Source organism: Amphiprion ocellaris, chromosome 1 (genome assembly GCF_022539595.1).
Source record: "Amphiprion ocellaris isolate individual 3 ecotype Okinawa chromosome 1, ASM2253959v1, whole genome shotgun sequence".
Taxonomy (NCBI): domain Eukaryota; kingdom Metazoa; phylum Chordata; class Actinopteri; family Pomacentridae; genus Amphiprion; species Amphiprion ocellaris.
This window is the reverse complement of record NC_072766.1, coordinates 27,139,717-27,210,620: the sequence shown is the minus strand read 5'-3', so window position 1 is coordinate 27,210,620 and position 70,904 is coordinate 27,139,717. Positions and strand designations below refer to the sequence as shown.

Sequence of the window (70,904 nt, the reverse complement as noted above, 5' to 3'; positions counted from 1 at the left end):
CTATATTAATGTTTTTGTACTGCATATATATTTAATTTGCAAACAGTTAATTTTGCAAAGAACTGTTTAGGAAATACATTTATTTTCTTTCTAGTGAGGGATCCATGTACATAGTATAATTCATCATGGTATAGATCATCTGAAATGCTTGTATTAATGTTTCTTTTGCATTCTCTATCTAATCACTCATATTTAGATCCAAACAAACTAAACAATTCCATAATGTTTTACCCTATATTAACACTTCCATTAGATCCATTTAAATGTAGACATTGAAAAGTTATGTTTGAACTTCCCATTGTTACCAACAGTCTTCTCCTGGCTGAAGACAATGGACTTGTCTTTATACTTGTTCTGCCAGATCTGATCACGTTTTATTACACAGACAGAGACTTACAGAGCTGGTTGAAGGCATATTTATCAAAATGTTTCCAGTTTGTTGATGCTGATATTTCTTTTACACACACAAATGTTAATTTTCCACAGGGTTCTGTGAAATTCAATCCACATGAATGTAAATTCATCAAGATACCAGATAGTTAATTGCATAGTCAAGACTTAAGTTGAGAGGTTTTACTGATGCCCAAATTGTGCCAGTCAGAGCTCAGCTCAGTCACCTTAAATTTATTGGCATTATACAAATCTTGAAATCTGCTTTCAGCCATCTCATCATGAATGCAGAAATTCATCGTCTTCTTTTTTGCTTTATTCAGCAGCTCTATCATCACAAAGCAGCATGATCTAGGGGCAGACATTTACTCAGGTGGCCCAGTAGCAGTAACTTTATTCATTGTTTGCAGCTTCTGACGTGTTATTGTGTCTAATGTAGTCTGATTAATCTGCATGGTTAGAGTTTTCAAGTTTTTGGACTAAATGCAGTCATATTTGCAGTAGTGATAGCTATTACTGCAGCCATAAACTTATCAAGTAAATATATATATATTTTTAAAAGGATACAGACAGCCTAATAGCAAAATATAATTTATTGTACTGTGCCTATAAGTTACTGTACATAGAGTAAATTTGTGTGTTGTGAGGTATTGGTATATATCTGAGGAGTTGTATATTAGGAGTACATATTAGTACTTCACAGAGGTAAAAGGTTGTCCAAAATATTGTTTGTCAATATCTCCAAAAAGTACAGAAAGTAAATAAAATAATTATAATGAAGATGAGAATCTTCGTACAACATGTGGCTTTGGCATTTTCCAGTACTAGTGGACTGAATTTAGTTTTTTACTTTGACAAATGGCATTTTGAAAATTCAGCTGCAACATCTCTGTCCAGGAACAGAGCCACTTTTATTCAGAACAATCGACATTCACTGAACACAGTGTGTATTTTTTTTCTCCTTATTTCTACTGTTTGTAGTCTGTGAGCCCTGACCTAACTGGACGAATGGTCCCTCTCACCACAAGTCAGAGTTTAACCCCCCTGGTACACTGGAATGTCTTGGATGACTCATTTTCTTGGAGATTAATCTGCAGGCTTGTTCAAGATGAGCTGCAGAAGCAGGGGGCAAAGACAAGAAAATGCAGTTTGCAGCAATCTTCAGCACCTGTACAGGGAGTCACAGAAGCATCCTGTTAGAGCCAATTGCTCAGTGGCCTGTTGGAACAATTTCTTGTACTATAACTGGAGCAGATAACGGACAGGGGACAATACAAGCGTATGCAGGAGACTGCAGCTGTGGATATCCAGAGGCTTATCATCTGTCTTCTGGTCCTGCTGTAGACTGAGGCATTTCCTGTACTGTACAGATTTCCATATGAAAGTTGAGGGCAGTGTAGAAAAAAACCTTCTCTTTTGTATCTAATTCTTTCTGACCCTCAGCTTGTACACAGCAAATGAAAGGACTGGTCAAACAGCATGCAGAATCACTTTAATCACTTTCAGAAGGTGATATGTGTTCAGAAGGACGATGGTTGTGTGATTGTCTGTCTCTAACAGTGAATGCAAAGTTCAATGTACACACTTCATAGAGGAGAAACACTGATGCACATAGTTCAACTGACACAGGGAAAGTTCTCTAGTCAAGTAGCTTGCATTTAGTATGACAGGTAATTCTGTTTTCTGCACATCTGAGGTTACAGTGGAATCAAGAACTATCAACTTTTACTTTGGCTAAAGCAGCTGCAGCATGATAGGAACTCCAGTGGACAAAATATCAAAAAAGTAATGATACTATATGAAAATAAGAGGAAAAAATCCCAGAATATTTTGCTTCTTTCATCCCAAAAAACTAACATATTCTCTCTACTACCCATGAAATCAGAGTGTAATTCCCATTTCCTCCTCCCTCCCTTTCACCACTCTGTCAAGCACAGGACTCTTTGGAATAGTGTTGTGCATATTGGTCTGAGAAACTTTATTGGTTTCTCAATTACAGGCTGTGTCCAAAAAACACAGAATTTTTTTTTAATTCCACAGAGAACAGATAGAAACCATGAGGGAGTTTTGATACTGGATTACTGATCGATACAAAATTTCACAAAAAGTGTGTAGACAGACTCTGCCTTTAACTTTGTTTTTTAGCCAGTTACAACACAGAAAACACAAAGATGTCAAGAAATTGCTTTGTGAGAGTTTATTTTCTTGGACTCAAGGTGATGCTCTGATTTTAAGAGATTATTCAATATTGTAAGATTATACAATTTCAAATCATTGAACATTATAGTGATATTGCGCATGGATTTTCTCTCCTCTAGGTCTTTTTGTCCTCTCTTTAGGGTCCTCAAACTTTGGCTGCCTGTAGGTGAAGCACATGTTGCTAGGCAACATTGTCAAAGGCAAACAATGATGTCACATGATGACATCACATTCCGGAATTCAAAGGTTTCTATTTTTATATTTCTATTTTTAACACAGTTTGTGGGATTGCACCAGTGAGGGATGAAAGAGGAGACAGATCCAACAATGATGATCATCTCGAAGGTGAAGACTTACAGCCAGAAATCATGGCAGCAAGAGAACAACCACCAGCCAATCCATTTCCTGCTGCAGTCCAAGCCTGGCTGGAGTTCATCGCTGATTTGAGAGTATTGGATGGTGGCTTTGCTGTAGTACTGCATGAATGGCAGCTAATGGTTGGTGCACATGTACCTGACAATGTCAACAATGACAACCACAATGATGGCATTGAAAACAACAATGGTTTAGACAATAATGAAAACATTGACAACAACGACAACAACAATGCTGAACCAGACAACAATATTGACTTCGAAAATGAAAATATTGACAACAACAACCCCGACATAGATAACAATGAAAACAGAGAAAATAATGCCATTTGCTCCTGGTCTCAGAAATGATAATGCTAATAATGCATTTGAAGATGTTGAGGAACTTCACCACAACATCCAAGAAGAGGACCCCCTGCCTGGTGGATCTAAAAAAAGATCAAGAGAAGAGGATCAGACAGATGATGAAGACCGTGGCTACAAAAGAATTTGATGGTGGGACGAGTTTGCTGACAGTGACAGTGACAGTAGAGCTTACAGTGACAGTGACAGTGATGGTGACAGTGACGGCTCTTACTATGTCGCTGCAGATGCTGGTCCTGACATGGATCCATGACCCAGTGGATCCAGGAAAAGGTCCAGGGAGGATGATGAGGTAGAAGATGAGTGGATTTATATATGGTGAATGTGCTAGCTAAGCAAATATGCTAGTTGATACACAACTGTTTATTTCCTGTACAAAAGCTGATTGTATTATTTGTACATTTTGGATATTTAATGGCAGTACTTTAAAATGTTGAAAATGTGAATCTGTAATTCTTCCCAAAATACCCTCAAACTCAAATGAACATGTTGGTTAAATAAGACTGCAGCAGGCTAGAACATCTCTTGAACAGCATCCCTCTGAAATTCTGGAAATTTGGGTCAGTTTCAGGTAAATTCTTTGGTGGGTTATTAGGAAATTTACCAGCCCGTCTTTGTAAGGTCTGATAGAACACCACAGTGCCAAATGGGATGTACTGAAAAGTGTGTACATCAAAAAAGGAATCTATACAACTGTCCATCATGAGCTGAGCCCATTGGTACAGTTGACAGAAATACACAGATTGCATCTCCCAAGTATCTGTAAAGACCTGTCCTATTCCTGCCTATCTTTTGTATGAATGTTTTATGCTTAGCAGTTATTCCAATCAAACAGCTTTAGGACTCTTCAGCACGATTTTTCCTTTTACCACTGAAAAAAGAAATGGAAATTTCCTCAAATGTCAGATTTTCCCATTTCATGGCTATGCTCGCTGGGCATCATTAGTCAATCCAGTCTTAGTCAGCCTGTAGATTCTCAACAGAAACATAAAGATGAGAGTAACAAATAAGTACTGCCAAGTCATGTCGCAAATTAGATTGTATTTCTGTAAAGGTCAGGTTTTTGCAGATTTCACAAAGGGGGGCACCTTGTTAGGATTTTTTTTTTTCTAAAACTACTTGGATTTGTTCATGTATGGTTTAAGGTCGTAATATGAATTCACATGCAGCATTAGTGAGAAACTCAGCTGCTGGGTTTTAAGCGGATGACCACTAGAGGGCAGAAAAGTCAAAAGAAGCGTTCATAACCAGCAGAAACTGATAGGTGAAGAGTGTATTTGTATGATCTTCCATGAGCCAACCTCACGATTAAGTGGCAGAATTGAATGTCCAGCATTACAAATGTTGAATGACAGATGATGAAGACAGTGGCTACAAAAGAATTTGATGGAGGGACGAGTTTGCTGACAGTGACACTGACAGTAGAGCTTACAGTGACAGTGAACATTTGCTGTTGCACCACTTTCTCAATATCACTGCTTTCAGGATTCATTCACAATTAATAACAAAATGAAACAAAACAAAATATAACTTAGATGTGCTGTGTTTTGGAATATTGCTTAACTTCAGTGATATTAGTTTTAATGGCAGGTTTGCAAGCATTGTAAAAAAAAGTGTATAGGCTAGACTGTTTTCAAAACAATTCCTCCACCAGGTGCCTTTTTAGCAAGCAGGTATCCTGAGTCATGCAGATTACTCTGTAAAACCCAGGAAAGATCTTTAAATACAGCATCATCTTTTAAAAAGCTATCATTCAGTTCATGTAAATACAGATGAAGCAGCCCTACAGTGTTGACAAACTGTTCAAGATTTGGGATGTAAGAAAGTGATTACGTTGTGCAATTACCTGTAGGGATTGTATGGGCAAAATATTTCTGAAAAATCACACATTACACAACTCTTTTCTGTTATTGCATGTCCATCTAGTAAGGAATTACTCAAATGACAGGAAAATTAGAAATTAATTTTACATATACAGTGCTGTGAAAAAACATAATTTTAAGGATGTGTAGATATCATATCAGGTTGCAAAAATATCACATTTCATGTTAATTCTTATTTATCTTTGGAGAAACTGGAGACAATATTTTTGTATATTTGTCACACTTGAATGTTTCAGATCATGAAACTAATTTGAATAAAAGACAAAGATAACCCAAGAAAACACAAAATGTTGTTTTTAAAGGAGGGTTTAATTTATTGAAGGAAAAATACTGTTCAGACCATCTTGCCCTGTGTGAAAAAGTAATTGAACCCCTAGCTACCAATCTACCAATTGACCAAATTCATTTCATTGTCCGGATTCAGTTTCACCAGCCACACTCACATATGATTATTGCCAGGCTTTTTGTATCTAAACATCACTAAATAAAACCTCTTTGACATTGTGAAGTAGCTAAAGGGTCTCAAAAACTTATTATCATAGTTATAGTGACTCTGTGCTCTTACTAATAATACAGAAATCATGTATACAGACTATAAGCTGCATCACTGCCAAAATCTAATCAATTAGTCCTTGTGTCATTTCTGACCTTCCCTGACCATTTCATTCAAGTTCATTGCTCCGTTTTTGAGTAATGTTGCTAACAGATAAACAAATCAATGCCGATCATCACACTCCGCGTTCCTTGGCAGAGTAAATATCCATTAAAAATAAAATTTTATGATGATGGCATAAATTGTAACACATTAGTGAGGCAGATCAATAATTTAGTTATGTTCATTTCCATAAGACACAACAACACTAACTTTATTGACTATTTCTAATTATAAATGATGGAGACAGGACTGGTCATAGTCGAATAAGTCACACTGTGTACTTTTCTTCAACTCAGACAGATGAGCTGTCACACAGTCACAGTTTATTAGCTGTACTTGGATAATTTGTTACATAGTGGTGTGGGTGTGTCTGAAGAGAGTCCAACTGAACTATGTCTGAAAGCAAAATGTCATCAATGTAACAGATTGGTGTAGCTTGAATATACACGCATCTGTCTTCTATCCCAGGACTGACTGTTCACACTGTATTCACTTTGCTGTTCATCTGGTTCTTTCGGCTCACTCTTTATGGTAAACCCAGACAATAAAGTAAACTCAGAATAAGCAGTTGTTAAAGAAAGTTTGTGTTTTTTCCACAGGATGTCCGTTAATTATTATCTGACGATGGCTGTTAGTAGACAAACAAAAATAGTTCAGTTTTACAATCACAGGTCACGAATGCCATCATTAACTCTTGTGTCAATTTGTCACATTTACTGTTTGATTAACAAGGTGTGAAATACACGGAAAACAGATATGACAGAAATGTTATACATTTTATCTGCCATTGTCTATAGTGTTCAACTATATGTTTTTGTCATGAATAGTATAAACTATTCCAGAGATTTTTCTCTTTGTCTAAGGAAGCCAGGAGAAAACACCAACAATGGGCATTTAGTGAAAACTATGGGGGGTTCATGTTATCCATCACCTGTAACCAGTTTTTGTTTTATCAATTTTCTCATCTAACTCTTGGTGGTTGATACAGTATTACTTTACCATGAGCTTCCTCTTATTTAGTCTGATACAGATCCATGTCTCTGTTTAACCGCAGTCAGTTCAATTTCTGGGACACTGATGATTTAGAGGTCCTAATGTTGGCAACGTAATCAAAATGTGCCTTTTTGAGACAAGACTGAAATATAGTATTTAGCCCTTTTTTTAATTCCAGGCAATGTGCAAATCCACCTCGATACTGAGTTAAAATATGTGCAATGTAATATAGAGTTTACATGCACAGACAATGCTGCTGGGGCCAAATGTGAGGTGGAAGTCAGGGCAGAGTGCAGAGGTGGGAGAGAAAAAAGTCACTCGAGAGAGTGAGTCAGTCATTGTGGAATGATGGAAAAGAGGCCTGCATGTTGTGCGAGTAGAAAGTCTGTAATCATGTTAAATGACACAAACACATAGTTCTGCTTGTGCCAACCAGACAGTCAGACCTGCCTCAGCATGCTCCTCACATTCTATATTAGCGTGGAGAAACAGATGGCACGTTGTCTGGAGTGTCAGGATTACTCCCACCACAATAAGGAAGCTAAAAAGAATGGGAGAATAAATACTCATTTGCAAGTAGCAATCAATACACGGATCAATATTCCCAGTGAGCTGTGCTGTCTCTCCAGCTCTGTGTCCACGCCGTTAAGGTGCAAAACAGGCAGCTTAATGAAAAGCCTAATTCTCAGCGCTGCTGCGTTGTGCATTCTCTCTTTGTTGTGTCTTTCACACGTCATTCACATCACTGCACCACAGCTAGAGTCCACCAGCTGGTCTCAAGCAGGACACACAGTTGTCACCATGGTGACAAAGCCCAGCAGATGAGGACCCATGTGCATGGTTTATCGCTAGTGTGTGTTGTTGGTTTAACAGTGGTTTAATAATGCATAAGGGCAGATGTGTGTGTGTGTGTGTGTGTGTGTGTGTGTGTGTGTGTGTGTGTGTGTGTGTGTGTGTGTGTGTGTGTGTGTGTGTGTGTGTGTGTGTGTGTGTGTGTGTGTGCGTGCGTGTCTAGCCCACATAGCCTGCAGATTTTCTGTCTGTCTTCCAGACAAAGAGACAGAATAAACAAAGATGAAAGATAATCATGTTGAAAGATTGTCTGATACACACACACTATCAGATCTCAAAGTGAATGTTTTGTGTATGCTGTGCAATATTCTGTCACGTACAAATCCTGCTTCAACAATTTTTTTTCCTTTTTTGGTGTTTTATAGCAGCTGTCTGTACAACACTTTCTGTAGCTCCTCCAGGGGAGAAATGTGAAGAACAATGAGGGATGGGGATGAAGATATAGGGAAGCCGTGAATTTCAGCATCTTTTGATAATTTCACTATACAATGTGAAACACTGGAGTAATAATAAATGTAAAAAGAGATGTCATAGATAACAAAAAAATAAGGTGCTATACTTCCTAGGAGGAACTACTAGAGGTGACAATGTACGATTACAATTCACAGTTTGTCTCTCTGTATAGGTGCCGAACCTTGGACAAACACAGAGAGCTAAGAAAGACCGTGATCATTTGAATTTCATTGACACTGACATGACTGCTTGTTAAATTTAACCACTAATGTATATACAACAAACATGACATTTAAATAATGTATGATACTGCATATTTAATTTTTGAACAATTACACATTTTCCATCTATACGAGCGCATGAGGTTGAAGGGATCCTGTTTGAAATAGGAAATGGGAGATTTCAGGTTTGTTGATTAAAAAAAAAACTTGTTCTTACTTGGATAAACTTGAATCTGCAATCAATGTTTTTGTTTGTTTGCTTGTTTGTTGTATCTGCTTGGAGGAGGTGTAACCAGACAATTATCCACTTTTGGGCTCCACCAACTCCTAAGGGAAATATCTGGCACTCCTTGGATCTTCTGTTGGCATTGGGCGAATAGCACATAGGATGATTTGAGCAGCTGCCTGCTATATTTGAAAATGATGCTTATTATAATAGACAAATATCAATAGAATTAGTTTGTAATGGACTTAATAATGAGATTTAAACAATGTTCATTTGGACTTTTTGGCTTCTGCCATTTTTGAATAATTAAACATGACCCAGGATCATCATTGCTTTTCCTGACAAACAAACTGAACAGAAGGGTTAACATGAGTTTGCCTCTTCTGAAAAGAACTAATCTGGGACTCAGATACACCTGGGGGGCCTCACTAAGGAATCTAGTACGTAAATTGCAGTTCCTCTTTTGTAGATATGAGGGCTTAACCTTCACTCATCAGTCTCTTAATAAGTTACTTTACACTTCAACGTGCAGGCACTCCTCTGGGGTAGTTTCTTTTTGGTTTATTTACCCAGTGTTTGTTATGAATTCTTCATCAAGACTCAAAATGTAGTATGTAAGCATACACAGTATCTAGTATTGCCAACGCTGAAGAGGATATGCGTTCATGACTGTTTGCTGATTTGTCTGTCTGTCAGCAGGATAACACAAAAACTACTAGGTTGATATTCATGAAATTTGGTGGAGAGGAGAAACATGGGCAAAGAAAGAACCTGTTACATTTTGGTGCAGATATGAACACTTTCATAATCTGCTCTTTGAGTGTACACATGCTGTTATGTCTGTGAATACAGCTTTTACAACCAGGTCACAGTATAGACATACCACAGAACCTTTACACAAATATGTGACAGGAAATAACAGCCTAAGTTAAACTGTGGTAAGTTCAGACTCATCTGAATGGGTTCAACAAAACTGAGTGAAATGTACTCTGGCTAAAAATGTGACAGGTGCAGAGCTGATTTAAAGCCCTGTAAAGCTGTTGTTTTTGCAATGAATTCTGGCCTTTCTATTTTATGGCTTGCTGTAAAGTCATTTAGCCTGTAGTGAACACAGCCTAGAGACCCCAATAGGTCTAAACTATTGTTGCGGCATTTAACAAGAAAGGGGCTCCTGTGAATGGCTTCCACCACGAAAACACAGGTATATGTACATTTCAGAATAAAATGGGAATATGAGTTAAACTCCCTGCTACTGGGGATTCAGGCCATATGGGTTCTGTAAAGCATCTTGAGACGATCTGAATTGTAATTGGCACTATTTGGACCTTTTGACACTACAGTTCAAAAGTTTGGGATCACTTTGAAATGTACTTATTTTAAAAGAAAAACATTTTTTCAATGAAGATAACATTAAATTAATCAGAAATACTTTCTGGACACTGTAAACGGCTGATTTTTAATGGAATATCTACATAGGGGTACAGAGGCCCATTTCCAGCAACCATCACTCCTGTGTTCTAATGGTACATTGTGTGAGGTAATTGTGTTGAAAAGCTGATTGATGATTAGAAAACCCCTGTGCAATTGTGTTAGCACATGAATAAAAGTGTGAGTTTTCACGGAGAACATGAAATTGTCTGAGTCACTCCATACTTTGGAATGGTAGTGTAAATAAAATTGAATTGAACTGAATTGAATTGAATTGATAGTGTAGATCCCGACTAATGCAGTAATACTGTTTTTCAGTACACGTGTCATTGTTGCTGCCTCAGGAAGTGCCTCATGCTTAGAAGGTGTGTGGTTCCCCTTACACTGTGGTTTATTTGCAGTTACACTCAAAACATACATTTACAGACATTGTGTTAACAGTGCAATATTTGTTCCACAACAATGGGTGTGATAGATTCAAAGACAAATTTGCTTTTGAATATCATCCTTTTGTAGTTGCCAGTGGGAAATCATAATTACAGGACGTTTATTCAGTGACTGTGTTTTGTTTTCTGTCAAGCTGTCATTCATGTATCAGGCAGCTTGTCACATGGTAGACCGTAAAAGTATTTGTCTTCCGATTCAGACGGTCTCACATTTTTTGGCCATATTTGGACCTTTCGACAGGAGGTAATATTACAGGCTCAGGGGCCAATATACAATACAAGATATCATTCGCTGCAGACAAATATGAGCAAGCATTTTCTGCTGTGCTGCACCTTACCCTGCTCTTAATAGTTCATCTATTGAGGAAGGATCTTAGTCTGTTGAGGTTTTGCATGGAGATGGATAAGATAACTAACCTGTGCAGGCTTGACACTGTCTGCTCACTTGTACACTCTAAGAAGTGATTCAAAGGACCTACAAATCCCACCACTTAATAAAATGCATTGTTGCAAGTAGTACATTCCACTGTAATGATTTAGATAAACTTTTTACGGTACAGACAACATTCTGATAGGTTGGGTTGACATGGTAATGTTGCTATTTGTGTATACCTAATATTGTTTGTAATTTAAACCTAAATTTCTGCATTGTCTGATTTAAAACTAAATTCAAGTTGAGGTAACCTAATGAAATTGGCTTGATAACTAAATAGTTCTTCACCTTTAGCTGAATATTTCATGCCCCTTCCTTTACCTATTTAAAACTGGAGGACTAGGTTTCTTTTTTTCAAAATTTCCAACCTGTGTTCATGATTTTGGTTATTTAACACATAACACTAAAACAATCCTCATAAATAACGTGGCAATGCTAGCTAGAACAACTTAATTTTCATGAGTAACCAGCTGAAAAACGTATACTGCCAATCATTAGGTAAGTGTTAATTTAAATACATCTGATTGCAGAGAACAGCTCCTCCCCTATTTTATAAGTCAATGTAGTTTGTTGGCTGAACACAATTTCATAAAAAACGAGTCGTAACTCAAAAAGATTTATGCAAACTGTTGTGTTATTTGGTTGTGTTGTATTTTTTAAAGTGTACTCTCTGTGTCTTCTTGTTTTGTTGATAATCATCTCTTTTTTTTAGTTTCTCCTCTGTGTTTCTTTCCCTTTCATCAACCTTTTCACTCTCAGTACTTCACAGGTCTCACAGCAGTTTTTTTGGGTCACAAGAGTGTTCTCATGTTTGTATTTGTTGTGTGTGTGTCTGATTCCAGGCACACCTGCCATCAGAGAAACAGTGGACTCTTTATAGCGCCAGCCCACACAATTCAACTGACAAATCCTGCTCCACACAAACACATACACTGCCATGCACACACTTACATGAACACACTCAACCACTAATGTAGACAGTTGAACAGAAGGCAGGAGCCAGGTGCTGCAGAGTTGTTTCCTTTTTGTTTTCCCTCCATCTCCTTTCTCTTACCTTTTTTTTCCTATTCTCTATAAGAGGAAACCAAAACCCTAAATTAAATATTTTAAGAGACTCATGGTAAAAATAAATAAATAAATGTAATTATTTTTTTTTAAGTAATTTAAGTTGTTGGATATGTACCTACAATGCCACCAGACAACAATACTGTTGACTTGCATTTTTAGCTGGGTTAAAGCTGCAGGTGCATTACAGATATTTTTTGTGCAATGCAGACACAAGTTAAATTTATTCCAACCTTATTTCTTAAACGAATTTCATTATCACATAAATAGTACATGCTTTAAATACTTGACCAAGACATCACAAAGTGAAGGTGAAAGAATAATTACTTGGAATAAATAATTAACCCATTAAAGCACAAGCTTTTGCTCAAGCATAGGTCTTGCAAGGAAATGTCCTTAATTGTCTTCAGTTTTTTGGTTCCCTTTAAGAGGCCAGTGGCAGAAGACTCGAGAGTGTTTGTTGGCTCATGTCAACACAGCCAGAATTTATTGTGGTACCATAAGTGTTTTTTCTAGACAAACAGCAGAGCCATAAAACCAACTGTAATGTTTACTGGAGTACGGCAAAGTCAGAACAAGTTCAGTTTTTGCTGTCTCAGTTGCAGTTTATTCAGCAAAACGCTGCTGAACACGAGACTAGAAAACTGTTTTGCATGCAATTAATCTGTGTGTAACAAAGGACGTGACAAGTTCATGTCTATGGTAATGAGAAATGTTATGCAAAACATTAAAAAGGTGTTAGAAATTACAGCGATGGTAATATCACTGTTTTTACTAAAGGAAGCAATAGTGTTAGATGACACTGACTCAAGTTTCAGTTCTGTGCTGTAACTGTTCACATTGAGGCCTGAGTAGTACTATTTTAATTTCATGTGTAGGTTTTGTGGAATCATATAGCAATGACGCTTTTGTTCACATGGTTCATGTGGTTTGTGGTGATTGTGGTGAGTGCCAGCAGCCTGTGGCACTGAAGTACAGTTGTAACACTACCAAGCTGTCAGATACCAATGTCATAAAAATGAAAATAAAATCTGAAAGGCTTTTGGTTGACATTCTTCTCTATGGACAGGCCTATAGGCAGGCAGACAGGTCTCTCAAAGTGTCTTCGCGAGAAATATTAAGGGCCATTTGAGAACTTGTGAGACATCCTATATTGAGTTGTAACCAATCCACAAGACCTGCACAGAACAGTCCTCACCATGGTGTATAATATAAATCCAGATGAATCCAGTGATCAATTTTTGGAAGATCTGAAGATGGGATAACAAAACCAAATGTAACAAAGGACTATAGATCAATAAAAATAACACTGGATGGTTCGTTCTTTATTAGACAAACACAAAAATCCATGTAATACTGAAGTTCGAATGCCTAATTTTAGAGCGGCATTCAAAAATAATAGGACTGATTGTACTCTCACTTATCCTTCCTCTTCCTGTACTCCCGTATCCAACCATAGTCTGCCTGTCTGAACAGCAATTTAACACATTGCTGCTGTCAAGAGTCTGTGACTGAGCATCAGAGTAGATTTAACTGGGGAGTGCTCATATTTCAAAATAAAAGCACACATTTTGTTACACAGGGTGAAATGGAAACCTAGCTAGCTGTAAAGGCTTTAAATAATATAGTTACTGAAGAATATGTTACACCTCAGTTATAAATGAACTAACAAAGGGAGCATGCATGTAGGTGAATACATAGTATATGTCAGGTATGGTCATCTAATGTGTTTGTCTCTTTTAATTTAGTTTATTAAAGGAAAAAAGAGACATAATAGCTGGTACTGTAATCATAGTATGCATTTAAAAGGTTTACATAGCCAGTCTGACGTCACCCATCGGTTTGTAGACTACAGTTTTGAAGCCTCACGTTTGGAATTTAGCCATTGTATCTTGAAATCGGACAAGATGAGCAAAGGCCAGATCTGACTGAGAATTCAAGGACACTATACACAGGAGGTCTGACTCACTGGATGTAGACCACAGGTTTAAGTCTGCACATTTATTGTGGCGTTCTCCTCTCTTTCTGTCATCTGCTTGCTACCATTTTTAAAATCAGTTTCACTATGGGAAACAGCACCATGTCCGTGTAGCAACCTGTGCAACAGATATTTAAAGATTGTTTTTTTTTTGTAGCTTGTTTAGATAGGGACAGTGTAGAGAGGCTGACAGGAAAGTAGGGAGAAGAGTGGGGGAAGACATGCAGTAAAGGGCCGTGAGCAGGACTTGAACCCAGGCCACTGTGTTGTTCATGGGTCACCCACTCAACCAGTTGAACTGTCTGGCCACCCAAGATATTTAAAGTTTGCAGAGGATTTGAATTGGATTGAGCAGTAAAGTGGCCCTGCTAGCTTTTTTTCTCTTCAAGTGAATTCTTATTCTTATTCATCTTAAGGACAGTACTGGCCTACCTGCAAACAAATATTCCACCCCTAAAAACATTCCCCCACAACTGTTTTAGGGGAACACCAAATCTGCATCCTTCACTCGGCTCCATCCAGGACGGTTGTGATTGTTTTAAAGAACAAATATTTTTCCAACCTCCAGCAGAATGATAATGAGGTACTGCCAGACCATTATGTAATGCTGAACATGCTAGCTAAGTGAAACTACATATGCCTATAAGGTAGTAATGATGACTTGTCAGTCACAAGGTAGCCCTAAAGCATACCCTCCTTTCACCATCTATTTAACCCAAATGAGACCATAATTTACAAAAATGAAAATTGTGCTGTATTGAAAAGTCTTGAAACTAGCAATTGACACTGTGCAGTAGCACAGGTTATGAACGTGATTCACTAAAATCAGAAATTCTGTGTCCACAGATTTAGTCAAGCTGAGGGAGATTTTTTTTTTAAATGTGAAAATAAACACGTTTATTTTACAAGCAGATTTGTGCAAAAGCCGTAAATAAATATCCATTTCCGGGTATTTTGTTCGCCATTGCGTATTTGTCATTGAGTGTTATATTGTGAAAGTCCTGAGCGGAAGCAGTCGTCCCTTCACTGACGCTGTTAGCGCTTCAGTCTGTCAGGGAACAGAGACCTGTCCGCCGGCTGTGTTTCACACTTAAGCACGGCGTCTCCTTCTCCTCCACACTTTCTGTTTTTAAAATTTTCTCAACTATCTCAAGTGTGCTGAAGACGGAAAAAAATGCTAATACCCTGCAAGTGACGAATTAAGTTTTTTTTTTTTTTAAATTCTTCTCTTCTCCTTCACTGTTACTGGTGAACCTGTATCGGTTTTACTTGATGGGCTGAAATTGAGAGTCCATTCCAAGTTGCCGCCGCGGTGTGTAACGTTTGGCTGCTGTTTTTCAATTTTTCCTTCTGGACCCAATTTGTGGAGCAGCTGGTGACAGTTTGAACTGCAGACTCTAGGCATCATAAAGTGTTGTAGTGTACAGGAGGAGACCAGAAACCTCGACTGTTGTCAGTAGTGGTACTCAAGGTAAGCCCACACACTGAGAAAACACTAAAGCTAATCTCAATGCTCTCCAAACAAGCTAGGCTAACGTTTTATGATGCTATAAAAATGCATTTTTATGTGTCTGATATTTCCTAGCACCTCCATTTGTGACCTTCTCTTGAAGTTATGCTGTCACTTTTAAAATACGATTCTTTTATGTTCTTAAAGAACTGTTTGTACTAAGCTGTATTTATTTTTTATTCTGTAACGTAACGTGATAATTAGATGACTCTTTCTGTCCTATAGATGTGTTTCAATTAGCATGTCATTGCACGCTGTTTTCAAGGTATGGATTTTATCAGGCTATCAATAATTAATCATTAAAATGTCTGGTTTGCAATCCTTTATTGTTAAACTGCACCAGTCCCGTAATCAACGTGTTGTTTATTTCATTTATCTCACATTAATATATACTATTGCATTGGGAATCTTTCTCCCTGTGTGCCTGTTAGGGTCATGAGTGCATCCATTTATTGTTAAAAGCATGTGCCATGCCTTTTATATTATTTTTCTCACCTTGATAAGCCTGAGAGATAATGTTTAAAGGTTTTTAGAGGCGCACATCAAAGTCAGGGAATAGAGACTTTACAGTAACTACTGTGCTCTCCTTATATTGTAGCATGTGGTTTCCTGACTGTGATGAGGTGCAAAATCAAAAGACTTCACTTCCCTAAGTGTGAAAAAAATACCTAAAACTTCAGGCATTGCCCCAGTTTTAGCACTGGCAAACCAGCGCAGGCAGGACAGAGCAAAGCTCTTGAAACTGAAAGTGCATGAATGACAAACAAGGGATTTTTTCTAAGCGCTTCATTTGTTGAAATGCAAATTTGCAGTGGATGTGTGACTCATTGCAGAAAACCATTCTCTTTTGTGCTGACTTTTAAAATTAAATCTTGTGACCCACACCTAAGGCCACACTGGGATGATTTAGGCCTAATAATATGCTAGCTTTTGTGCATGTCGGTGTGTGTGTGTGTGTGTGTGTGTGTGGTGTTTTATAGATTTATTCATAGCCCCGAAGGAAATATCAGCATTCCACCTGCTCCTCCAATTTTCTCTCTGAAGACATCAAGATACGCACATAAACACATACACAGATGTACACACTGCATCACTATGGTGCTATCACAAAGTATGCAATGTCCAAACACAATTGTAGCCTTAGGAGCATTCCACATCAGCCACATTGCACCAGTCTTCCACTTCAGTTTGAAACATTGCTGTGCAGAAGACTCTTTCCTCTCGTTCTTGCTTTGACACAGGTTTCACTTTAGTGTTTGTTGCATATGATGAAGTGAAAAAGCCCAAGTTCTTATGAATACTTTCAATTAGAGGTTATAAGTCTCACTTTCTAGTACTTTCTCAGGATTTGCTCAGAATGACTGTAACCTGCTGTTTTTTTCACACCAACTCATTAACCGTGAATGCTATGCGTTGTAAATCAAAATGACAACAGCAGCCATAGAGTGCCAGTCGTGACTTGTAATGTGGCTCAGGAAAAACAAACTTTAAAAAAATCTTACCGGGTAAACATGTTGGCAGCAGCGACCAACAATGTAGCACAGCACAATCTTATCACTGTATTGCCCCAAGCAAAATGACGTGAGGTCAGTGTGTTTCCTCAGATGAAATGTGAGAAAAGGCTTTTTCTTGGCAGGTTTCCTCGTGGTAACTATTATGTTTTACTGCACCTAATACCATACCACTGATTCCTCCATGACTCTCAGAAGTCTAAAAAGCTGGAAAATTAGCCCAGTAAATGAAAATAGAAACATTTTGAACCTGAAACCGGGCTACTGGAAAGCCACTTGGGTTTTCATTTGAACATCAGAATTAACAGTGTAGTCTTTAACCTTTATACCTCCCATCTCATTTTGGTCACACTGAGCAGAGAGTGAGAGCTGTGTGTGTGTGTGTGTGTGTGTGTGTGTGTGTGTGTGTGTGTGTGTGTGTGTGTGTGTGTGTGTGTGTGTATGTGTATGTGTGTATGTGTGTGTGTGTGTGTGTGTGTGTGTGTGTGTGTGTGTGTGCACGTCTTTTAACTATTGGCAAATAGCCTCGGAACCAGCCAATGATCTTTGACCCTTATTCATGCTCGCTGTCACTTCAACTCCAAAGCCAACAACAAAGAGCAGCTTTTGTTCCTTGGATTACTCTTCCATGTGCATTCTTTGCTGCTTCACTCTGCTGCTTGTAGAGAACGTGGGCTAAAAGTAGACTGAAATCTGTTGCAGGACAAAAATCCAAATTACAGCTTCTGTCTGCTGTAAATTGGAGTGCAAAATGATCTGGTCTGTTTTGTTATTAAGTGAACTTAAACGTCATTTGCAAGCTGAAGCTGAATCCAAGAGAAAAGCATGTCACTGAAAGTTCTGATACCAGTGGCAACAAAGAGGGACAGGTGTGAAAACCAGTCACAGAAAATGAGAATTAGGTGCTTTAAAATCTTTGAAAAGTGTAGGAAGTGGTATTTTCAAGATGCTTTAATGTACTGAAAACAGCTCCTGTAACTTTGCAGGAGTTGAAATTAAAATCGACGTATGTGTGGCTTAAATTCAAGTCCGCCTTTTCAAAGAAACCCCAATTAAGAAAACTGTTATCTTTTGCAGTAAAACCATTGGCCGTTTAGATAACTACAGCCTTGTTGTATTCACATTACATGGCGTGTATCATGCTAATGACTTTGTGTGGCTCTATTTATGCAATAGAACTACACGCTAATATCAACATGCTAACATGCTCAAAATAGCAATCCAACATACTGATTTTTTTTTTTTGTATGATAACGGCTGTGTAACTATTTTTGTGTGACATATGTAGCCACAGACCAATCCATTGGACAAATTAACAAGTTGACCCCATGATGGCACCAGAGGAAAAATCTGGTGATCACTGATGTCATCAGCTTTTCATATCTGGGCACTTCTGGCTTTTTCAGTAGTTGTTAAATTTCTATACCAAAAACTGAAAATGTTAAACTCACTGTGCCACTAAAGTAAAGGACTGGGGTTACAAGGCATTATCCCATGATTAGAGTGAATGTTTTCTAAGAATTTCATAGCAACATATTAGTAAAAGCTAGAAACTTCTTCAGTAGCAGTAACAAAACATTTTGATGAATTGTTTAGTAGTTTAACTAAAAATGCATGTGATGCAAATCGCCATGAAAGCATGCAAAGTTTGCATGTATGGGTGCTTGAAAAAAGTCCAAGGTCACTCGCTACCTGATTTATAAGTAGCATATCATGTCCTTTTACAATGGAGCCCCCTCTTCCTCCATTGTGACTTCTGTGCAGGTCTCTTGAGACATGCTAGTCCACAGTCACCTCCTTCTGCACCAACAGATCTCCTCTGGTGAAGGCTGTGACAGTTTTTGTCCCTGTGAGATGTTTTTCATCATTCATCTAAAAACTCTTAAGAACCCTGTGGCCCCAACCTACTTTCACCTAAGCTGCAACCGCTCGATGGCCCGTTTCAATAGTTGATGGACTTGATAGCAGGATGTGCACAGAGACCAGTACAGGGTCCCCATCCAGTGACAGCTGGTCCTGGGTGGAACCTTAACCCCAGCATAGTGCAGCAGTTTCACTTCATCCTTATTTTTTAATTTATGTGTGTAAATATATTTATTTGTGTCTGTCATCGTTCTGTTAATGTTAAAAGTATTATTTGTGTACCTTGATAAATCAGCTCAAATTTCAGTGCATTCAAATTAACACTTTCTCTTCTGGACTTTGTTGAAAATTGGCCATTATTAATATCGGCAGAAATTAAACGTCTTATCATGATGAAGTTTTTAACTTGCAGTTACATCTCCCAGCCTCACAATACATACAATGCTTGTTTAAATGTCTAAGTCGAAACTAACTGACATTGCTGCTAGTACAGCTAATGATGAAGAAAAAAATGCTGCACCCTCGTAAATCTATGTCTCTCACTGTTATCTGCTGTCTGTGTCACACATCGTTTGGTCTCCCACACTATAATGTGTGAGGTCAGACAAAACTTGCAAAGATGATTCATACAGGCAAGTGAGTCAGATATGTAGATGATGCAGAAATGGGACAGGAATATTTCCAGGAAAATACAAAGCAACAAGCAGAGAGCTCACAAGGGTTGGGGGGGTCTATCTTGTTCACACGCTTCCCGGTAGCTGCAGGATATGCGTGAATTCACACAACCACATAACAGGGCTCTATCACCCTTTATGTGCGTAGGAAGACATGTCCAGGAACGTAATAAGTCTCAGGATGAGTGTTGGTTTTGTACCGGTAACAGTCTTCTGATCTGCATTTCACATTTGTACACACATCCACTTGTGCCAGTTTTTGATCAGTGTCTTTCGCTGGCATGTACTCCAACATAAGAGCTGGGAAGTGAAAGAAAAGGGGAAATTCTTGTGCTGAATTGATGCCTGGCTGCTGTGCAGGAGACAATAGAGAGGGTGTGGGAGTAGAGACCGAGTCAGTTTACGTTATGTGAATTCAGCAAGTTGAAATATTGTGTAAGAGAGGGAGAATAGAGTTGTTTGAGCTGAGTAAGAGTAAATAATTATTGTGTTATCAAGCCCCATATAAAAGAAATGTCCTTTTGTGTTTAATGGACTCCAGCATTCACCTCTGCAGAATAATTGTCTATACTATTAAAAGTGTAGCATGACAGACTTTCATGTTGGGGAACATTTTCACACATGCAGACACTTGCACATAGTTCAGAGCGGGGGTCGTTTTTGCCTTTGCTCTAGCTTGTCTAGTGAACTGAGTCTTCTACTGTGTGTTCACACTTGTTGCTTGCTGTATGTGGGTGGGTAACACTGGTTTATTGTTTCCTTCCAGCCAACATCTCCGTTGATATACTGCCTATAGTCAGAGTTGTATTGAGTAGGATTTGGTTATCGCTGACATGAGTCACACGTATGTGTGAATTCACACCCACTATTTTGCAGAACTGTTGTACAGTCTTGTTGTTCAGTTATGTGTCATCATTTCACCCCCAAATGCCCTGGGTTGGTCTAAATTCAGCCACTTTGGACATCATTTTAAGGAATTCTAGGTACCACATCAGGGTGCAAAAATATCTCATTTTCCTTTTTTTTTTTTTTTTCCCCCCACATTTTTGTCCGAAAAAAATGGAGGCTGAGACATTTTAGACAAGATTCCACAAATCTTAAATGCATAACAAGCTATGCAAGTTTAAGAATTTTACAAAAATTACTGACACATTACTGTTTTATTACCAGTGTCTTTCATTACATTTTATATCATGTCAAAGCATAAGGAATTTGTATTAGTTTAAGAAGTGTCAACTTCACATAGAACTGATAATCTAGGAAAACCAAATTCTAGATGGTTGACCACCATTGGACTAAAGAATTTTGTGAAAAATTTCTGTGAAAACTAAATGTAAAAGTCGAAGAAAAACCCCACATGTTGTTGATTAACTAAGGCTGATTGATGATTAGAAAATCCTTGTGCAGTTATGTTAGCACATGAATAACAGTGTGAGTTTTCATGGAAAACATGAAATTGCCAGTTTGACCTCAAACTTTTGAACGGTAGTGTAGGTAAAGTAAAAAAGAGTGTCATTTTATGGTCAGATTTAAAATTACCATTTCTGAAAATACAGATATTTGATGTGGACATAATTTACAGTTTTGTCCTGTTTTTTAAGGCTTAAATGAACAAAACAGGGAAAATCTATATAATAGTAAATTGTTCAAAAAAATACATCATTAATAACATTTTTTTCTTTTTATTTTACTGTGTACCTTATGTATACCACTGTTTGTTTTTATTAACAGCTCTTTCTGAGTATCTAAGACACAATTTTGGGTTATTCTATTCAAAACAGCAAGTATTTTAGCTTTACGTACATTATATTTAGTCATTGCTTACATATTAAAAAAAACTTTAGTTGAAATGTCACCATTTCAAAATAAATAGGGTTCTTGGACCATTTAGCATTAAGATTTAAACAACATTAGTTAAGTCTGCATTTACAGGAGTTTGCTAAACCATGAACCACTACACTTCTCTACCCCTCCCTGTAATAGAGTGTTTGCATCTATGAGTGTGTGAATATAACATTATAGTTACCTAATCAGAAACCACTAGATGTCACACCTACCTTCTTCCTCAAATTTGAAATGGCACATTTAACTTTTGAAAAAGGGAAATGGCAAAACCACAAATGTCTGTCAAGCATAACACTGAGGTTGGAGTTTTGAGATGTCCTTGCGTAGTTTAACTGATGTAAAAAGTATTCTATGATATTCATTACATTGCCTTTTATAGTGTGTCACAATATAATATAGTATATCAATGCATAATATAACTTAATTATGACTCAGTTTATTTAGCATACATATATTTCTGGTCTCAGTTTGTCCATCTTTAATGCAGTTCTGGTGTACTAGTTGAGACATGTACACTTTAATTACCCAAAATGAAACAGAAAATTTAACATGTGAAACCCTACTATGCAATTATTATAAGTTTAACTAGAAAAGCACTCAAAGAGCGCAGCACACCAAGGCTGTTCATTTCCAAGACTGCCCATATGGCATTCAGAAATGCAGCATATTTTTGTAGAAGTGCAGCATTTGTTTCTTAGTTATTGATGATCAGAAATCATGGCAACATAGAATGTGGCCATTTAATATTGATGTACCCACAAACAAAATGACCTTGCGCTGAGCACAGGTGTGTGTTATGCATGTGTACGTTACGTACGGATGCCGAATCGCGCGACCTAAATATGTAGCAGGCAGCGGGAATTGATGAGACTCAGAAACACCCCCACAATTTAATCAGTTGTTCCCTGTATCATTTCTGACGGATAAGTCTGCAGCGGTGGATTTGTAGTAGGATCGCAATCATGTGATCGTCAGCAGGCAGCTGACGTAGTGTTCACTTGTAGTCATGGTTACAGTGATGCTGTGCTGCTATCGTGTAATGATACAGAAATCTTTGACATGTCTGTGGATCCAGACTATAAGCCGCATCACTGCCAAAATCTAATCAGTCGGTCCTTGTGTCATTTCTGACCTTCCCTGAAAAATTCATCCAAATCCGTTTGTTCGTTTTTGAGTAATATTACTCACAGACAAACCAACACCGATCTTCACATAACTCCTCTGCGTTCCTTGGCGGAGTAATTATATGTTTCATATTTTACAACACCAGCAAGCACAGGGTTGTATTGGGATTAGACCTCAACCACCTTTTATCATTCCCGTAGAACTGTGTGTTTCCTTCTATTGCTATTTGCAATATAGTAGAATGTAATAAAAGTAAAATTATATTGGACCACTAATCAAATTGTTGGGTTTTCTTTCAGTCTATGTTTAGTCTATGGTCCAAGCAGAGCACTGAAAACGGACGGACATCCGCGCTACATCGTACATACACTATATTGCCAAAAGTATTCGCTCACCTGCCTTGACTCACATATGAACGTAAATAACATCCGATTCCTAATCTATAGGGTTCAATATGACGTCGGGCCACCCTTTGCAGCTAAAACAGCTTCAACTCTTCTGGGAACGCTGTCCACAAGGTTTAGGAGTGTGTTTATGGGAATTTTTGACCATTCTTGTAGAAGTGCATTTGTGAGGTCACACACTGATGTTGGACCAGAAGGCCTGGCTCTCAGTCTCCACTCTAATTCATCCCAAAGGTGTTCTGTCGGGTTGAGGTCAGGACTCTGTGCAGGCCAGTCAAGTTCATCCACACCAGACTCTGTCATCCATGTCTTTATGGACTTTGCTTTGTGCACTTGTGCACAGTCATGTTGGAAGAGGAAGGGGCCAGCTCCAAACTGTTCCCACAAAGTTGGGAGCATGGAATTGTCCAAAATGTCTTGGTATGCTGAAGCATTCAGAGTTCCTTTCACTGGAACTAAGGGGCTAAGCCCAGCTCCTGAAAAACAACCCCACACCACAATCCCCCGTCCACCAAACTTTACACTTGGCACAATGCAGTCCGACAAGTATCGTTCTCCTGGCAACCGCCAAACCCAGACTCGTCCATCAGATTGCCAGGTGGAGAAGCGCGATTCGTCACTCCAGAGAAGGCATCTCCACTGCTCTAGAGTCCAGTGGCAGCGTGCTTTACACCACTGCATCCCACGCTTTGCATTGCACTTGGTGATGTATGGCTTGGATGCAGCTGCTCGGCCATGGAAACCCATTCCATGAAGCTCTCTGCGCATTGTTCTTGAGCTAATCTGAAGGCCACATGAAGTTTGAAGGTCTGTAGCTATTGACTCTGCATAAAGTTGGTGACCTCTTCGCACTATGCGCCTCAGCATCCGCTGACCCCACTCCGTCAGTTTACGTGGCCTACCACTTGGTGGCTGAGTTGCTGTCATTCCCACACACTTGCACTTTCTTATAATACAGCTGACAGTTGACTGTGGAATATTTAGGAGTGAGGAAATGTCACGACTGGATTTGTTGCACAGGTGGCATCCTATCACAGTTCCACGCTGGAATTCACTGAGCTCCTGAGAGCGACCCATTCTTTCACAAATGTTTGTAAAAGCAATCTGCATGCCTAGGTGCTTGATTTTATACACCTGTGGCCATGGAAGTGATTGGAACACCTGATTCTGATTATTTGGAAGGGTGAGCAAATACTTTTGGCAATATAGAGTGTATATGCACGATACAGCGCGGATGTCTGCGCTGGATGTCCGTGCTGTATCGTAAATGCCGATGTCCGCGCTGTATCGTGCATATATAATATATGCATATGCTATATATGCATGATACAGCACGGATGTCCGTCTGTGTTCCGCGCTCCGCTCGGACGGTGATTTCCTTTGCATTGCACGCTCACTTCCGCTCTTTATGATGCATCGTGCTCAGACAATTCATTGTTAGTTGCAGCCCTAGCTGCTTGTATGTCAGCTTATTCATTCCATTAAGACGTGATGCTTTGGTGTCCGTCATACACATTTTTGTGCCAATATCATGCACTCGCTTAATGAATATCTGAGCTATGTGTTTCGATTAGACAAATGTAGCCAGTGCCAAATTGTGAATGTGACGAGTGATTGCCAAGACTAGTTACCTATTTCTGATTGGGCTGCAGGCCTGAAAGCTAGCCTTAGTTGGGCCAGCCAAGATGTTTTCGACTGATTTTTAATATTTATGCACCTTCCCTTACTTAACACAGTGACACTCCTGTTTGAAATGCAACCAAATAATAACAAATATAACTCACAAATAATTTTAAAACATTGACTTAGGGCTGGGCGATATGGCCTAAAAAAAAAATCTCCTATTTTTTTCACAAAAAAGTCCCGATTCACGATTTATCTGAATTTTTTTTTGCCCCCTACCTAATCTCTGCACGCCGGAGTCCAGTCTATGCAATTGAGCTGCAGCCCTCTTCGGGTAAACACACCGGATCGCAGCTGGAAATGCATGTGGCATGCTGGTCCGGTTGCAGTGCATTTTTACCTGGAGAGGGCTGCAGCTTATTTGCATAAAGTAGACTGACTTCTACTTTATGCAAATTGGATGAGGCGTGTGGAGATTCCACGCATCGTGAAACTGTCCTCAAACTTCTAAACTAGGCGTCGGTGACCTAAAACGAGGACAGATTTAGCTACTGCAGATTATTTCTCGCTTCAAATGCTTTCAGAAATACTTTTCGCTGACGTGTTTTTTGAAATAAAAGGGAAAGTTTGCGGCCGAACCGCTGTGTTTATCCGACTTGTCTGCCGGACTGTCCAGCTGAAAGCTCGGTGACGTCACCACGTAGCGGCCTGCTGTTGCTCAGCGCTGTCATGTGACCATGTTGTGGTCCGCTAGTGACCGCCGTCCGTGCCATTTTCAGATGTGGTGCGTTGCCGTGCGGGAAAATCACATGTAGTGGACACGCGCCTTTACATCTGCACCGTTCGCCGCCATATTGTTTGTGTATCAAGCGCGGGGGGGAGGGGGGCGCGCACTCTGAACTACGGGAGCCCAGCGGGAAGGCGGATGTTGATGAGAAAATCGATTTTCATAAAAACAAATCGACATTAAGTACAAACTCGAATTAATCGATAAAATCGATCTATCGCCCAGCCCTACATTGACTTATAAAAAAAGTTCTAAATATAGTTGTGTTCTGTATGGTGTCAGACTTTAATACTGAGCCTGTACGTGAATTCCATAATGAGTCTCTTGTAGCACGGGGTTTCCTGACAGCTTATTGAAAGGTTGCTATTAGCAGAGCAATTAGCTAACTATTATGCTATGTCACTTAAAGGTTATTGAGGATTACTGATCACTGTGTGTGTGTGCGTGTGTGCGAACGTACGCACGCACGCACGCACATGCCTGTGTTTGTGTTTGTTTATCAGTCTGTCTCTGTGTGTTGCTAAGTGGTAGTCAAAGGCTTAGGTCCTTCTCATGTATCAGGTGTGCGCTTCAGCATGCATAGTTATAAATAACCAACTGACCCCCCACAGGCTGTGCAGTTGGATATTTTTTCTTCTCTCTGCTGCGTTTTGTCTATCTTTTCCTTTCTGTATTGTCTGTGGTTCAGCTGGTTCCTGTCTGTCTTGTGATACTGAGAAGAACTGCAACTGGTGTGCGTTTCCTCTCTAAAGTCATCGTCTGCATCTCTTTCCACAAGTTCCCACAGTCATGCATACTGTACAGTAACCCCATATAGTCACAGATGTCCTGTATGTTAGCTTAGAGATTACAAGGTGTGAACACTGCTAAATGTGCCAGTGCTTTGACAAAGCTGGCAAAGGGTTGCCAAGTTGGCAACAAGTAAACCTAGAAAGTCAGTGTGATGAAAACTGTCTGGGATGAGTTGACGTCTTTGGTTGAAATTGTGTGCGTATGTGTGGCTAATTGACACATCTGTCTGGTGACACTCATGTGATTCTCAATATCTAATATGATGCAAAGTGGTGGTTTTTTTTAGGGGAACTTTAAATTGTACTCTTTTCTACTCTATATACTGCCATTTTGGCATAATATAGGTATTGAAACCATTCACTTCAGCTATGCTGTCTTTTCCCCTGAAGCAACAGCAAGCAGCTTGGTATAGAGTGATGGAAAGAGTGAACTACTGCTGGATGTGTGTGCATGCCAGTTAAAGGGGAAGACTGTTTCCATTGATAAGAGCATTAAAAGCCCCCTGTGTGTATTTTGGGCTTGAACTCATTTGTATTCACCGATATGAGAGTACAGATAACAAACCAGGCGTCTGGATAAGAATAGTATCATTAAAAAAACGTCTTACTATGTCAAACCTGAGCTGCTTTTAGAGACTTTTTGTTTTATTTAGGATGTGTGTGTGCACATAGAAAGAATATAAAAAATATGCTTGTGTTTCATTGAAATGTTCCTTTTATGGTTAGAAACTGACTGTGAATGCACCCTGCTTTTTTCATTTATCAGCAGCTGGGTGGGGTTTCTTATTTTGCTGTGGCAGTTCACCCTGCTTATGCATGAATGAATTATAAATTTGTTCCTCTTTTGCACTGGCATTTCAGTTTTTGTTTCTCTGTTGTAGTTGTTACCAATGGAGCGCCAACCAACAGATAATGTGAAGGTTATGTTCTTCTTGATCAGCCTCCTCTTCACTGGTAAGATAACCACATGGGAAACACACTTTTATGTTCATTTGTTCATTTACAACTGTGTACCTCCACTGTGCTTGTGTCTAGATGTGGTACATCATACTGTATGTTGTCAAGGGTAGAGATATACCAAAAGACACATTCACAAACAATGTCTGATAGAAACTTTAAACATTGATAGATAATGAGATTTTGTAGATTTGCTGAGTACATCTGTAGGTCACTTCTGATTGTAGCCAATGGGCAATCAAAGTGATGATACAGAAAAGTGCTTTGCAGATACATGAGGCAGAATCCATTTGTCTCCCCTGCACTTTCACTTGGAGAAAGTGCTGTGTAAGGGTCAGTGTTTTGCAGTAAGTTAGGATATATGGGCTCTAGTAAGGGTCAATACAATTTTAAGCATGAATCATATCTGCTGTTAAAAATTGCACTCTGTAAATCTGTGCACCCTGTGTTCTTCACCTTGTTCAGCTACTAAATATTTAATTTGAAATGAAACGTCATCTTCTCTTAGCAGTCTGCTATATTCATATCCATTTAAACTCCGTAGATAAGAGTTTGTTTTGTTTGATAAAAATTCTCAGTAGGATTCAAGATTGGGGCAATTAATTGATTTCAAATCGAAATTGCATTTTAAAAATGCAATTAGCAAATCGCAAAGACTGCAATTTAACATATAAGAGGTGTGGTTTTTAAATAATGAGACAATTGCTGTAATTCAATTTGATTTAATTCAACCAGATTGAAACTTTTAAGAGTTGTTTATGCTACCCATTGACCATTATGTTATGAGTGATTCAGGCTTGCACACTGTGGACTGACTGACATTAGTCCAGTCTCATTATTTGATAGCCACACACGTATATTTTGTAGCACATCTGATCCAGAGTCAAAACTGTTGTGATGATAATTTTACAAATTCATGCTCTTCTCCTTGTGTGACAGTGACACTTTTGATGGTGTCTTGTGATAATATTCCGATATATGTTTCAAATGGATTACACAGTGTTCAGCCCTCCAAGATTGCCAGACTGTCAGTGCATCTTGATGGGAACTTCCCAGATGGGATGAAAGTAACCAGTGTAACTGGCCATGATTGACATGCTCACGTTTGATATTTAGAATCGATGGTCCCAACAAATATTGTAGTGTACTACAGGTGTGTCAGGTGAGATTAATTATCAAATTACCAAACTGCTGTAGTGCATCCCTGATGAATTGGAGGCTAGGTGCATTAACAGCAAATAGCACAACCTCTAAATACATACAAATAAAGCGCATTTTCCGAAAGCTGTGACTTTGACACGCAAGGTTTTTTTCAGCTCTCGCAATTTTAAAATAGGCTTGTTTTTACAAAATCTTTAATTTACTATTATTAGTGCTATCAGACTATTGCCGGTCACCGCATGGATTTTTTTGTAGTGTGAGCTTATTTGTGTCTGTGGGTTTGCACATTAACAATCACAGTTCCTATTTAGACTGACTATGTGCTGTATTTTAGTAGGTTCAAGTGAAAATGACCTCTTCTTGGACTTCTGTGGCACCTGGCGTCATGGCAAAGGCTCTCTGAGCCTGAACATAAACCTCTCTACAGGCTGTGATGGGCTCTCAATTTCAGCCAATGAAAGCACTCTATCCATCAATGGGAAGATCACAGCCCAGTGTAGGAGGTCTGATGTAATTCCCCTAAACAAATTTGGACTTGATTCAGAGGAGGACAGTTTTTTCTGTCTGTTTTGGGAGCCATTACTGGACCAGCTGCAGCTGCAGGTAAAGGAGTATGTTTCCACACAAGAGGTCCTCACCACTCATATCCAAAAGCTAATATAACCTAGACTTTTCATATGTCATTAATCAGCCATTGTCTCACAAAATAACATAAAAGTGAAGAAGAGTGCAGGCGTGCAGTATTTGACTTCCTTTTCAAAGCTACTGAATGTGACAGGGACACGTCAGTCTGTGAGGTAGAAGGGTTGAAAACAAAACTAACAACTTATTTTTTCTTGGCAAATTGAGTATCAGTTCTGAACAGCGATGTGTTGTACTAAAATACTTTAACATTAAATGTGTAACAGTCATAATACTACCACATGAAAAACATAAAACAAACTGAAAATGTGTACAGTATATATTGAATTTGCTACTCTAGCTTATTTGTTGAAGATCATGATGAGGATTGTTTTTTGTAATTTTGTTGTACAGATTGGAGGACACAGTCTTATTCTTTGCTGGCCTGCTAGCGTGCTGGACACTTGCTGCACTGATCTAAGTCATGGCTCCAACACAGCTGAAGCCAAATACGGCATCATGAATGGAATGGTCAGAAATGACATTGTCAACGATAAAATACACATGGCCTATAACTTTGGAGGGATTTTCACCAAATGCAGTAAGAAAAAATGGATGTTATCGACAGAAAATGGAATATGTTTAACAAGATCCATGTTTTACTGATTGCACAAAAATACATTTTCAGTTTATATTCTGTTCCAGTCAAGTTTTACCATATTGTAAACATTTCCCGTTGATCAGCCTAGTTTATTAAAGTATGTGTCACAAAATGGACTTAAGATTTCATTTAGATTTCTATTTTATTGTTATATGTTGTTGCATGTCAAATTCAAAGCTGTGCTCTTTCTCTTTCTCTTTGCAGAAGAATTATGTGATCAAGCAAGGCAGGATTCCACCTATTCTAACACGTAATTTCCTCTCTTTTTCAAATTTTCTCTGTCATCTTTTCTGAAATGCACCATCAAACGTTCATAGAAACATCATGACAGGGTGTTTTCGACAACATCCTTCCTTGTACGCCTTTGTCTTGATTGCTAATGCTACTGGTTTGAAAGTTATGTAATCAAGTACACATTCTTTGACGATAAGCAGGAAACTAAACTCAGGGTTAGGGTGGGAGCTACAAAAATAACTTTACTCCTTTTAATTAGACATCTGAAACCAGTGGTTTTAACTTCAAATCATGGTGGGGTGTATAAATGTCTGTGTTTAGGCCTGGAGAAGCTGTAAAGAGGAACCAGAGCATTGAGCATCCCTGCGCTTACAGATCTGAGGTGGAGATGAAGGAAGGTTTCAGAGGCTTCGATGTCACATCACCTGTAAGACACACAAAAGAGTTAAGACACACATTTCCACATTTAGAAAGATGCCACAACTTAATTAATTGAATTTAAATGAGATTGCAACCAAATACCGCGAACAGACCAAAACTAAGTTAATCAGGTCATCTTATAATTTTGTACTTCGCCAGCATCAATGTTTTACTCAGCTCCAAGTTCTTACTAGTCTTGATCTGATTGACGATGGAAGCAGTAGTGTGACATTGGTATGGATTTGTATTCTACTGAGTATTTACAGCAATACTACTGCATGCAGGGGATCTATTCAAAATATAACACACTGTCTGTGGTCAGTGTAACTAATCAGTATGCCACCAAGTTCAACAGTGTAGCACAATGTACACAGCACCTAAGCTCTGTGGTGCAAAAGAATAACATCACACTTTGGATACACAGACAGCACTTGTTAATTGGGTCAATTAATGGTTGGTTTTAGTCTTTGCATGGCATTTGTTGCCAACAAGTAAAGTATAGAACAACGGCAGTCTCACTTTTTCATTCATTATTGTTACAGTGTTATCTGCACAAGCCACATCAGTGTGGTCACAATAACAGTGTATTGAGACCACACTGGTTTAGTCCATAATCAAAATCAGCCACATTTCCTGCATTACATGTCTGCAGAATAATCATTTTGCTGGTTTACAGGGTCACCCTATGTAAAAAATCCCTAAAATCTATAGAAAATCCATGGAATTTGTAGAAGGTTTTAAAATGTATTAGATTTTAACACTTTATTACAACAGCCACTGGCATCAAATGAAGACCCCGTACACTGCAAAGTATGTTTGAGACATTAAGGTGATACTGTCTGGTATGTATGACACATAGAAATAATCAAAATCAAAATGACAGGGCTGAAGCTGTGCTTTGCACAACCCAAGGTGGTGGATACCCGATTTTCCTAACTGGAATTCTGAATGGATGGCTGGTTTTATTCCTTTGGGAATCAAGAGAAATATATATATGTGTGTGTGTATATATATATATATATATATATATATATATATATATATATATATATATATATATATATATATATATATAATATGTTGATTTGTTTCTAATCTATGTATATGTCCATGAGCAATGGATATGTGAGAAAAACTTTGTAATCTATGGACATTTATTGCGTATTTTTGCACATTACTGCTATTGGTAGCGAGATTGAAGACTTTATTAGAATGCATTTCTTAGTGGTGACCTCAGAATTTCACTTTAGTAAGGAGGCCACTCAACTTCTGAGACTGCATGCATTCACTTTTAGCAACAAGTTTTTAAACGACCGAGAGTATTCATTAAAGTTGGGGCAGTGGTGATTTAGTTGAGAAAAATAGGTGAAAGGTTAGCCACATGAAAGTGAATGATAGCAGCATTTTACTGTCAAGTAGAGGATGGATATTGAAAGCTGACATTTTCCTTCATGCTACCATCAGTGTGAGTACCAGCAATCTACAAGGTGATCTTCTCATTACAACAGTGGGGGTGCTGATGCACACTCAGAGGCAGAGCTGCAGGGTGGTACAGGTTGTATGATTAGTGTCATTCAGAGTTTGAATGTGTGTTTTGATGTGGAGACATCTTTAGTCGTATAATTACCAGAATAATTAAGAGGTCATTAAACACTTTATGTCTAGGGGTTCTCATTTGATACACTGAATTTAAAGTGAATGTAACCAAACTATGGTACACCATCTCTAATTGTGCAAACTCATGACCTTTTCTTTGTACATATTCTGTTTCCAGACCACTACAGGTGAAACTTCAGAGCCTACTACCACCATCCATCTCCCCCCTGCTTTAAAACAAGCTGCAAAAAAGAATAACAACGCAGTCTGCACTTTCTTCCACAACAACTCCTTTTTCCAGGTAAGACTAAGTAGAGATGTCAGATGGTTTGATGCATCTATCTTACTGCCATAGCTTTTTGTCCAAGCCTTGAGTAGAAACAGTGCACTGTTTTTACTGACAGGAATACTTACAATCTAAGATACTTTGTTCCTCTATGTGTAAAGATGTAGGCTGTAGTATATGAGAGGAAAGTAAAAATGTATGTGTCTTTTCCAGGAGGGTCCCAAAGAAGTACAGATTCTAAATGATGTGGTGGAAATCACGGTGACGGACGAGATCATCACTGATCTGTCTGAGCCAATAAAGATTGGCTTTCACCACAATGCTATACCTGTAAGTTTGTGTGCTTTTGCAGCCAATGATCTGCATGATCAGCATCCAGCTTGCAATTTGTCAAAAGTCATACATTCAAATTTTCTTGGTAAACATAAGCAATGCAACATGCTTGTTGAATCTGACTAACAATAGAAAAGTCTTTGACTCAAAGTTCAATTCATATTTTGTGTCACACATGGAATTAAGTTATTTTGGTTAACTAATTAATGGTAAAATGTTTGGTGGTCTACATATTTTTATGAATAGTATAGTCAAATGTTGCACAACCCTGAAACACTTTTTGCACCATGCATAACACTAGCTCTCAAATGTGTGTTCACTGTGGAAGCTGTTGAACAAAAACAAGATGTCTTTCAGTTCTGTGACACCTGCTTGTCTACCTCAGCCATACAGAGAACACACAAAAACCACTTGTAGGTTTCTTTTTACCTTACCTCTTGCAAAAACAGATTGTGCTCTTTATATGCTGAGGACAGCGCATTGCTGCCTCTCTTCGGTGCACATAGCAGCACAGAAAACCACCAGTTAGTGTCTATATTTTTACTACACTGTTTCTTATACTGCCATTGGGAATGTGGTGACACACAGCAAACCATATTTTGCATGTAGGATATAAGTAATAAACGTCACTAATAAATCAAAGCACTTAAAACTTTGTTTATAGGAGTAAAATATGTGCATCACCTTAATGGGAAATGATTGGAGCTTATGTCTCTCTTTGCTGAATTTCAGAAAATGCATTCAAGGAAATGTGTTTCATGGGACACAAGGAAAGGTTGGACCTATTTACAAACATTTGCATTCAACATTTATCTATATTTTCCTGTTTATTGACCATAACTCCTGGAAATGGAATGGCATATATTTACATTTATATTTTCTTGTACAGATCCTTTGCAGGTGAATTGGTTGGTAGATGGATGTGAGACACAACAAAGAGGACCAAAACACACGGATTGTCTGTGCAATCATCTGACTTACTTCACTGTGCTGGTGGTGAGAAATGCAGCAGTGCTATTGCTTACATAGTAAACAACATAGAGATTATGGACAGTCTCATATTGTAGTGTATGAAGTCCCTGTTGCTGTGCTCATTGTGCTCTGTTCTCTGGCAGCAACTGGAGCCTCGACCGGTGCGCCACCTTGTGGCACTCACTGCTATTACATATCTGGGCTGCGCTGTATCTGTGATAAGCTGCATTGCTCTGATAATTTTCCTCTGCAGGAAAAGGTAATAGTACTTATTGAGGGCTTATGTAGTCCTCTGAAAACAAGGGCTTTAATTTTATTTTTTACAGTTATCAACTTATTACATTTTTATTTACAGGGGGCGATCTAAGGAGCAGTCTATACCCATACACCTGGGTCTAGCCGTGTCCCTGGCCTTCCTCAGTCTGCTCTTTTTCTTAACGGGGGTCCTGGCCAACGTGGGAGGGGAGAGTGTGTGTGTTTGGGTGGGTGCACTCCTCCACTATGCCCTGCTCAGCTCCTTCTCTTGGATGGGCATAGAAGTGTTCAACACCTTCTGGTTGGTGTACATGGTTTTCAGCCCCTCTCCAAAGCTGTACACATGGAACCTAGTCGGTTTCAGTGAGTGTGTCAAGTTATATTTCTGAACATATACTTCATGGCACATGAAGATGATATACATGTATGATCCTTAAATTTTGTTTTCTTTCAGTTCTCCCAGCTGTTCCTGTTATCATCCTGGCTGCAATAGGTGATATTTATGGGCTAAGAGAGGTGGTGCCAAGTGATGACATCTCCAATCCTTATCTAATGTAAGCTTTTCTCTACCTCATCTTTGACACAGCAGCAAGGGGATTTGTGGGGTGTTCTGAAAAACACCAGCATAATTTGAACATTATTCTGGCATTTTATTTGTCCTTTTGAAAATTATTTATTTTCCCTGCTGTGCTGATTTGCTTTTCCCAGGTGCTGGATGAAAGTGACAAACAAGGCTTTGCTGGCTCACGTTTTTACCAATATGACGATCCTGGCCCTCCTGGTGTCGTCGGGTTTTGTGATGCTCTTCCTGGTGTACAGGCAGATCCGCACTAGGGATGAATGGAGACAGAACCGCGTGGCTTTCCTCAGCATCTGGGGCCTCAGCTGCCTCTTTGGAACAACTTGGGGTCTGACCTTCCTGGATTTTGAGCCCCTCTCTGACTTCATTCTCTTCCTCTCCTGCATCCTCAACTCCTTCCAAGGTCTGTTTGTTTTGTACAGTCAGTTCAGGCTGCATTTGGGGTTTAAAACAAACACAACTATCAACTTGTGTCAACTATTTTAACTTTATTTCTCATTTATAAGACAGCATGTCAAGAAGAAATTTCAACAAGATAAGAACCCACATTTTTGTGCATTATTTGATGGTTTTAGAATTTGACTACATCCACAAAACAAAAACAGTCTGCCTAGATGTGCGTTTTAGTGCCGTTTCAAGTATTTGCATGATTTACATTTTTAGGCGCATTTTGTACCAATCATGTACTTGGCATGTGGGTTCCAGTGTGAACATGAAGCAGGGATTTAGTTGCTTAGTTATAGAAAATACTCTGGAGCAAAACAGCGGTGGCTAAAAGCGAGGCTTTCTTAACTGCACAAGAGCTGCTCACAAAGACAACAAGGACAGTAACGCCTGTAATTCGTTGACCATATAGAATTAACCGCTAGTAGTCAAGACTCGTGTTTTTATTTTCTTTCGCCTAGTGTATGAATGTTATCTGAAAGAAACTAAATAGTGAGTCAAGGCTCATGTCTTATTTTCTTTCAGAAAACATTCATGTGGTAGTTGGGTGGCTTATATGGAAAGAACATGTAGTGACAAAGATTAACTATTTGCCTGTATCATCATTTCCAGAAGTCTCTCTTTGTGTCTGAAAATGCAACTCCAGAGTTTATAAAGCCAAACAGGGACAGCAGTGTTTCCAAAAGGCTCAGTTGGAGGCATCCCAAAACGCTGGAATAGTGTGAACTGTAGAGGTCAACTTAGCTGAACGTATGCATTATGAAATGTAAATGTACAAGTGTGGGTTTAGCCTTTAAAGGGCACTGTAGTCACCTGAACAAATAACCTGATCCACTGGGAAAATGACTTGAAATAAACAGGCTACATACACACTTGGGCAAAATTGGTGGTACCCTTCTGTTAAAGAAAGAGAAACCCAAAAAAATACACTGAAATAACCGGAAAGTGAAAAAAGTAATCATAAATAAAAATTTACTGAAAATTGACTATCGAAAGCCAGACATTGCTTTTTAACTGTGGTTCAACAAAATTATTTTTTAAAAAAAACAAACTAATGAAACTGACCTGGACAAAAATGATGGTGCCCCACGAAAAGGTTGAAAATAATTTGACCATAGGGACATGTCAAACTAAAGTGTGTCCTGCAATTAGCTTCACAGGTATCTTTAAACTTGTAATCAGTCAGTCTGCCTATATGAAGGAAAGCTAAGGAGAGAGTTGTCTCAGGAGATTGCAAAGAAAATTATAGATAAGCATGTTAAAGGTAAAGGGTATAAAACTATCTCCAAGCAGACCAATGTTCCTTTGACTGCATTTGCACATATTATTCAGAGGTTTAAGGTCCACGGGACTGTAGCCAATCTCTCTGGATGTGGCCGTGAAGGAAAATTGATAACAAATTGAGAGATAATGCAAATGGCAACCAAAGAACCCAGAACAACTTCCAAAGAGATTAGAGGTGAACTCCAAGGTCAAGGAACATAAGTGTCAGATCGCTCCATCCGTCGGTGTTTGAGCCAAAGTGAACTTCATGGAAGACGACCGAGGAGAACACCACTGTTGAAAGCAAATCATTGACGGTTTTGTTTTGAAGGCGTATTTTTAATGTTACAGGCTTTTATTTTGTCACCATTCCAGCGACACAGGAAGTGTTCATCTAAGAAGCGGTGTCTTGACATGACAAAGATGCTGCCGAAAAGTCCGAAAATTCACATAAAGATGAAAGAAAACGGTTACAGACTGTTACTGTCTAGCAAAGGACGTGTCTAAACTTATAAGCATCTAGCTGCAATGGGGACAAGCTCTTACAGTGAAGAAATGAGTGAAGGACAGAAAGGTGAATTTGTGTTCAAAATAAGTCTGACGGCTGAACATAAAGGCTTTGTGAAACATCAGGAGCTTCACCATTGTCTGGCTACCTGTTGCAGAAGTCTCAGGGAGAGTTAAAGAAATCACTTGATTGTAGCGACTGATTGCCTCAAAAGCTTGTGCAGCAAAATAATAAATGTACCATCACTGTTGTGTGTTTGTTGAACCACTATTGAAAAGCAATGTCTGATTTTCAGTATTTTCTTGTTTATTATTGCTTTTGTCAGTTTCAAGTTATTTCAGTGACCATTGTGGATTTTTCTTTCTTTAATGGAAGGGTACCAACAATTTTGTCCTTGTGTGTATATTTGTAGTTCCATTGCATGATTACCACCTCCACAGCTTTTGGACAAGGGTATTTACATTGTTGACTCAGAGACTGGTGACCATGTAGCCAGTGGTCTATTGTATCAGTGTAGGAAGGAGACAATGGCCACAGTTAATCAAGGCCTTCTGTTTCTGGTGCCTGTCAGAAGCAGAGCTGCTTCCGCTCACATGCAGCCTGCTTGTTTTTGATTCAAATCCAAACCCTCAACTTATTAACCCTGTTTTTGCTGTGCATTAGCAGCTCAGGAAGAGAGTTTTGTATGCCAACATGCAACATTTTAATGGTACAGTTGCTTCAGCCTTCAACTTTATTGCCCATAAGCCTACCTAAAATCCTGAATCTTAACATACTTTTTGGTATAAATGAATGAATCGTGGTTCTGGTCTGTCCCCAGGCTTCCTCCTGATGTTGCGGTTCTGCATGCTGGACTGGATACGAAAACAGGCTGCTCACCCTGGTCTTGGCAGCACCAGCACCGGATCTACCAGGCAACACATGCTACAGGAGAAGAGTTAAGTGGACTAAATAAAGGTGTGGGACAGAATACAGCAGCAAACTCAAGGCTGCAACAGTCAATTTTTGAAATGTAAAAATACAGTCTGCATACCAACACAATAGACAAAATGCAGAAAAATGCTCCACCACTGACTGAATCACTGTAGATCTGCTGTTTGTCCAGGTGACGTTCTGTGGTTGACGGTGGTAACTGCTAGGAAATGTGAGTTACAGCTCCAAAAGGGAGCAGTTCTCCATATATCCTACACACCTTATTGTTCTGGCGTCCTTTGGTAGGAAACATTCTAGCTGTCTTGGTAAGCGCTAGAACACAATGAGTTTGGACCCACTATCTGTTCTATGCAGCTTTAAGTGGTGGTAAGACAAAATTTAAAACTTTATGTTCTATCAATCACTCAGTATAAGTTATTCTTGAGTGTCTGTTGTGGTAATTTACGATCTCCCGGGGTGAAGAAAAATGTGTTTTGCAAATAACTTTTGCTGAATTAAAGCTGCAGTAATCACATGTATAAGACATCTGGGTTTAAATTAGCTGAATATAATATGCTGTAAATCTTGCTGGACAAATTTTAATCACCCTGCCGTGGTAAACCCCATTCACTTAACAGTCAAATCAGGTTAATAAAAAGATACTTGTCAACTTGATTCTTCTTGTCCAGGCCAGTGGTGAAGAACTTACACACTCAGGACCGCACAGTAAAGGCCTGGAGCTTTTATTTGCAGAATACCTAGACTGGTTCTAGTTATAGAAGGGAAAGAATTTATTTGAGATTTAAAATTGTACGTTGTGGATAAAATTAAGGCTTATTAAGAGACAAGGAAATATGAGGAAGTTAAATGATTGGAGGTTACTATGCTGTTTTTTTTTTATATTATATTGTTTATAAAGAAAAATGATATATTATTATTGAAGCGCTCCTTGAACCTTAGATAAGCTTTTTATTTTTGATTTTATACTGTGCACCCTTATTTTTTTATAGCTGATCTGTCTTTTGAAGTAGCACTTTAGATTTTCACTGTTAAAATGGTAGAATGTCAGCGAGTTGACTGTTGCATTGTTGTAATCTGAATAGTAGAGGACATGGACAGTACGTACCTTATGTAAAAGAACCGCTGAATGTTTTATCATAAATGATTCCAGTCAGTCCATATTTTTTCCAGGATATAATTCAAATTTTTACTAAATATATTTGTTTAATCTGCTTCAGAACGTACAAGTGAGCTTTTAGATACTGTGATGTTTGCACTTTCTTTCTTTCTTTTTTTTTATGTTGAAAAGTACATTTTATGTCATTCAAATTATTGTGTATATTTGAGTTTTTGTGGATGTACATTGAATATTATTAAAAATCTTTTGGTTGAAACAGAAACAATGGCTGTGTATTTGTCTGAATATGTATGTGCAGCATTGCACTGTAAGCACATTCATGGGTCACTTGTTTCCTGCTCAGTCGTCCCTCCCTCTTATCTGTGGCTCTGTACTTCCTCCCCAGAGGTTTTGTAATTGTTTGCCATCAAAATTATTGCACAAGATGTATCTGCTTTTACCTTAAACTCATGATAGACAGTGTGTCAGAGAAGATTACTTAATCTCTTACATGAATTTTATCGACACTGCTAGCCAAAGTAGGCGTCAGGCCAAGTGTGATGAACATGTCCTTAAACCAAAACCAGAGGTGTACTGCTAAACATCAGTGGGATGACAAAGTGTCTCTACCAAGATATTCATTAATTCATTACACTGTCCCGTGCTCCATTATTTAATTGCAACTCGGTTGTGCTAATAGTTGCTGTGGTGTTTTGATGTCTACAGGTGTTTCTCTCTGTCTGTGGTCTGTTCAGCTGTAGTGTCTCTCACAGGGAGGTTTGTCTGTTCAGAAAAGGACTGAAAACAGATTTTACTGTGTCATCTTTAACATGTTGCCAGTTGTGTGTGATTTGAGGTCCATCTCTAAATGGCAACTAAATTGAAAATAGATCAACAAAATTAAATTGACATTTCATATTCTCTAGATAACAGTAATAATACAGTATGGCTATATAAATATGAGCTTTTACCGCCAGTGCATAATGAAAGTAATAGTGAGGCAACTGCCCAGCAGGGCCCAGGGCCCCAGACCCAAGGGGACCCAAAAGTCCAGGTTTACATTATGTAATTTGGGTCAAGTAAATTGAATAATTGCTCATTTATTTTGAAGAGACGTCCTGTGCCATAATCTAGTTTTGAAATCTTGATTTCAGTTCATATTTGTTATTTGTTTGCTTTAATTTTTTTTATTATATATCATTCTGTATAAAAGTAATTAACAGTGGGAGATGTAGTCAGTTATTTTTTTTAAAAAAAGAATGTTATATTTTTAGTGTTTAAATGATGATCGGCGTTGGTTTGTCTGTCTGTCCGTCTGTTAGCAACATTACTCAAAAACGGACTGACAGATGCATAATACACACTTGTACTCAGTGCAAAGTCATTTTGTCTGTGGGTACATCTATATTAAATGGCCATATTCTATGGTGCCGTGATTTCTGATCACCAATAACTAATAAACAAATGCTGCATTTCTAAAATAAAAACTAAAAAAAAAAATTGCTGCATTTCTGACAATGCCATTTGGGGGAATGAACAGCCTTGGTGGAGTACTGTGCTCTCTGAGTGCTTTTCTTGTTATTTCTTGAAGCACAAATGGTCACAATTTTGGGGATTTTGTGACCATCAGTGTACTTAAAGACTAGGTGCATGGGGAAATGAATGACACTGTCATGTAATGCTGGGGCCCCACAACAGATTTTTGCTAAGAGGTTAAAAATATTGAACTGAAGTGGAACACTGACCTTCCAACACATTCATGCACATAATGCGTCAGGCATCAAAATGTTTAGCTTTGAAATGGTCCTGTACTTAATGAACCCTTGCTGACAAATTGTTTGTGGTGCCCTTTGAAAAATCTCAGTTTGTTGCTACTGAGTGTGTGCTTGTGTGTGTAAACCTGCTTCACCATCACTAACAAAATAATAGCACATACTGTCCAAGGGCCCACCCTCTCAGCTGCAGGCTTCTAGCAGGACCGCTCTAATTACAGGTCTGTTCTTCACACACATGCAGCGTCAGGCTCAATGGAGTAATACAACAGAGGGAAAGATGAGTCCTTTATTTCTCCCCATGCCAGGGGAAATTCACAGTTACAGCAGCTTATGTAGCAATAGACGTAGTAATAGAAATAAAATAATAATAAAATAGTAGTAATATTATTTACAATATGTACAGGGATGAGATATGAGGATGAAATAGTACAGTAATGACACACTGTAAGACAATGCAATATAAAGTGGCTTGAAAAAATAAGTTTAAAAAGTGCAAAGATGTAGCAGTGCAAGAATCTGTCTATCTCTGTCCAAATTTTATAGTTTGGGGTGATAATGATGAGTCAGTTTATGTTAACATCAGCCAGTGATGCTGATGTTATAAAGTCTTATAGCAGATGGGATGAAGGACCTGCGATAGCGTTCCTTCTTGCAGGGTGGATGTCTCAGTCTGCTGCTGAAGGAGCTGCTTAAAGACCCCACAGTGTCATGCAGTGGGTGAGAGGGATTGTCCATGATGGATGTGAGCTTTGACAACATCCTCCTCTCACCCACCTCCTCTATGGAGTCCAGGGAACAGTCCAGGACAGAACCTCCTCCTGACCTTCTGTTTATCTCTTTCTGTCCCTTTCACTGCTCCCTGCTCCCCAGCAGACCACTGCATAGAAAATAGCAGACGCTACCACAGAGTCATAAAATGTCCTGAGCAGAGTCCTGCACACTCCAAAGGACCTCAGTCTCCTCAGCAGGTGGAGACGACTTTGGCCCTTCTTGTACAGGATCTCTGTATTGTGTGACCAGTCCAGTTTATTGTTGAGGTGAACGCCCAGGTATTTGTATGTGTCCACCATCTCAATGTCCAAACCCTGGATGTTCACTGGTGCAGTCTGAGGTGTCTTCCTCCTGAGGAAGTCGACGATCATCTCCCTTCTTCTTACTGCCATTGAGCTGCAGATGGTTTAGCTCACACCAGTCAACATAGTCAGAGATGACCGTCCTGTACTTCCTCTCGTCCCCCTCAGATACACACCCGACAATGGCTGTATCATCGGCGAACTTCTGGGGGTGACAGCTCCCAGAGTTATAATGGAAGTCCGATGTGTACAGGGTGAAGAGAAAGGGGGAGAGCACTGTCCCCTGTGGACCTCCATGCTGCTGACTACCACATCAGACACACAGTCCTGAAGCCTCACGTACTGTGGTCTGTTGGTGAGGTAGTCGATGGTCCAAGCAGCCAGGTGACAGTCTACTCCTGCTCCTTCAAGCTTCACCCTGAGCAGAGAAGGCTGGATTGTGTTGAAAGCACTGGAGAAGTCAAAGAACATGACCCTCACAGTGCTGCCGGTGTTCTCCAGGTGAGTCAGTGATCTGTGCAGCAGGTAGACCACTGCATCATCCACTCCAATGTTCAGTTGGTAGGCGAACTGCAGTGGATCCAGATGTGGGCTCACCTGGGGACGGAGGTTCCTGAGGACGATCCTCTCCATGGTCTTCATCAGGTGAGAAGTGAGGGCCACAGGTCTGAAGTGGTTAGGCTCCCTGGGGTTCCTGGTCTTAGAGACAGAAACCAGGCAGGAAGTCCTCCATAACAGGGGAACCCTCTCCAGACTCAGGCTCAGGTTAAAGATGTGCAGCAGCACCTGACAGAGCTGGTCTGTACAGTCTCTAAGGAGTCTGGAGCTGATTCCATCAGGACCTGCAGCTTTCCTGGTCTTGATCTTTTTAAGTTCACTTCTCACCTGATCAGCTGTTATGGAGAGGCAGGGGGTGGTGGAGGAGGGTGGCAGGAGGAGGGGTGATGGTGGTGGTGGGGGGTGAGACGAGGAGGGGTGATGGGTCTGTATGTGGAGTCCGGAGGTGGTGGAAGACGGGGATCGGAGGAGGGGTGATGGTGGTGGTGTTGGTGGTAGAGAGCTGAGGTGTGCAGAAGGAGCTGGCTGGTCAGTGCCCTGATGAGAGGGGGAGGAGTGGGAGCAGAGTCAAATCTGAAAACAATGAGACACAAAATAACACACTGCCCTGTGTGTTTATAGTGAAATTATATGAATTTTGGTTTTTAATATTCAAACATATTTCAAGATCATTACTGTTACAAAGTTTTGCTTCATAGTTGTTAAACCATTTTCAAGGCCACAGCCACAGACTGACGTCTCTCCACACAGCCAACAGTGAAGCCTGTGAGAGGACTACACATGCACTCATTGAACTGGAGTTATATCCAGTTATTGCTATTTTTTCAGGAAGAACTAATATCTAGAGCCATTTCAGCCTTTGCTCCCATGCAAGTGCATTTACTGAACACAACCAATTCCATTCTACCACGTACAACCACATAGTTCTAACCAGAAACAGTTTTTGTGTTAATTTAAAAATGTTACATTATTTTCATTGAAAAGTGTATAGATGGTATAATAATGTATCTGTTACTGTACAAAAATAAAGAATCTTTGTACATGTACAGGTGGAGTGGTGAATTTAGTTGAAGCTCCTCAAGGCTGTAGGGATAAAACTTAAAGAGCTCTGGAAACATTCAGAAAATGTTCCCTGAAGGTTACTGTTTTATTATTTTTGTAGAAGCATATGGTAATGTTCCCACAACGTTCCTGGAAGGTGGATTTTGTGAAACCTTCAGGGAACCTTCAATGAGAAGAGTCCAAGGGAGAAATACAGCTCAGGACTTTAACTGTAGAGTCTTGGGGGTCCCTTCGCCCCAGTGTCATCCTTAACAGTGATGTCGTTGGCAGCAACCACATGCAGCCTTGGGAAAGTTCAGGTGTTTTTCCAAATTAATATCTTCAAAATATTAATGTAACTCATTCATACCTTACAAAACATGCACTTGACTATCATACACTAGGCATAGTATGTGCATGGGGCCAAATACTTTCCTAGAGCAGTAGCCAGTGCTGAGGATAATGGTTAGGTGAGGGGACCATTACCCCAAGACTGTAGATCCAGGAAACTTTCGTGGAAATACATGTTTTTTTTCCCCAGCAAATGCTTCTTGAAAGTCAATAAATGACAGTCAGGGAACATTCATTAAAGAGGAACGTTCCTACAACCTTCATGAAACATTCAGAGAGCGTTTCCTGAACGTCAGTTTGTTGGGAAAGTTTATTATACTCTACACAAGCTCTCCTATAGTTGCACATTATTTTTCCAGTAAGTACCGGACAAAGTGGTCCAGATCACACATCCAGTCTGACGGTGCTGCGTCACGTGACCTCCTCCTTCAGCACCGGTTGTTATCGCACTGATGCCGTTTTGCCACAGAAGCGCCGTGTTGGCCGGCTGTCAAAATCTTAACACCTCCGGCAAACAAAGCAGCACAGGTAAGACTGGACAGACCACCCTCACGAATTTTTTTCTCTACTGTTGAACAGGTATATTTCTGTTAAATGTCGCTGTGCTGTCGGAGGATAACGACGACCTGACATTAGATACAGGAAGAGGACAAAGGCGTGGAAGTGTTTTAACGGCCGAGACGACAAGCTAACCGCAGACACTGCCCGGTAGGGAGGTCTGCATTCAAAATAAGCTGTGCCATTTGACTTTGTGTGTTCAAGTTGTGTTTTCAACATTAGCTGGGTTGTTTTAGTGAGGCAAAGAGACATTTTTTTTCGAGTGCTTTGTCTCAGACGGATGTGCAGTGAAAAAAAGCTAACCTCAACCGTTCAAGTTAGCTAGGCTAACATTGTCAGACCTACTACTGTTATTATTATTATTATTATTATTATTATTATTAATAATAATAATAATAATTAAGTTAGCCTTTCCGTATTCTTGTGTCGTTTCCATGCTGTAACTGTAGCTGTTGTACGGTATCTTTCTAACAAAGCTCTCCTTTAAAAAAAAAAAAAAAAAAAAAAAAAAAAGCGTTTTCTCGTGACGTTTTGAAAGTCTTGAGCGGAAGTCAGATGTAGTCATGCAGTGTATCTTGACAGAAAACACCGGCTGCTTTGTCACTTTAACAGATGTTAGAGGATGTTGTTCCCGAGAACAGAGACTTAAAACTGACATCAGCTAAAACCAAACTGACATGAACCGAGCTTTTGAAACAGCAGACAATAACATCACCTTCCTTTTTTTTGTCGAAATGATCTCTCTACTGCACATTTCGGCTAAACATATCCATCCATCCATTCGCTATATCCGCTTTATCCTGTAGGAGGTCGCAGGGGGCTGGATCCTGTCCAAACACTGTATCTCAGCCGACACTGGCTGAGTAATCTAATAGTATCCACTATGGCATGTGGAATGTGCCAGCACATGTCACTTTTTGATCACAGTGTTATGCTGTAAATAAGGGGTGTCAAACATACAACCTGCGGGCCAAAAGCGGACAGCCGAAAGGTCCAATCTGGCCCGTGGTACGACTTTGCAACGTGTAAAAATTACAGAGAACACATTAACTGCAAGTTGTAAGTTTGTAAAACTGCAAATTTAAAATAATTTTGATATCTACTATATTGTTCAGCTCAAGACACCTGTGACTAAATTTTTTGTGACTTTGTAGATACACTGTGATCTGTAAGTTGAAATGTGTAAATGATAAACTGAGGCATAATATTGTTGAAATTGCACACATTTTCTTAAGAAATTTCATGTTGTTTATAATTTTTTGTAAAAAGATCGTTCATTAAATGTGAACATTTTCAAAATTGTATTTTTTACACTACAATCAAGAGGAAAAAATGGAGTTGTTGTTATTCATAGGCTATTATGCTATGATTTTACTGGTCTGGTCCACTTGAAATCAAAGTGGACTGTATGTGGCCCCTGAACTAAACTGAGTTTGACACCCCTGCTGTAAATAGTTTCACCTGAACTGATGCAGAACATCTCATTCACAATGTGTCCAATTCTGGAAAATGTCTCATGATCTTTTGATTGTGGTTCTCACAAATGACATCTAGCGTTTGGAAACAGAATACAATATGGTTTGGTGCTGGGCTCCATTCCACAAACAGATGATTGTGTAACAAACAGACCACAACAGGATATATATGTTATCATAGACATATATACCATCTACACAAACTGCTGATTTTTTATTTTTTGATTTTAAATTACAGCATCCTTGTTGCGTTGCATATCATATTATTCATGTGATATTTATGCCAATAAAGCATATTGTATTGAATTAAACAAGGGATTGACTGATTGTCAGAATTTTTTTATTTGTCAGTATCATTATTTTTTTAACTGATATCCAATCCAGTAAGCTTGTTTAAAAACCAACTCTGCGGTCAGTAGTTTCAAATACTGCTTCTCAGTCTCTTTTATTACTAATAATCAGTATCAACCCTAAAAAGCGATGTCAGTCGACTCTGAATAAGCACACAAACTAGTTAGGAAGACAACAATCTGGAAAATAATTAGCATAAGTAGAATTGCAGCTAAAATGTACTGATATTATTAATTAAGCTGGTGTTTTTTTTCATTACCTGCCTAGATGCTTGGTGTATAAATCAGTCTGTCACAACTTATTGATAGCTACCTCACATCCAGTGTTAAGTTTTGTCTAACTGTTGAGCATGTTCGTTTTTGAAATAGAAGACAATCGACCTCTCTCAATTAAAATTTTTTATTCTGCAATGTAAAATTAGGCTTGAATTCAATGACCATTACTGTTCAGAGGACTACGGTCAACAGAGTGTTAATCTGTAGGTGTCTTCCCAGGAATGGATAAAGTTTCACAGAGTCTTTTTGTGAATTATGGTACAGTCTCATTGGCTAAAACTGTTGGAAAGAAGCCGTGGTTTAGACTTAGCTTTCTCTTCATTGGTGCACAGGCATGTCCTCAGCCTCTTGGCACACGATTCCTCCAATCAGTCGATGCCGTGCCCTGAGAAAGAGACCATCCCTATTTGACTCCCATGTCTCTATCTGCACTATTCCCTTCACCAGCAACTGCTGACTTCCGCTCTTGTTATATGGTATTATCACAGCTTCTAGTCGATGCACCAACTCCAGTCATGAGTATTTTATCAGTTTTTAAACACAGCACCTTTTATTCTCACATGATGTACCTGTGACTCGGAGTGGCTCTCAGTTGCAAGTAAGTGTGTGTGTGTGTGTGTGTGTGTGTGTGTGTGTGTGCGTGCAGTGTGTATGTGTGTCAGCAATGTGTGTTTTTATGTAAGCAGCTGTATTCTTTCTACCTGATCTGGTTCAGTCTTCATTTATTCTCTCCTTCAGAGCCTGGGATAGATGCTTAAGTCCCTTAAGTTACAGATCAGTACAACCCTCTTGTGTAGCACATTAGAGCAATATGTAAATCAACATTAAGCCAGCAATATATTTAATAAAATAATACATCCTAACATCACCAACAGTCCAGACTAAAAATATTCAGTTTATGATAAAAATCTGAGAAAAGGAGTCACCTTTGAAAAACTTCACTGGCTGCAGTAATGAACTGATTTTCAAAGTTAAGGCTGCACATAACAATTACTTTCATTGTCTATAAAATGTTAGAAAATTGTGAAAAATGTTTTCTATCCCAACACGAAGTCCTCAAATGTCTTGTTTTGTCCACAGCCCAAAAATATTCAGTCTTCTGTCACAGAGAAGGAAAGAAATAAGAAATATTCAAATATTAGAAGGTGGAATCAGAGAAATGTACAGTAAACTTAAAAAATAGTAAACTATTGATCAAACATCAAAGTAGTTGATGATGTAGTAATTGGCACAAAATAAATAATCATTGCAGTGCTTATTACTGTGCTGCTGTGTGGCTGGTTTGATTTCTTAAATTATGTGGAAAAATGTATTTTGGTATTTAGAACCCGTATTGGGAAAATCTTATGGAGAAGCTAGGTTGACATGAGCAAAAAGTCCAGAGTTGAAATTGAAACCCAAAATATCAGTCACATGATGTGACATCCAAGGTTGCCCATCACAAGTCACATGTTTAATTGTCTGAGGCATCTTCCAGTTGTTTTTCCAGCTATAAAAGTTGGACTAAAGTTATAACGTTGTCCGTACATCATGCCTATGTTATGTCGTCTTCATAACTGTTAAGTGAATTGCATAACGGCTGACGCACTTCACAGGTTGACACACACAAGTTCACACACACATATAAAGACTCACACGATCAGCACGTTCAGTTCCGAGCTTGAATGAAGCGTGTGCAGTGCTTTGAGTTCAAGCCTCAGGAAAACAGCATACATGGTGGTACTGCTGTCCTGTCTGTTGTTGACTAATGAGACTGAAGTTAACAGCAGTGTGGTTGTTTAGGTCATTGATTGGTCTGTTATCAGATAAACAGGTGGTGCAGTGTTGAGTTTGTGCAGGAGGAACAGATGCCTAATGATTGAAATGAAGCATGCACCTCACATGCACACAGACACAGTGCACAAGCACATACCCATTGTCATAACTGGCTCATCATTTCTATTTATGGTTATGTTACTGTTGTGTAAATTGTACATTCCACACCTGCATTACATACAGCACTGTTGCTGTTATTTTCACCTGCACTGTCCTCATCTATACACCATCTTTTCTCTCTAGGCCATGCCTGGAGATAGTAGATGCATCATTGTCAATTGTCAATGCATTTTTTTGCACTCTACTAGTTTTATTACAGTCAGACTTTCTCTTCACACTTCGAGCTGCTTTTTTTTTTTTTGTGATTTGGGCTAAGCCGTATGACCTTTTCCCCTGCTGAACCACGCCAGCATCATGGCAGACACAGTAGGAAGAAAAATGTCTATCTCACATTACTGCATTTCATGTTTCTCCTCCTCACTACCTCTGCCAACAATGCTTCCACTTTCATTGTCTTTTCTCTGTTAATCAGTGTTTGACACAATAGAGATTGAATAGCAGTCGTTGAACACACCTCTGACTCACCATATGTCACTGAGGTCCTCTTTACTTCACCAATAATGTTCTGATTCTTCTGAATCTGTTGGACAGGTTGCTGCAGAGGTTGCCAGAAAGGACACACAGCCGGTCCTCAGTTTCCTGCTGGTTCAGGCCTGACACGGTGGCACCATGGCTGACCATGAAGAATCTGAGAAGATGAATGGTCACTCTTCCAGTCTCATAGAGCCGCCCAAAGAGAGCATGCAGCTTAAAAAGGAGATCTCGCTGCTGAATGGAGTCAGCCTGATTGTAGGAAACATGATCGGCTCTGGCATCTTCGTCTCCCCGAAAGGTGTCCTTATCTACAGCTCCTCTTATGGGCTGTCACTAGTCATCTGGGCCATTGGGGGGCTGTTCTCAGTGGTGGGGGCCCTCTGCTATGCAGAGCTGGGAACCACGATCACAAAATCAGGGGCATCTTATGCATATATCTTAGAGTCATTTGGTGGCTTCATTGCATTCATTCGTCTGTGGACATCTTTGTTGATCATTGAGCCCACCAGTCAAGCGGTCATAGCCATTACATTTGCAAACTACTTGGTGCAGCCGCTCTTTCCAACATGTGAACCACCGTATGCAGCAGCCAGGCTCATCGCTGCAGCGTGTATATGTAAGTACTTTTGACCTAGTCTCTGTCCTGCTGCTGTTTGCTCACATCTTTCTGACTCTTCCTACAAGAGTAAAGAAACGTCTATGAAGCTGTCTTCTCTTTACAGGTTTACTGACATTTATCAACTCTGCCTATGTAAAGTGGGGAACTCGAGTGCAGGACATTTTCACCTATGCAAAGGTGGCAGCCCTCATTGTCATCATTGTCACTGGCATTGTGAAGCTGAGCCAGGGTGAGTGGAGTCACCACAGTATTTAAGATAATCAAAGACATACTAGACGCCATCCAGAAAGCACTACAGCACCAGCAAATGTGTTCTGCATAGCTTAGTGTTAATATCTCTCACCGTCCTGGACTGTGTCAGTCATTTTCCTGTGTTCTCAGATTTGTTGTTTTTGTACAATAGGGGAAAAAGGAGTTTTGGATAAATAATTGGTGGGATGGCTGAGGGTCATATATGCATTTTCGATTGGGACTTCAGTGTGTTGCAATGTCAGTGCAATTTATATAACAAAGAAATAACACTCTCTAGTCGCGATTCGTGTCACAGGCTATCTTTGGGTGAGCCCATCTTAATTGAAGCAGCTATTGAAACAATATAGACTAAGTATGCAAATTTTGAAACATTTCCTTCAATAATGGGCAGTCTTTGATTAATAATCAGTCATCTCTAAGTAATATTTAACATGAATTAACCACAGCAGACATTATTACCCATGATGGAAAGCCTGGTTTTGTCACTGAACACGTGTCATGAGTGTCTTCAAGCGGCTCAGTTATATATGTCATTGGATTGTAGGTTTGCTCTTTCCCTGAAGAGTTCAATCTTAAATAGGTGAGGTCTGATCTGAGGCAATTAACCAGCTGGCACAACCAGGTACAATGCTTGTCCTTCGTCTTTTGCCTTATCATTTAATATATTTTATATATCCATAGTACAGCTCAGACTATGTTTATAAAATGTTTGGACTCTAAAGAGCCATCAAGAAATCAACAACAGAATTATGATCATTGTTTACTTAGATGCACTGAAATTTCTTTGAACGTTCCTTTAATTAATGTCTCTCTGTCTTAGGCTACACAACCAACTTTGAATCGTCCTTTCATGGGTCATCGACAGATCCTGGTCACATTGCGCTGGCACTGTACTCTGCTCTCTTCTCTTACTCTGGCTGGGACACCCTCAACTTTGTAACTGAGGAGATCAAAAACCCTGAAAGGTAATCTTTCCTTTTTTGGTTCCTTTTTTTTTTTAGTATAAACATCAGCATTGGCATGTCAAAATACTTCACTCAGTCTAGTAACAATCAAATGTCTTATTGTTCCAGAAACTTGCCCCTGGCCATCGCCATCTCCATGCCCATAGTCACCATCATCTACATCCTCACCAATGTGGCCTACTATGCTGTTCTGGATGTTAGTGCGATACTGGCCAGTGATGCAGTGGCAGTGGTGAGGAAACAAACTGCTTGCTGAGAGCAAGATGTATGTGTATATGAGTTGAGAATGCAGTTGACAAACTAGTTGCTGTGTCCTGTTCAGACTTTTGCATGATGCAGTGGCAGTGGTGAGGAAACAAACTGCTTGCTGAGAGCAAGATGTATGTGTATATGAGTTGAGAATGCAGTTGACAAACTAGTTGCTGTGTCCTGTTCAGACTTTTGCAGACCACACTCTTGGTGTAATGAGCTGGACTATCCCCATTGCTGTAGCTTTGTCTTGCTATGGAGGCCTCAACGCCTCTATTATAGCTGCATCCAGGTAGAACCAACACACAAACACATACATAGACACACTGGTTTAAGCAGCAATATAAAAATCTCCAGTGATTTTTTTTTAACTATTATTTACTTCTGCTGTACAAAGGTTAATTCTTCTGTAGTATAAACCAGTACTTTACATAGTGTCCTTGGATCTGTATTATTTCATGTTGCTTGTGTCCAGGTTGTTTTTTGTGGGCTCTCGCGAAGGTCACCTTCCAGATGCTCTGTCCATGATCCATATACAGAGATTCACTCCGATCCCGGCTCTGATCTTCAATGTATGAAAATGGTTACATTACAATCAATATATAATGTTGGAAGTACAGGAAACTCCTATTTAATGGCAGTTTAATGTTGTTGTTTACTAATCATTTTCTTTGCAGTACACGATTTAATATTGGTATCATGAAACAATATTCTGTGCCAAACACATTTTCCATTCTTCTATTCTGGAACTAGTTAACAAAGTCCAGTTTTCTTGGTTAATGGAAGCTAAAAGTATCATGAAGCTCTTTACCTGCTAGTAAATATGACACTGTATTTGAGCCACATTTATCGCTCAGATTAATAAACATGTTTTTTACATTTAAGAGCTGAAAATAATGCCATTTTTATATTGCAGGGACTACTGTAACACAACTTTTTTTTTTTTTTGCTTTCCATTTTCACCTTTCCTTTTGGCTGCCCAGTGTGTCATGTCACTGATCTACCTGACAGTGGAGGATGTCTTCCAGCTCATTAACTACTACAGCTTTAGCTACTGGTTCTTCATGGGACTGTCCATTGCTGGCCAGATCTACCTCCGTGTTAAGGAGCCTGACAGACCCAGACCCCTTAAGGTAACAACAGATACACACAGCTGTGTAACTACCATGCATCCATCCACTGATTAATTTGCTTATCTGCATTTGAGTGATAAGCAGTGGTTAAACTGAGCTGGAGCCCACCAAAGCTGAACTCCTCTTTTCATCTTGCCCAGCTGAAGCTCAGCTCTGTCTCACATACAACTATTGAAATCTGCGTTCATATTCTGTCCTGTGCTAAACAAATAAGCACAGAGAGAAGCCTTATTTTCTTTGATTTTATTAATCAGATATAGCATCAAAGCAGCAGAATCTAAACTGTCTAAATAGAAAGAGGGGCTGTGTGCAATTTCTGCAGGTGGCACAGCAGCTTCAACTTAAATGCTTTTCTGCACAGCAGACAGCTAAGCTGTTGTGCATGGTTTCACAATTTTTACATGAAATTATTGAAAATGAACCCAGCACAATTAAGACCATATTTTAATTTTCAGTAAAATTCCAAATATTGTTTCCTTTAGAGATTTATGATGATTGTGTGGATTTTTACTGGGAGTTTTGACTTTTGCTTCTTAAATGCATAAATATTTGCAGTGGTGACATTACTGCAAGTGTGGATCTTAAATAATCACTGAAGTTAATAAAAAAAATATAGTCTTAAGAGAAATTGTTGAATAAAAGTAAGTAGTCAGCCTAATAATAAAAACTCAAGTTATAATACTAAACCTATGAGTACAAATATATGTGTTTTTCTGTGTGGCACAAATGTCAGTGATGACTTGAATCCTGAATTAAATGTAAATAATAATGATATTTACAAAATGGTCTCCCACTGCAATATGCAGAGTGCCTTTAATTTGTAACATCGAACTGAAATTTCACCAATACCATTGAGGTGAATGAAAATTAGTTTGGAACACAATATGCACAGTTTTTACTGAAAGCACTTTTAACTGCAGAAATCGGTTCCCATTTCTATGATTTGCAGTCTGCAGAACAGGATTTTAAATGTGAACAAAAAATATGCCGTTGATTACAACACCATGAGGAAAGGAAATGACTGACACACTGCATACTCCTTAGCAGATTCTAATCCTCTATTAGTGTCAGTGCATGTGTTTTGTTTGCTTCTGAAGAAAATGAACATGAGTCATTTCTGCTTTTGTCTCCTTGTGTCACACACTGACAATATATGAAGCTCCATGACATCACCATTATATTTCCTGAAAAGCTTTTTTGAAGCCCAGTGTGGTGACTGTGTGGAAGTGTAGTTTTTGCCACTTTAATGTTAGTTTTGCTTTTTAGCCCCAGAGGTTGCTTCTTGGTGTCACATATGAATAAGTGCATTTTTTACTGCAAAAAACTTATACAAATTTTTCTATTTTGTCCTAGAAGATCTCAATAAATATTCAACTTCCTTAGTTTGTTCTCAAAATATCTTGCTATATATTAAAGAGCTTTAGTTCTTTTTGTATGCATAACGGCTGAATTGATGGATTGTGGATAAGTTCTGTACTATAAACAGACAAGAAGCTGAAATTTGGTCAGATAAAAACTAGGAATAAATGATGTCAAAATTGGACAATAAAATGAAATATCAACATCAGCACAGAGTCAACACCTGTTAGGCTACAAGTTTGTAGTTGTGTTTGAAAATGTCATGGAAAAACAAATATGGCAAGTTTTAAATAAACCTACCTTACTTTTTTGCCAGTCGGCCATCACGATATGAATAGCAATATATGCTAATTCCGCTACAGGGGAGACCTGATGTTCTCTGCAATTTAGGTGGAAAAACGTGTATATATTAGAATCGGCAACTCGCCAACATGTTTTGGAAAATATCAGATATCAGCATTAATCCAACAGTGTGTATCCCTAGTAAAACCAAAGGAGTGAAAAGACAATTATTTTTTTTTACTGTTTCAGCACTGCCTTGTGAAATGTTTTGAACTGCTGCTAAAACTTTTTTTTTTTTTTTTTTTTTATTGTTGCCACAATTATGCACACTGGTTCTGTTGTGTGAGTGCCAAAGTTAAGTTCCAGTAATTAGATGGGTGTGAGAGCAAGAACCGGTCTGTGACATCTTGTAGGCTTTTATGTGCCTATTATACCTTTGAGGCAACTTTAGTGGGATGCTGTAACACTAAGCCCATGTTGCATGTTTTCTGATATAAACGTACATTAAACATAATGGTTAGATTAAAGCAAAGGCTTTCATATCAAGGCTTTATTCAGGCATTATTTCTTTGAGTTTTTAGCTCACCGTCTTCCTTCTGGTTACTCTCTCTGCAGCTGACGTTGCTGTATCCAGTGGTGTTCTGTCTGTGTGCTGTTTTCCTGGTGGCAGTTCCTCTCTACAGTGACACCGTCAACTCTCTGATCGGCATTGCCATTGCCCTGTCAGGCGTTCCGGTCTACTTCCTGGGTGTTTACCTGCCAGAGTCCAAACGACCACCTGTCATCACCAAGCTGCTGCGTGAGTTTAGCACACATGCCCCTGAAGCAACAGGCATACGTGTCATTTCAGTCATGTCATCTCTGCATCTCTCAATACAAAGTATGCTCAGCTAGCTAACATGTCGTCTGTTACTGCAGGTTGTCTGACTCACTTCACCCAGTACACCTGCTACTGTGTACTGACAGAGATGGACAAAAGCCAGTAGCATCTATCACATTTGAAAACGTCCACCTCCAGCCACCAAGCAAGGAATTCTGCTGGGAAAAAGGGATTTAAGACTCTTGTATTGTGCTGCCCACCACACTGAATCTGTCAGACTTCACTGACTTGTTCACAGCACTGCCACAGATGCACATGCTAATGTGCGAACTTATCCTGGACATCAAGGATTTTCACACTACATATGGTGGACATTGTTACATTACTTTATCACACTATTTAATGACCTCTCCTGCACCTTGTTAGTTTATCAGGTGGTCTGTTCTATACGCCTTTTAAATAGTATATGCCTGTGAGATTTTACAGGTACTGTGACCACAGGGACCTGATAACAATGCAAGTCAATTTTATAAAAATGGATTTTAAACCATTTTGACAGATGTTGTGTGTTGTATGAATGAGTGCTCAGTCATACCTTAGATTGAAGTCATGTTCACTTCCAGAATGGAAAAAAGGAAAAAAACTTCTGTTGCTATGTGAAGATGTTGGCTCAATATTCCAGTGTCATTGCCTTTATGTAGTGTTTGTGACATTTTCTTTGTAGTTCCGTCTTTTTTGTTTGCATTTTAACATTTGTTTTTTTATTGGGTGTATTTGTGAATGGCTCGTGTGTGCTAGCCGAGGGGGATATGTCTCTGTAGGGAAGTTGTAGTGTTCCCTTTCTTTATGTTTGCTATTTTCAGTGTAGCATAAAACTGATGTTCATTATTTCTATAGTGTTCATCTTTCTGACACACTTCAGTTCTGAGTTGTACTGCTCCATCTTTAAGTCCAGTTGTGTTAAACTAGCACATCCTGTTAAAAACTGTGCTTCAAAACATTCTCCATCTCAGAATCCACATTTCATCAACAGCACTACTTGTTTTTACTTCAGTGATTAATTTTGAACCATTAATGAGATCATACTTTGGCACTGGTCCACTCCTGGCATAATCTATCAACTGTGCATCACACATGCCCATATGGCCATATGTTGAAGCTTTTTAAAATCACATCTAATTACAAAGGGAAGTGAAGCTGTGATGAGTAATGTTATACAGCCAGTTACATTCTAAATCAGAGATCACTCGTTTTCTGCAGTCTGGTCAATTTTGTGAGAAGAGTTTGAACTGATTTTAGAACTACCTCTCACATCCAAAGCTTTCGCTGTGCCTGTTGTCACTAGCTTACCTCACAAAAACAACTGTATTGCCTCAGGAAAAGTACCTGAGCAGATCAAACTGTTATCTGAAGTGAGAAGCTGTAAGAATATTTTAAGTTGTGGTTCAACAGACTCTTGAATTGTGAGGTATGATCATCTTCCAAGTTAACTTCAAGTAGTTTTATTATTTTTTAACTAATTACATTGGCAATGAATAAATTCTTAAAATGAACCTGTTTATGATGCAGGACAAATTAACACTGAGATGTTTCGCGTTTATTTTGAAAGCGTTCTTTTTATACACATCTACATATTTACAAAAAAGTTGAACTCAACAAGCATTCAAGAGAAACAGGGGAATTTCTGAAACTCACACACCCACAACAAAAAAAAATTATTCACCACGCTTTCACATTATGCAAAAATCTAACACACACAGTTACACACACTACCATGCACAAAATGCAAACACCCTACATTGCAAACACACGCGGCCCGAGACGTCTCACTAACAGAAGTGGTAACAGCACAAAGCATACGAGGCATACCACGCTAATGTGCAACATTTCTAACACACGTCCACTTTGAACAAACATCCACACACAAATTCACTCCACCACAGTAAAAAAGAAGAAGAAAAAGACACTGGATCTTTCTGGAAATAACACCAACTCCTTCACGTCTGTGTAGTAAAGAGCTGGATTGATGTATAGGATGTGTGCAATTTTCTCAATTTGTGGTCCCCAAGCTATATGACTCAAATAACGCTTTTATACTTTGGCACATTTTTAAAAAAATATGGTATTGTTTCTAAAGTTACCAGGATGTTACCTAATTTTACTTGAAATTAGATACTTGATCATAAAGTCTGATGAGTGCTACATGTACGTTGCTACACTGTTAGCAGTTTTCTCATTTTTTTCCACTCTCAGCTACACAGAGGTCTGCAGAGTATGGGGCTATTTGTGGAGAGGGCACCGGGAAGATCCACTGAGCAGGATGTGGTAAGGGACAGATCAATCTGAATCATATTTGTCTCCGTCATCATCATCGTCGTTGTCTTCTTCACCATGGCAGCCAAGCTCATGCAACACTTCCCTCTGGTAGCGCTGCCAGCTCCTCCTGCTGTACGAGTGTTCCTCTTCCCAGTAACCTGCACACATGAACCAACACTCAGCTTGCATTTGAAGTGTTGCCACTAAAATGATTACAAGACTCATCTCTGTGTATCAAAACTGCATATTTAGACATTCCATGAAAGAAATCCCTTTCTATTTCAAAATTGTTCACATGTAACTATACACCATTGTATCCCCCAGTGTGTGCTGATCTATGAAGCCAATACTACCTGGAGGTGGAGCGCACTAGCTCACATACAACTCTGCTCAAACGCTCTAAAGCTACCCTACGCTACACAATGGCAGGCAGCATGGTAGTGTAGTAATTGGCACTGCTACCTCACAGCAACAATGTTCTGGGTTTGAACCTATGCAAACTCAGCCTTTCTGTGGGGAGTTTGCATGCTCTCCCTTAACTCGTGTTGGTGTCTGACGGACTGACAAAACGGCAAGTTGTAATATTGGAGTAATTCAGCCATAAAACTACCAATACTTTCATGAAGTTAAAATGAATATATGTAAGCAGACAAAAATTAAATAAAATGCAATGCTGACTGCATTTGCAGAGCAGGAGAGAAAAACAGTTTTAGACACCATTTACACGACAACGGTTTAGGATGAAGCACCAAGGTTTTGTTGTGTTTCGGCCTCCCGTTCACTCAGAAACTGAAACTTTTGAATACGGCCATCAGAGTGGTATTTTTCTCAAATGCAACAGTCACCTTCACTGTGTAAACAAGTAGCCAGAGTTTTCAGTGAGAATGCTGACATCATGCTACGCTTTGTGCATGCGCATTACACTTAATTCTAGTTGCCATGCACGAACCGAACGACAACTAACAATGGCGGACTACTGTGTTGGGCTTGTGCTGCTGAGTCTACTGAATTTATTGAATCTCCTTCAGCAAAATGTGTATTTGTTGTGCCATTACTGCAATCAGTGAAGATACATTCAATACATATGCCAGATAATCAGCCCACCTCTACATCGGCGGCTGTACTTCCTGTGGTCTGTGGAGGAATGGGTAGTGGTCACATGGAGAGTGCCTCTAAAAAGTTACATCACCGACTACCAGCCAGGCATGCACAACACAGCGCTTTCAGTCCTTCCAGCATTCTAAACGCAGATTTTTTTCACTCTTTTATCGCGTAAACCCAACAAGGCAAAGGAATACTTTTGTGTTTTCAGGTGAAACGTCATCTAAACGAGGCCTTAACTAAAAGCACTTGAAGCAATTCTGTTCTTTTTGTCAAGGTCATCACAGGAAAAGAACAAATGCCTGACATTCGCTTCAAGAGACTAGCAACAGTAGTGTTGCCCAAGCTTCTGGAGCTACACACACTTGAATAACTTACACATAAATGAACACATACCACCATAACGCTCCTCTCTGTCACTGTCGGCATCACTGTCTTCATCAGGGTAGTCATTCCGCCAGTTGCCTTCCTCATTTTCATCATCCTCATCTTCATACACCTCCTCTTCATGAACCACGAGGTCAGGAACCTGTGACAAACAAGAAAAATGTGTTTTTTGTTTTTTCTTATTTTAAATTATTGTGAGCCCCTAGAGCCACTGTTTATAATAATAGAGCTGCTATGAAGCCACTACCATCCCTTGAACCTGAATTGACTCCTCTGGAAACATCTTTGCGGACCACTTTAAAATAAAGACACTTTTAACTACAGTTCACTGGTGGGAAGGTTTTAGGACAGAACAAATATACATGAATTGTCCCAGACATTTTTCAAAATTACTTGCTTACTTTTAATGATATCGATTAGCCTGATCCACAGCCACTTCTTTGAATGACTAAAGCCTCTAAAGCCCAGTCAGCAGGCAGGTAAAGCTGCAAAATATAGTCAGGACCAGCTGTGTCCCCACTGGCCCTCACCTATTTATTCAAATACAAAATTTTTACGAATTCACCCATGTTTTCAGTCACTCACTCCGATTTCAGCACTCATTCATCTGTCCGTCCATCCATCCACACACACCAGTTCTCCTTCATCGGCGTAGGCCCTGACAGACAGGATATCCTGGATCCACCCTGGTGTGACCGTTTCCTGGTAGTAAAGATCGTAGACGTAGTCATCGTCCTGCTCCCGATGCTCTTCTCCCAATCTTTCCCCAGATATGCTCAAATGCTCCCGCAGCATCTTGGTGTTGTTACACAGGATCACTTCTGGGTCTGAAGACAGCATCTTTCAAAACAAATAGAGCAAAGACACAAATGTATAACTAAGTTGTCCATATTAGCAAGGCAGAGTGAGGTCTCTATTTCCTGATCCCATTGTTGGGGCAAGGTAAAGAGATGCATCCCTCTCAGCAAAAACAAAGCTGCTGTTGCTGCAGTAACCTCAGTCCAGCCTCTCCCCTGCCAGGCATGTTGTTCAATAGTTCTGAGATCCAAGAGAATGTGATGGTCTCTGTCAGTCTGACTCAGTGTAAGGGCTAGGTATTGTTCCACAATTGGATACCAATACAGACTCTCTAGGGCCTCTCTTCATCCCAAAAGGCTTCATAAAAAACACTGCATCAGAACAGCTAATTTTTACAGAACAAAAAAACTTGAATTAGACCACCTATGTCAGTAATTGTATCGTTATATTTCATTAATAATCTCATCAGCACAGCCTCATCAGCTCCATTGATCAAGGTACAAAAAATAATAATTAAAAATAAGATGATAAATAAACGTGACATGATTTGCAGTGTATCAAGTACCACTGGAAGAGGGGCTGATTAAGTTATATTTTAACATCTCAGCAACTAGTATAGATTACATTATCAATATTTATGGTTTTTTTTTTTTTACAGATTGAGGCCCACATGATCAGCTCAGTCCATCATTACTCCGTCAACGAATGCAGCCGAGTTATGTGATGATTGGCGTTTGTTTGTCCATCTGTTCGCAACATTACTCAAAAACAGATTTGGATGAAATTTTCAGGGAAGGTGAGAAATGACACAAGGACCGACTGATTAGATTTTGGCAGTGATGCAGCTTATAGTCTGGATCCACAAATTTGTTAAAGATTTCTGTATCATTGCGAGATAGCGGCACAGCATCACTAACTATGACAAGAAGTGAACAGTACATCAGCTGCCTGCTGACGATCACATGATTGTGATCCTACTACAAATCCAACGTTGCAGACTTATTAGTCGGAAATGATACAAGGAACAACTGATTAAATTGTGGGGGTGTTTCCTAGTCCCATCAATTCCCGCTGCCCGCTACATATTTAGGTGACGTGATTCAGTATCCATACATAACGTACACATGCATAACACACGCCTGTGCTCAGCGCAAGGTCATTTTGTTTGTGGGTACATCAGTATTAAATGGCCACATTCTATAGTGCCGTGATTTCTGCCACGACTTTTTTCAAGATTTCAGCCGTCGGAAATGATACGACTGAGCAGCCTTTGCGGAGTACAGCGCTCTCTATGTGCTATTCTTGTTCAAAATGTATTCAACTATTTTGGTACCTTCTAAAGTAAAAAAAAGTAGCTGTGGCATCGCCAAACACTTTTGACTTTTAGATTCAAGAGTATTTGTACTGAACCACTCAGTGTGCAACCAATTTCCTTGGTTCCTGTGCACCAAACAATAAATATGGTCTTTATCTACACACTCAAACTCATACTCCCACAACGGATATTACGAGCTGGAATGAAGTGAACTGAAGTGAGAGATCAGAGCTAGACGATTCTCACGTGACACTTATTCTATGAAGGCATTACATTTCCTGGTTAGATGCAGGAAATTTGACAACACAAAGTGGATTACATAAAAACTGTATGTCAGCATTGTTCAGCTCCAGTCATGTACATAGAGGGAAGCATTTCTAAATTTGCCATCTCTTTATGAAGGCATCCCCTGAATTTGCCTTTTTCAGGTATGCGATCATACTGTGTTGTAGAATATAAGAAATTACCACTACAGTGTGCCTTCAGGTATACAGTTTGAGTCTAACATTCACCTCCGCAGACAGACTTCCAGGTATCACATTTGAAGAAGTTCATGGAAATTGAAAATTGACAAAAAAAAAAAAAAAAAAAATTGTTAATTTTCCCAAAAAGTTTTTACACTTGCTTCTGGCTGTTTTTGACCTTTATGAAGAGGAGTTAATGTGGATAATGTGGGAGATGGAAACACCGCGTTTGAAAAAGTTCTCACAGTAAAAAGTGAAGTGGACACTACATTTATGAACAGAATACAAGAGCAGATCTGGTAGAGAGTGTGAAAGTGTCAGTCTTAGGTGACGGAACAGAACACAAACTTCATTGCGTTCACTCTGACAGAAAAAATAACAGCCAGTGAGACACTACTGTTTCTGCAATTTTATGAATTTGTTTTCTTTAGTGTGCTGTACTGAAAAAAAATACCAAATTACTGCATTGGGGACTGTTGGTATCCTAATATCAATACCAGATCAGACAGACAAAACATTAACACTGAACTCACTTTGCCAGAAGGTTTGTCCTGCTCCTTAACATCTTCATGGATGAGATCCACCACCTGGATTTCATCAAGACCCCAACATTTGTCTGCCTCTTTCTCAGTTTCCTCTACAGTCTGGGGAGCATCTGTCTGGGGCGCTTGTTGCTCAGCTGGGCTTGACAGGCCTGCGCGGTGGCTTGACAGTATTCTATAGCGTTCCTCTCTGCGGGTGCTCCACTTGGTGCTCCGTAGGTCCCCAGTTATCCGCTGTGAACTGGCAGCAGAAGGACGCAAAGCATGGGCCATGCGAGGCCGAGCCAAAGCCTGTCGAACCTGGGTCTGAACGGGAGCATCCTGGTAATAAGACAGGAAACAATTAGTCTCTTAACGTAGGCAAAATAATATATTTTACTATTTTCCGACTCCTAAAGCTTAGGTTGAACAAAAGTAAGTGCCACTGATAATCCTTCAAACATCCACTACTTCCAAACGTACTCCTCACTTAATCAAAGAAAACTGTATTCTCAAAACATCTCAGTGAGCGGAAAAATATCAACATGTTGACATGTACAGCATTTGAAACAAAAAGGACATAAAGAAAGCAGTCAAATCCATCGATATGAACACCATACCATGGAGTGCGGGTGTAAAACTGCATTTAGGATGTTTACCAGCTAATCTAATTAGCTCGAAGCGTGATGGGTGAGACCTAAGTTTTTAACGTTACGTATTTAAATCTATTCTCATATTAAAGCTACAGCATATTTCTTTTTGATACATTCAAATAATTTCCGAGGCCCTCAATCATGTCAGAGCTACGTAGAATGTCAACAAATTAAGCTAACATTAGCACAAGCTGCTGCAGTTTGGGGCTGACATGGCTAATGTTGGCTAACAGCGTTGGCTAGCCTTAGTGCTGTGCTAACAACAACTAGCATAAATGGCGCGTTGTTTTTAAACGACAGGCACCTCGTTGAGTGCTTAAATTCAGCTGGCTAGAAGTCGCTCACCTTAGCTAAAATGTTACGTTTCTACTGCCACGCTAACTAAGCCCTGTTGTTTTTCCCGAAAGCTATCACTAACGTGTTCACCACCAGCTGCGCTGATGTTAGCCAGCAGTGCTAACACAGTGGTCATCCAGCGGGCCTCTCACCTGTGTCGCTACGGTCGCCACGAGTTTGAACACAGAGTTTTCCACCTCAGCTTCGTTGGGCTCCGGGACCGCTTCGCCTGTACTCTGGGACGTTTCTGGCCGGATACGTTTGCATGCCAGCAACAAAGCGTCTGCGGGGTCGGTTCCCCTTTTTCTCTTGACTCGAAGAATCGTCGTGTTTGGATCCATGTTGTGTCTCAGTCTGAGTCTGTCTGGTTCGTCTGGCAGGCAGAGAGGCGGAGAAATTATGAGAGAGCTCTCACTCCGCCTGTATTTCTGGGTACAACAAACGTCAAGGAGATGAGATGTTGCTGAACACAGTCGATTATACAGAATTTGTAATTAACTTAGTTTACAATTAAGTTGTCACATTCCAAAGCTAAACGACCATTACATGTGAAACTTAAAAGTACATTACTGTGTCAGCAAAATTAAGTCAGCAGTAACATTCCCAGAAGGTTGTTGTGTGAAAGCTTCAGGGAAACATTCAAAGAACATAACGAAAGTTCTACATAACTACCCAAATGCTCTGCAAAATTAGCCTTCAGGAGAACTGTAAAAAATGACAACTATTCATTCAGATGAGAAAGTGGCTACCTAGTGGCCACATTAATCCACCTAACAGCTACAATAAGACTCAGCTACACTACAAACTCACAGTTCATATATATTATGTATACATACATAATATATATATATATATATATATATATATATATATATATATATATATATATATATATATATATATATATATATATATATATATATATATATATATATATATATATATATATATATATATCACAAACAATAATGATGCATTTTCTTTATTTCATGGATTTATTATAGGTCCTCTGGACATATGACAAAATCATCTTGATCGAAAATGGACATACAGGAATTCTATCCTTTGGCTATTTTCACCTCAACTAGACACTTTTGGTAGCTGTACACAATCTTCTGGTTGTATCTTTGATCACCCCTCTTGGCAGAAAAGATGCAGTTTAATTAAATTTGCAGGTTTTCTGACACAGACTTCTTATACACAGTCAACAGGTTCTTTATGGGGTTTATGTCATGACTTTGGGGAAACCAATCTAAAACCTTAATTGTAGTCTGATCTAACCGTTTCTTTACCACTTTTAAAGTATGTTTAAGGTCATTGTCTTGCTGGAACACCCAGCTCCCTCCAAGACCAACCCTTCTGGTTGATGATTTTAGGTTTTTCTAGAATATGGAGGTAATTCTCATTCTTCGTTATTCCATACACGTGTTAATTACAACTTTGGCTGGAGACAAAAAGTCACAGAGCATAATAATGCCACCACCATGCTTGACTATAAGTACGGTGTTCTTGGGGTTAAAGGCCTCACTTTCTATCAAACATACTTCTGGTCATTGTGACCAAACAGCATTTTTTTTGCTTCATCTGAACACAAAAGGCCTTTTCTCCTGAAGGCCTTTTCTATCATGGTCCCTGCTCCGGCCCCTTTTCTTCTCCATCTTTTTTCCTCTTTCTCTCTCTTCTTCTGTCTATGTGTGTTTTGACCTGTCTGTCCCTCTGGCTCCCTCTGTCTGCTTCTGTATCTGTCTGTCATCTGTCTCTCCCTCCTGTCTCTCTCTCTCTCTCTCTCTCTCTCTCTCTCTCCGTCTCTCTCCGTCTCTCTGTTCATTGCTCTCTCTGTTCTCTCAGCTGCCTGCACTCTGCTGATTACTGCAGCTGACACTCATTGCAGTAATCAGTTCACTCAGCTCACCTGCCCACTACATCACCTGCTTACTATATAAGCCCGGCTCATGCATTCGTCCTCTGCCAGGCCACAAACTGAAATAGCCCACATGGACTCTGTTCCCCTCCTTTCCTGCAATTCTGCTGGTCTGTCATCCTACTCCTGGAACCCTTTGTCTGCTCCCTGTATTCTGTCTGGACTTTTATGGGAATTGTCGCTCCATTCACTCCTGTCACAGCCTTGGTCTCATCTCCACCATCACACCAACTGCACACCACTTCTGCCCCCCTCGCCTCCTCTCCCAACCGCCACTATTCCCCCGACAGTTAAGTTCTCTGTTCAATTGCCAAACCAAGTGTAATGTTTTGTGCAACGACCTGTTTAGCTTGCCTGCGCTGGTAGTGATATTTGTGTAACTCCCTGTTTTGCTTTCCTGCCCGATTCATACTAGGTTTGGGTCAGTTCCTTGTTTTCTTTGTGTCCTAGTTGTATAGTTTCTGCTGCCATCCGATAGTGACCCTTCAGTTTCCGTTTGGGTTTCTGCTTCACTGTGACACCTCGTTTGAGTTTATCATTGTATCAATTGTTTTATAATAAAACTCTTTTCCTATTTCACACAAGTCTGCCATTTTTTTTTGTCTGTGCCTGGGTTCCTGGGCTCCCCTTGTAATGTTTTCTTTGTCCATGTGATCAGCAGCAAACTTCTATTTAGCCTTAAGGTGCCATTTCTTGAGGATTTCTGGTGATTCTTGTTTGACTCTTGATTGTCCTGAGCAATTGTCTCTCAGCAGCAGGTGATAGCTTGCGTCTTTGTTGTGATCATGGCAGTGACACAACTGTGCCAAGCACATCATATTTACAAATGGTTGCCTTCATATTTGATTTTGGGATTTGTAGCTGCTTCGAACAGCTGGAAGAAGTCAACTAGTACAAATGTTTAGGAAGATTGCTGACACCAGAGAATGAGATGGCCAAGGAAATGGACCAAAGAATAACAGCAGGCAGGAGAAGGTTTGGACAGTATAGCACCTTTCTTAAAGATCAGAAAATGCCAGTATGCTTGAAGAGGAAAATTATGAACACTGTCATACTGCCAGCAATGACATATGGAGCAGAGACGTGGTCGCTTACGAAACTTCAGAAAGAGAAACTGGCCATGGCCCAAAGAAGCATGGAGAGATCAATGCTGAACACCACCCGGAAAGATAAGATCAGGAACGAAGTAATAAGAGCAAGTGAAGGACATCCTCAAAATGGTGCAGTACATGAAAGGCCAATGGGCAGGACATGTTGCCAGAATGGACAACAGATGGGCCAAGAAAACAATGGAGACCAAGAGAGGGGAGCAGAAAGGAAGGCCCAAACGGAGGTGGAGAGATGACATCGAAGAGAAGGCCGGCAACGCGTGGACACATTTGGCATGAGACCGCCAAGCGTGGAAGCAGATGTGGAGGCCACCCGCCAGCAGTGGCGTGACAGGCTGTAATAGATAGCTGCTTTGAAATGTCTCTAAGTGACTTTCCTGTTTTGTTCAAGTCAAAGACTAGATTTTTCAGACCTGTGGTTAGCTCCTTAGACTTTCCCATTGTAGCATCTGTGCCTGAGTCTGAGTGTATCTAATGGGCATTTATGGATGTTGGTTTTTGAGTTTATATTTAAATTGCATTAGGATCTCTAATGGGCTTCACTGTTGTGTGTATGTGTGTGTGTATATATATATATATATATATATATATATATATATATATATATATATATTAGTGGTGGGGCGCATAAAAAATTAATCTAATTAATTACAGGCTTTGTAATTAATTAATCGCAATAATTGCAGTTTTGTCAAATAGCAATATTTGACACAATAAATGAAGTTTTTCAATTCAAATAAAATTGTGGTTGACAGTTGAATCAATGAATAGACATATACGTGTACCATCCATCCATCCATTATCTATACACCGCTTAATCCTCACTAGGGTCGCGGGGGGGCTGGAGTCTATCCCAGCTGACTCGGGCGAAGGCAGGGGACACCCTAGACAGGTCGCCAGTCTGTCGCAGGGCTACATACAGAGACAAACAATCACTCTCACATTCACACCTACGGGCAATTTAGAATGATCAATTAACCTCAGCATATTTTTGGACTGTGGGAGGAAGCCGGAGTACCCGGAGAAAACCCACGCATGCACAGGGAGAACATGCAAACTCCATGCAGAAAGATCCCGGGAAAGCCGGGACGCGAACCAGGGATCTTCTCGCTGCAAGGCGAAAGTGCTAACCACTACACCACTGTGCAGTCCATATACGTGTTTAGAATTTAAAACTTATTTTAAAAAAGGAAAATGGGACATATAGAAAAAAGTGATTTTGATGACTTAAAGCCTGAATTTAGTTGTTTTTTCCACTGTATGGCACATAAAATCATCATAAGTAGTTTAAGGAGCTTCAGAAAGTTGAAAATCCAGAGATTCATTCTGTTTTCATCTTTTCTGGGTCTGATAAATGGTGTAATTTTGATGGTTCTTTTTATAGGAATATCAATTTTTATTTATGTAATTTTTTATAAACAAAAAGTTTATAATTAAGTTATTAAAAGAGATATTTTTGTTGTTTTGGTTATTCCTCCTCCAAGGAGGCAGAGCCTCGACGGAGTAAAAACTTAAACCACAAAAATGTTTCATTTCTATTTATCTGCATTTTTCATCTGTCTGCTACATTCACAGATTACTGCAAATCTAAGTGCAATTATAGCGATTTTATTCAACATTTTAAGACTTTCTGTAAACTCAAGCACTGTCTAGAAAAGTGGTCTATTATGGGATGGCTACATCGTTAGCCGTTAGCATGACTCGTAGCTAACGTTAGCTCTGGTGCTAACACCAACATGTTTTACAGTGAGGTGATACTGTCGGCTTGAAGTGACGCAGTGATCAGAAAACTCTTTGTTGTACAATTTGCACACAACCAGGCTTTTATCCAAGCTGCCATCGGGAAGATTTTTAGAAGGAAACTTCCTGCTCAGTCCCATCTTCCTTCACTGTTCACCAGTGCCTGACTTCACTCAGTGCTTCCTGTGCTTCTTCTTCATGGCTAAAAACAGACTTTAGGTTCATTACCGCTACCTACTGGGCTGGAGTGTTCATCAGAGTTACCGGTGTGCCAGAAATGAGGGAACTGAAGAGGGTGCAATTAATCGCGCAATAAATAAATAGTAACGCGTTATTTTCGCCGTAATTAATCGAAATTAACGCGTTAAGGTCCCAGCCCTAATATATATATATATATATATATATATATATATATATATATATATATATATATATATATATATATATATATATATATATATATATAGCCAAAAGTCTTTGCTCACCTATCCAAATAATCAGAATCAGATGTTCCAATCACTTCCATGACCACAGGTGTATAAAATCAAGCACCTAGGCATGCAGACTGCTTTTACAAACATTTGTGAAAGAATGGGTCGCTCTCAGGAGCTCAGTGAATTCCAGCGTGGAACTGTGATAGGATGCCACCTGTGCAACAAATCCAGTCGTGACATTTCCTCGCTCCTAAATATTCCACAGTCAACTGTCAGCTGTATTATAAGAAAGTGGAAGTGTGTGGGAATGACAGCAACTCAGCTACCAAGTGGTAGGCCACGTAAACTGACGGAGCAGGGTCAGCGGATGCTGAGGCGCATAGTGCGAAGAGGTCGCCAACTTTCTGCAGAGTCAATGGCTATAGACCTTCAAACTTCATGTGGCCTTCAGATTAGCTCAAGAACAGTGCTTCAGCAGAGAGCTTCATGGAATGGGTTTCCATGGCCGAGCAGCTGCATCCAAGCCATACATCACCAAGTGCAATGCAAAGCATCGGATGCAGTGGTGTAAAGCACGCTGCCACTGGACTCTAGAGCAGTGGAGACACCTTCTCTGGAGTGACGAATCACGCTTCTCCATCTGGCAATCTGATGGATGAGTCTGGATTTGGTGGTTGCCAGGAGAACGATACTTGTCGGACTGCATTGTGTCAAGTGTAAAGTTTGGTGGAGGGGGGATTATGGTGTGGGCTTGTTTTTCAGGAGCTGGGCTTGGACCCTTAGTTCCAGTGAAAGGAACTCTCAATGCTTCAGCATACCAAGACATTTTGGACAATTCCATGCTCCCAACTTTTGGGAACAGTTTGGAGCTGGCCCCTTCCTCTTCCAACATGACTGTGTACCAGTGCACAAAGCAAGGTCCATAAAGATATGGATGACAGAGTCCGGTGTGGATGAACTTGACTGGCCTGCACAGAGTCCTGACCTCAACCCGACAGAACACCTTTGGGATGAATTAGAGCGGAGACTGAGAGCCAGACCTTCTGGTCCAACATCAGTGTGTGACCTCACAAATGCGCTTCTAGAAGAATGGTCAAAAATTCCCATAAACACACTCCTAAACCTTGTGGACAGCCTTCCTAGAAGAGTTGAAGCTGTTATAGCTGCAAAGGGTGGACCGACGTCATACTGATCCCTATGGATTAGGAATGGGATGTCACTTATGTTCATATGCAAGTCAAGGCAGGTGAGCGAATGCTTTTGGTAATATAGTGTACATCTATGTATGTATGTATGTATGTATGTATGTGTGTATGTGTGTATGTGTGTATATATATATATATATATATATATATATATATACATATATATATATATATATATATATATATATATATATATATATATACATATATATATATATATATATATATATGAGTGAAATGTGGAAAGATGTGTAGTTCAAATCAAAAAAATACTTGGCAAAGATGAGAAGCTGCTGGAGACTGAACTGAAAAGGGGGCAGCAGTGTACAGAGGATGTGAGTCTTGATTCTGAAAGCACTGAACTTCTCCTGCCTGATAATGGGAAACATGTAAATCACAGCGATGTAATGAGGATTCTTCCAACCAACTCAGAGAGCTGGAAAGGAGAGTTTCTCTTCTGGTAAATTCTACGATGAACTTGAGGTTAATGTAAAAAGTAAATGGGATTTGGAGGTGGTCATTGTATCACAGTTAAGGAATGGAAATGACTAAGCAGGTCTAGCAGATCCTGATTTCTGCATGTCTCTGTAATTGTGGCTTCAGAATTTGAGATTGTGAATTATCGGGTGTTTTTGTTTAATGTGTTTTATTTGTCAGTGCTGAAGGTATTATTGACTCACTGGGTGTTCTTTCATTTAATTCAATATGCTTTATTGAGAATACATGAACAGTAGGTTGAATATATTGCTAAAGAATCAAGGATGATGTAATAAAAAAAATGTCTGAAACCTCAGTGCATTTCTGACTGGATTTGGGATGTAAAAGACATTCATTATTTCATGTCAATGATCAGTAAGTAACAGTATAATTGTGTCCTGCATGCTTTGGTTGATGTTTATCTCTGGATGTTAAAACTGGACATGTAGAATTGTGCATGGAGGACCTCTATGGGATGCTTGTCCCATCTAGTGGAGTCCTGAGAGTGGAACCTCTGCTCTACTCTGCCTCACCACTAGATGGAAGTGTAATCCTACTGTTGCCTCTACTGTTTGACCAACTTCTTCCCAGCAGATAGGTCACACTGAAACATAACAGGACTGTCTCTTTAAGGATGTTTTAAAGCAACAGGGACACCATTTTGACGATGTCTAACACTGTAAATTCGTCATTATATTGGTCACTGATGGATGGACAAATGCTGAAGCATAGTAACAAACTAAGACTTTCAGACATCAGTGAAAAGCTGACTGTATTTCAGTCGTGTTTTGATGTATTATATACTGGATTGTGTATAGTATAATTCTATAATGATTTTATTTACTGCTTACTACAAAAAATATCAAAAATAGATAATTTATTGTGATACATTAGGTTGCCTATCAGTATACAGTAGTTAATAATAATAATAATAATAATAATAATAATAATAATAATAATAATAATAATAATAACAATAATAATGTAATAATGCAGTTATATAATACCTATTATTATGTACTGGGGCATTCTACACATTTGGTACTTTTGGTACTTTAATTACATTTTGATGCAAATTTTTATGTACCTAAAAATGGTTCCTCAAAGAACCAATTAATGCTAAAATTCTTTGGAGCACCATTCATGGTGCCTATAATTTGCATACATCACAGACCACTCTTGAAACAAAAGTTGTCCAAAGAACATCAAGAAATATCCTAAATGTCACCAAACAGGGGTGTTAACTGTACAATTTTTCATGCAACTACAAAAAGACAGATATCAAAAGGGACAGGTAGTTTCATCAGATACATCGACACATCGCCAACACACACCGAAATAAATGCTTTGTTGCTTCTAACAGAAATGTTTTTATTGTTTTCATTGTTGAAATATACACATGACACAACAACAACTTCATCTGAGTACACAGCTTTATACAGCATTTCATGTGAATAACCTGTAACTCAGAGATAAGGTCTCTCCCCTGAAAATTTCAACATCATTTACATCCTGATTCACTCCTGCCTTGGCTGAAGAAGCCTCTTGGATGAAGGTGAAACTTCTTCAGGGGTCTGCAAGAGTTTCTGAGATGTTTGGGCCTAACACAGTGACTTCAGTCCTGACTGGATTTAGTAGCGGGAAAGTACAGGTCATCCAGGTCTTTATGTCCTTAAGGCAATCTTGCAGCCTGGCTAGCTGATTAGTTTCATCTGGTTTCCTAGATAAAAACAACGAGTGTCATCAGCATAACAATGGAAATTACAGAATACAGTGCTTCTCAATAATACTGCCTAAAGGAAGCACGTATAATGTGAACAGTATCGGTCCTGACTCCTGAGACAGAACTCTGAGGAGCTCCAGCCCACTGGCTAAAAAACAAAATTTACATTCCAACCACCGGGCTTAACTCTTGCGTCTCCTTTTGCCAAACGGAAGCTACATCACTGTGTTCCAACAGCTCTGTTTTTTGTCTCATCTGACCACAATCTTTATTTTTTGTCCAGGTGAGCTTTTGCAAAAGCTTGGCCAACTTTGGTGTGACTGTCCTTGGGAAGTGGAGTCCTCTTTGGTTAGTGTCCATGGAGACCAGCTTTGTTCAGTTTTTGCCCCGAGATATTGCTACAACAAGTGCTCAGATTCATCAGATTGGTCTTATAGATAATCCTTG

The 70,904-nt window shown here is 39.4% G+C and overlaps 4 protein-coding genes across 8 annotated transcripts in view; 2 read left to right on the top strand and 2 right to left on the bottom strand.

Moving 5' to 3' along the window:
- The first annotated feature begins 15,007 nt into the window (after positions 1-15,007).
- On the top strand, positions 15,008-38,709 carry LOC111567206 (adhesion G-protein coupled receptor G5-like). Of its 2 annotated transcripts, none has more exons than XM_023268182.3 (15): positions 15,008-15,430; positions 26,974-27,046; positions 28,548-28,813; positions 29,246-29,432; positions 29,697-29,742; positions 30,048-30,153; positions 31,921-32,043; positions 32,242-32,358; positions 33,094-33,136; positions 33,251-33,357; positions 33,477-33,592; positions 33,689-33,951; positions 34,043-34,142; positions 34,297-34,571; positions 37,204-38,709. In XM_023268182.3, the coding sequence occupies exons 2-15, from the start codon at positions 26,983-26,985 to the stop codon at positions 37,323-37,325; spliced, it is 1,935 nt and encodes a 644-aa protein (XP_023123950.1). In that variant the 5' UTR covers positions 15,008-15,430; positions 26,974-26,982; the 3' UTR covers positions 37,326-38,709. The 2 variants fall into 2 exon arrangements, with proteins under 2 accessions (XP_023123950.1, XP_023123949.1); XM_023268181.3 differs by having other exon boundaries at positions 28,545-28,813.
- A 4,877-nt stretch (positions 38,710-43,586) lies between these two features.
- On the top strand, positions 43,587-54,845 carry slc7a6 (solute carrier family 7 member 6). Of its 2 annotated transcripts, none has more exons than XM_023268164.3 (10): positions 43,587-43,738; positions 48,336-48,894; positions 49,001-49,126; positions 49,970-50,114; positions 50,223-50,346; positions 50,552-50,655; positions 50,839-50,935; positions 51,347-51,496; positions 53,753-53,936; positions 54,056-54,845. In XM_023268164.3, exons 2-10 carry the CDS (start codon positions 48,414-48,416, stop codon positions 54,121-54,123), a joined length of 1,479 nt encoding a protein of 492 aa, XP_023123932.1. In that variant the 5' UTR covers positions 43,587-43,738; positions 48,336-48,413; the 3' UTR covers positions 54,124-54,845. The 2 variants fall into 2 exon arrangements, with proteins under 2 accessions (XP_023123932.1, XP_054868505.1); XM_055012530.1 differs by lacking the exon at positions 43,587-43,738 and adding an exon at positions 43,787-43,918.
- Positions 54,846-55,532: 687 nt separating this feature from the next.
- Positions 55,533-62,235, bottom strand: slc7a6os (solute carrier family 7 member 6 opposite strand). The gene is made up of 5 exons (XM_023268165.3): positions 62,001-62,235; positions 60,872-61,201; positions 58,395-58,601; positions 57,771-57,903; positions 55,533-56,431 (listed from the first exon to the last, which is right to left on the bottom strand). The coding sequence occupies exons 1-5, from the start codon at positions 62,187-62,189 to the stop codon at positions 56,295-56,297; spliced, it is 996 nt and encodes a 331-aa protein (XP_023123933.2). The 5' UTR covers positions 62,190-62,235; the 3' UTR covers positions 55,533-56,294.
- Positions 62,236-70,080: 7,845 nt separating this feature from the next.
- Positions 70,081-70,904, bottom strand: part of adgrg3 (adhesion G protein-coupled receptor G3) — a 12,980-nt gene continuing 12,156 nt past the window's right edge. For all 3 annotated transcript variants that reach the window (XM_023268171.3, XM_023268172.3, XM_035947208.2), the window contains one exon: positions 70,081-70,904. This exon is cut by the window's right edge and continues 793 nt beyond it. The gene's annotated coding sequence lies outside the window, so the exon portion shown is untranslated.

Excerpts from the sequence above, each read along its gene's own strand:
- LOC111567206 (XM_023268181.3), top strand. The coding sequence starts at position 26,983 with ATGGAGCGCCAACCAACAGATAATGTGAAGGTTATGTTCTTCTTGATC. Across the intron at positions 30,154-31,920 it reads GCTTCGATGTCACATCACCT|ACCACTACAGGTGAAACTTC; the intron begins GTAAGACACACA and ends TTCTGTTTCCAG. Across the intron at positions 32,044-32,241 it reads ACAACAACTCCTTTTTCCAG|GAGGGTCCCAAAGAAGTACA; the intron begins GTAAGACTAAGT and ends TGTCTTTTCCAG.
- slc7a6 (XM_023268164.3), top strand. The coding sequence starts at position 48,414 with ATGGCTGACCATGAAGAATCTGAGAAGATGAATGGTCACTCTTCCAGT. Across the intron at positions 49,127-49,969 it reads CATTGTGAAGCTGAGCCAGG|GCTACACAACCAACTTTGAA; the intron begins GTGAGTGGAGTC and ends TCTCTGTCTTAG. Across the intron at positions 51,497-53,752 it reads ACAGACCCAGACCCCTTAAG|CTGACGTTGCTGTATCCAGT; the intron begins GTAACAACAGAT and ends CTCTCTCTGCAG.
- slc7a6os (XM_023268165.3), bottom strand. The coding sequence starts at position 62,189 with ATGGATCCAAACACGACGATTCTTCGAGTCAAGAGAAAAAGGGGAACC. Across the intron at positions 61,202-62,000 it reads TGGCGACCGTAGCGACACAG|GATGCTCCCGTTCAGACCCA; the intron begins GTGAGAGGCCCG and ends TCTTATTACCAG. Across the intron at positions 56,432-57,770 it reads CAGAGAGGAGCGTTATGGTG|GTTACTGGGAAGAGGAACAC; the intron begins GTATGTGTTCAT and ends TCATGTGTGCAG.